We start from the raw sequence: 72,089 nt of genomic DNA on the forward strand, positions 1-72,089 counted from the left end.
GGGAAAATTACAGGGAAAGCTGCTAAGATTGTCACCATGACATTAGCATACTCTCCCCACACATTTGCTGTTATTTTCAGAAACAGAAGGCTGGATAAGATGAACATGTAGTCAAATCCAACAAGGCTCTTCTTAGTTTGTTAGCAAACTTGGGGCAGCTGCATACATTTTATAAAATTTAGCTTTTTCCTACACCAATTCTGTCAAGAATAAAGCACGACTCCTTCCTAGGTTACAGAATAATACCGATACCGGGATGGGCAAGTAGTTGCAAGGAGCATCTCATTTTCTTCTCCACTCCTCTTTCCCATCCTTGAAACTCCCTATACTTTATTCCCCATTTCTTGCTTCCTTCTCCTACCCACCCCCACCCCCTGACCCAAATTTTCAGCCTCCCCCCCCCCTTTCTTGGCTGTTCATTGCTCCAATATCTGGATTTAAATATCCACATATTTCATCACACTGAGAATTAGATATATTGATACAAGCATAGGATGTCACCAGGGGTGTGGGCCCGGTGCGCCATGCACCCCCCCCCCCATCCCCTCGGAGCTACACCTCTGCATGTCATCAATTTCAAGGTATGACTGCTTGAAAGACAAATAAATTCTGGAATCTATTGGGAATTTAGATTACAAAATCCAGCAAATAGAAAATATACCTTTTTGAAGCAGTTTAAAACATTATCATATTCTGAAGGTCTGGTGAGTCCCAGCTTTTGATGAAAATTTAGGTTGTTTGAAATCTCACATTATCCCTCCTGTTCTATTTTAAAATTACAGCTGCACCACCTAGCGGCAAAAACTGCTATCAATATAAGTAGATTTCTAGCATCATCTAGTGGCCACTGTCAACTCTACACAGTTAACGTAGAATCTATACATTTAATCCAGCCAGTAGCAGTATATTCATTCCATTGTATGTGCATGTGTGTGTAGCATGCCATCAAATCACAGCCTACATGTGGTGATGCAGGGTTTTCCGGGCAAGAGATGAACAAAGGAGTCTGCCATTACCTGTCTCCCATCCAAGTACACACTAGGGCTGACCCTGCTTAGCTTCCGAAATCAGGCTAGCCAGGAGGAAAGAGGAAAAACTCAGCCAGCATGGTATAGTCACTAGGAGGTCTGAGAGATTCTGATCACTACTCTGGCATGAAAGTCTGGGTGACTTTGGACCAGTCATTCCCTCAAACCAATCTACCTCACTAGGCTGTTCTGGGGATAAAATGGAGAGAATGATGTAAGCAGTCCTTATTAGGGGAAAGGCGGGGCATAAAGAAAGAATAAAGGTAATGAGTGGGGGGGCAGATCAATGAAATGTTGGTTGTTGAGTGTGAAAGAGAAAATGAAGCAGGAAAGAAAAGAGTATGTGGTGGTTGTAAGGAGAAAAAGAAAAGTGGAGGAAAGCAACACACAAAAACCTCCCAATAAATCCTTGCAGGTTTCCTTCTTGGTTTTTATGTTTTCTGTGCTTGCTAGTCATAGGAGACAGATGAAGATCTGTGAAAACGAACAAATCTCTGTGTTTTGACCACTGGATATCTTTTCTACAGTTTAAGGATGCTCCTACAGAAAATCTATGTTACATTCATACAGTGTGGGATGTCTGTGCAATATGGAAGATCCCCCCCACCCTCACATACACATACACATACACATACACATTCTCTCTCTCTCTCTCTCTCTCTCTCTCTCTCTCTCTCCAGAGTAGTGCCAGTTAATGAGTTGGGCTGACAATGTTCCTTTTGGGGTGTTTATTGAACAAGAAAATTTTTTTTGCATTGTTGGGAGAGAGGGATAAGCAGCTAAGTAGGGCAATCCATTGGGAACTGGAATATTAAACAGAGTGGAGGCTGAGAGCCTGGGGAAAAGGATGCTTTTTTAAGGGACGGTGAAAGAAGAGAAAACCAACTTTGGCAATTAATTTGAATTTAAATTTCACCTTACCTTGAAGGTTTAAAACAATACTTTTTAAAGAATTCAAAATGTAATAAGGTGTCCCAATTTAAATTCAGTCCAAGACTAGAATGTTTTACGTTGCTTCTGGAAGATACTCATATACAAGCTTTGGCAAGTTAACAGGGAAAAGGAATTCCATAGTTGCAAAACAGCCCTTGATCACTTTTCTGTAAAATCAGGTTACTTGAAGTTAAAATAGAAATTGTATCATTTAGGCCATTTTCACAAGCTCATTTCCCCATTTCCAGACATGACAAACATACAGATCTTTTACTACATGTGGATACAACTAGTGTTAGCACCAATCATAGCTTCGTAACAGACAAACATGCATTTCCTTCTGAATTGCTGCATACATGTAGTTTTCCAACAGGGAAGTTCTAGATGTAATTATTTTGTACAACTATAGAAAATCACCTGGGTTCAAACCTTCATTTAAACATTAACCATTAAGCCTTGGCCACTATTTCAGTATAAGGCGAATGAGATTAATTTAAAAAATAAAAAAGTTGTGAAGCAACTCTAAGAGCTCATCAAAACCAGCTGCGCTAGATCGACTGCTGGGTGGGATCAGCAGATGGCAACAAGGAATCAGATCACTGCAGTAGGCTATTTCATTAGCGCTCATTGCTGTACATTGCCATTTAATGCATTAAAACAGGAGAGAAACAGGGGCCGATACCCTTTGTAACAGATTTTACTTTTTGTGCAAATTAGATCAGTTCACAGTGCTTTAAAATGTACAAAGGGGAAAAAGTCATAGAAATGCTTGCAACTTTTTCTCAGGAGGAGTTTTGAGCCTCCTTTGACCTACATGAACCAAAATTCTAAGGCGGGAGATGTTACTTTGGATGAAACAAAAGGTATACAGAGGTATGTACTGGAAAGAGCAATGGACACCAGAGTATCGCTGAAGTTTCACATTAAGAGTCATAGAGGGACAGCGCAAAAGAAATTATTGACATGAACCTAATTTTCCAGCTCCAGCCATGCTTCAACTTCCCAGTCTGTGCCCCACCTCAGCTACTTAATCTATTGCCTTTATCCATCACTTCTGTGGTCCTATCCACAGTCTATTGTCATATGGCATTTTCTACCGGGGGCAGTTTCTCCATAGATGCAAGTACATTGTACTGCTGTGCAAAATCTTAATTTTCATTTTGACGTGGTAAGACAGATTCCAATCCTCCGCTTTTTGCAACCTGTACCTTGGTGAAAAATGTGTTCAAAGATGTTTTCTTGGGAATGTGCTCCCAAGGTATGTTAACTTACTTCCCAGCCAGTCATGCTCAGCTTTACATGATAGCCACTCACAGCATTTTACACTTCATGGTTGCAGAAAGACTGATAATAGATTGGGGAGGGGGCTCCCTCCTAACTAAAGAAAAGGTTACCTGTCTGCTTCCCCGCCTGCATCTTAAAGAGCAGGAAGGTGACAAAATTACAAAAGTAGTACTACGTACCTTTGTCTTAACTCACGTTGAGACAGTGAGTCCTGGAACCAGGCTGGCCCTTGTAAGCAACTACAGCGTGCCAATTCTATAAAACTTAATTCTTGAAGCAGAAACTCAGCTGGTAGGGGCCAGCTTAGCCCAGCGGTTCCTTCCTTAGCATCGCAACTCAGCTGGTAAAAGTGAAGAGACCAAACTGAATGCAATGAATACCCCTCCCAGCGTTGAACTTAAATTTGAAAAATAAATAAAAATAAATATAAACTTCTTCACTCTGGCTAATGCAGACACTCTTACCTTATGGTAGCGATGGTGAACCTATGGCACGGGTAGGCACGTGCAAACAATGGGCACGCGCAAACAGTGCCCCCCCTCCCCCCCCACATCTAGGCTGGCCTGGGCTGCTGGGCTCGATTATTAGCATTAAACCTAAGACCTAGTTTTGGGGAAACAGTGTAGGTAACCCTGTTAAGTGCTGTTAAACCCCACTGATTTTCATGCGAAGAACTAAAGCGCAATCCTTTACCTGGGAGTAAGCTTGGTTGCTGGCAATGGGGCTTGCTTCTGAGTAAACCCTCCTAGGGTCATGATTCACTTGTTGGAAGAGTTGCACAGTTGCGTCAAAGCAAAGTCACCGACTACCACCAAGCTTACTCCCAAGTAACGCATGCCTCGGAGCCAACTAAAACCTCAGTATTTAGGTTAAATTGCCGTGTTGGCACTTTGCGATAAATAAGTGGGTTTTGGGTTGCAATTTGGGCACTCGGTCTCGAAAAGCTTCACCATCACTGCCTTATGGGCACTGAAACAGGTTATTTAGATGTGACTGAAAGGAGATGACCGTTTGGATACTAAATTAAACCAGCAGCTCGTGTGCCTGCTGGAAGGGTTGAGATTAAGTTCCCTACTGTTCAATCCTATGCAGAATAACACCCTTCTAAATCAGTGGGCTTAAAATAATGTAACTGCTTAGGATGGCAAAGTCGATCCCCTGTTTGTCAACATTAATTTTAAAAGAAATAATTCTGCCTCTTAGCAATAAAGCCAAGAGTGCTATCTATAAAACAGAGGAAGAAGCACAGAAAAGAGGTATGGAAGGGGAGGAAGGAGCTGTCTTGGACTACGCCATGTTATGCTGAGGCACACTCTCCTCTGGACAAACAGGGATGATCAAGTACAGGGGCCAACAGAGTGATGAAATGGCTTAATGAATAAGTATACCTGGACACACCCCAAATTCTTCATCTGAAAGCATCCTAATTGTAGATTCCTCTGAAGACTAGAATTCTTGCCTGCCCCGTGCCTGAAAAGTGCAATACTCGGAGCTCTCTTTTTGCCCCATTTCATTCCACACCTTAGGAGAAGCTCCCTCTTCCAAAGCAAGTCGAGAAGTAAGCATTCAGACGGTTCCCCCCAAAACAGTTCACATTTATTTTTGATACAAATTAAAAAAAAATCTTTTAAAGACCGTTATCTCATTACCAAGATTGAGGTAATATGTTTACAAAACATTTACAGAAACTGATATGAAGTTCATGAATGTAGAGAAAGTTTGGCAGGAACAACATTGCTAAATAAAGTTCACGGGAAGAAGGGCCAGCAGAATTGTCAGTTCTGGCAGGAAAGGGAAAGCACAGCAGTAACTGAAAAACACTAAGGAGAAGAGCAGGGGGGTGGGGTGGGGGTTAGTCAGATCGCAGTTGCCATGGCACATCGCTAAAAAAAGAGAAGAAGTCAGGACTTGCTTTTGTATGGAGCCCCTCAAGTGTTTGTGCTTTGAGCTCTGAAAGATGCATTAGACTTCTAGAGAAACAGTATCCCCCAAGGGACACTTCTGAGCAAACATAAGAGATCTTCAGACAGGAGAACTGGCTGCAACTCAAAAAAAAAAAAAAGAGAGAGAGAGAGAAAATGCTCTACAAAGCCAGACATTTCTGGGCAGATGTGGACTGTTGAATGAAGAAGTTTCTTTACAGCTGTCAGCAAAATCGCCATCTGAGAGAAAGAGAGAAAGAAGGGACCATCTTTCAAGACAGAGCCCTTAAAAGTGGGAAAGAGGATGTGCCCTTTTGAAGTGGGGCACCGGGGACCCTTAACTACAAGGTTAAGCACATGGCGCTATGCTCATGCCTGAATACCAAGGATCAAAACTGCTACTGAAGGTAACTGGCATCTAACTACCTCAACAGTAGGAGGAGGAACTTAGCCTGTGCGTGGTTATAAGAACTATCTGGATTCCCCCCAACGCCAGTTAGCCAATCCATAGAATGCAGCACCTTCAATACTTTAAAAGGGTAATTGTTAGTTGCCCAGTTTAAAAGGAAAATATTTTAGTTGACTTCCTTTTAAAACCAGTAAAAACCTTTTCATACCCTGATTCAAAGCAAATCCTCTTCATCTTCCAGTTACAAGTTGCATTTTGCTGTTCATTTACTTTTTCAAAAGGAAATACCATCACCATTATGTTCTACAAGCTGCCCGATTAGAGAGTTTCCAGGCCCAGACGGCTTTATAGAAGGGCTCTTCACTTGAGGCAGTTCTGTTCGCCAGGGGGTGGGTGGGGGGCAGTGTGGAGACAATTCAGCAGTTACTGGTCACTTTGGGAACTCCTTTGCTCTCCAACCAACTGAACAGCTTGGATCTTGAGGCCTCTTGAACACATGACAAGTTTCAAGCTCTGGCCAGCCTCTGCGTAAAAAATACTCATTGGCCTAACTCGCTGGGACTTTATTTCAGGCTCCTGCTAAGGAGGTGAGTGCGGCGTGTAAAGTCGGCACGTGCTTTGAGGATGGAAGATATTTAAAAGCTCGGTAGCCCTAGCCATCCCTGCAGTGGGATAACTTTTGCCCAGTGTTGTTGGGGGAGGGGGTCGTCAAAGAGAATAGGAAAAGAAGAATTGTTGCAGTCATTCCTTTCTCTAACCAACTCCTGGCAAAAAGGAGATCCCCAGTGGAATGCCTGTTGAGGGTGAAAAGTGTGCGCATGTTGTGTTGATGTGCATCTCTCCCTCCCCCCCCCCTGCAAAACAGAGGGATTGACAGAGAGAGGGAGGGAGGGAGGGAGAGAAATAACTGAACCCGAGAATTCAATGTCGGGCCAGCCTTGAGGCTGATTTGAGGAGAGCCTGCTCAACCCTCTTCTTCCCCATCAACAGTGCTCAGAAATGTACATTCAAGGCTGAAAAAAAAATCTTTCAATGCCCAAAGCTAGCATATGGCCTTAATGAAGTGATCAACTAAAAAAGCTGTGTGTCAAAATGGCTGCCTGTGAGAGCCTGCTCCTCTTCCTCAGCAGAGGGCAGCATGCATCTGTAACAAAGCTAGGTAAAAAGTTCAGCCAGTCACCAGCTGGCCCTTACTGAAATATCAAGCATCCAACCACTGACTCTCCCAGGCATTAACAGAGGGCAGTTAATACGGGAGGGGAGCTTGAAGCAAGCAGGAAGGGAGAACTTTTTTTTTTCTACTCAGCATCATGGGTAGCAGCCTCAGATTAGTTTCTGTTTTCTAATGCACTACAGGATTTCTGGTAGGGTGTTAGTTTTTAAAGGTTAAGTTCTCAACCAATACATTGATTACTTGTTTCTGACATTCCAAAACAGCCCTTGCAATTCCAAGTTAGGGTTGTGCAAGCATGTTAGGAAAGTATTATGGCTACTGAGTTTAGACACACTCGCTTTCAGACCTAGTTCAAACAAAACAATTACGTTTAAATGCAAACAGCTACTTTACTATCTATAAAAAGGCCTTCCACTGTTGATGTCGGGATTTTTTTTGTTTGTTTTTTTGCAATTTGTCACTGATGATTATGCTGCATTGTGGTTGGCCTCCACAGACGAGGGTCCAGCCATCTTATCCTTTGGCTTTTTGTCGGCTGTGGCACTACCTGGAAATCATGGAGCTGGAGTGAGACTGGCTGGAAGAGGTTGTAGCCGCACTAAGCTGAGAAAATCCACTGTGGCTCGATTCAAGGCTGCTCATGGACCCTCTGCAGAAAAAGAGAGAGATGCACAAACAAATAAATAGAGACGTGTTAGGGATGAGAGCTATTTTGTGCATCTCTAGAATGCCAGTTGTTTCAGCTTCACTCAGGGCCCATCAGATTACAGTGAATAATTCCTTTGATGTCCAGCACAGAAGGATCACCATCCCCTCAAATTCTTTAGATAGTGAATCAAGTGAAGGGTTTCTTATTTCATACTGAGCACAAGACCACCCTCTTGTCTCCTCTCCCATTCCTCTAGTCGACGCAGGAATTTCCAGGGCACTCCAGAATTATGGACTACAATTCCCATTTAGCTTCGCCAGCATGGCCAATTGGCCATGCTGGCAGGGGCTGGCAGGAATTGTAGTCTATGAACATCTGGAGTGCCATAGGTTCGCCACCACTGCGTGTAGCCCCTGCAGAGCACTCAGCACACAGGGTTTTGTTTCTCACTTCACCAAAACCTGATCTGAAGGCAAGACACCATTCAAATCTCTGGTGTTGCTACTGTCCTTCTCAATGCTTGATATCCAAGGCATTCTTTACATAGCCAGGGAAAAGTGAATAAAGTGTTACTTTCCTCACCTCCAGCTCACCCCCAGATTCAAGAAATTATTTAAAATATTAACATTTGCATTTGATTTTCATGAATAACACCACCATTTCTTGCCAAATACTGAAACTGGTTTGACCAACCAACTTCTCCAAAAGACAGTGATGAGCCTGGCTGAATGTCTGAAGTGGAACACCAGAAGTGGCCAAGGTGGGGTACCACTCTTCCTTTAAGAGGCTGGAGGAAACTGAGACTTCAATGCAATACTTTGTGCCAAGGGCAAGGCCCCTTGTGACCTTTCTGCCTAAATCAGTGATGGCGAACCTATGGCACGGGTGCCAGAGGTGGCACTCAGAGCCCTCTCTGTGGGCACACACAAACAGAGTTCATCATGTGGGGGGGAAATTGCCCCTCCCCCCCACATATAAGCTGGCCTGGGCTGCTGGGCTCGATTATTAGCATTAAACCTAAGACCTAGTTTTGGGGAAGCAGTATAGGTAACCCTGTTAAGCGCTGTTAAACCCCACTGATTTTCATGCAAAGAACTAAAGCACGATCCTTTACCTCAGAGTAAGCTCGGTTGCTGGCAATGTGGCTTGCTTCTGAGTAAACCCTCCTACGGTCGGGATTCACCCGTTCGAAGAGTTGCATGGTTGCCTCAAAGCAAAGCCACCGACTACCACCAAGCGTACTCTTGAGTAATGCACGCCTCGGAGCCAACCATTTTTTCTAAACTAAAACCTCAGTATTCAGATTGAATTGCTGTGTTCGCACTTTGTGATTAATAAGTGGGTTTGGGGTTGCCATTTGGGCACTCGGTCTCAAAAAGGTTCGCCATCACTGGCCTAAATGGTTCCTTTCCTCACATCAAGATGGCAAGGGCATCTTTAAACAGCTTGTACCATTAACCAGCTTCTCATATGGTCTGGTCTGGGATATTCTCCACAGCTACCACTCTGAGAGTAATCTGACAGGTATGTATAATATAGAGCCTGGTTGTGACAATCTGGACTCCTTTGAAACACCATTCTGGCTTTTATGACAGCAACAAAGCCCGAAAACTCAGGTATGGCCACTTTTATGAAATGAGAAGCAGGACTAGCCCAGCTTTGAATGAACAAGACCTCCCTTCTGTCATGACAATACCAATCACTTATGGTCCTTAGTTTTCTGTAGCTTTCTGACACCCCCATTTTTGCCAGGTTTACTGAACTTAAAAGAGTTTGGACTTCTTTTGGAAATGAGAGTATATGTAACTATGTAGGCAAATCATTCCGTTCTGGAGAAAGCCTTTGTACAAATATTATACAATGAGTATGTACTCAATGCAGAATTCAAAGTAAGGAACCCAATCCATGCTTGTCCCATTACAACTATAGAAAAGTTAGAATTCTTGTGAAATGCAGATGCTTTGTAAATGGAATGGAACAATGGCAAGCTAGGTGAGAGACTTTAAAATGAAGAGGATGGGAAGCAAAGATGCAGTGATGTGACACATAAGGGGTTACGGATGCTGAACCACTCAGCAACAGAGAGGTGTAGTCTACAGAAGCTATTAGTCACGTCCTTCGTCCTCTGAAGATTCACACATTTTCCCACCGAAAAGGCCCCAAGGAAAACCACCAGCAATTAAAGTGGCAGACTCTAACATGATACTTTATTGCAGTGGTTCTCAACCTTCCTAATGCCTCGACCCTTTAATACAGTTCCTCATGTTGTGGTGACCCCCAATCCTAACATTTATCCATTTTACAGATGGAGAACACTGAGCCTTAGGGCGACTCCTGTGAAGGGGTCGTTCCACCCCCAAAGGGGTCCCAACCCCCAGGTTGAGAACTGCTGCTTTATTGCGAGTCTAGGCAAGTCCTTCACAGCTTTGTTTATTGCCAAGGGGGGGGGGGGTGGTTTCCTTTTACAGGACTTTGCCCTTGTTAAGACCACAAAAACAATACCTGAAATCTTCTGACCCGATCACTTCTGTGTAGTACATAACTTTGCACTTATGAGATGAGACTTGCAGGGATGCTAGAACGTCATCCACACGTGGCAAGCTGCTTGTAGCACAGGCAGGCATGCTGTGGAATTTCCACTGGAGAATGTAGAAGCCAGGCCACCTCGTCACGTGAGACCCCTGAAAGCAACCACAGGAAAAAAAATAGCTGCTGAAGGCTCTTGTCTGTGCCTCAGGATGAAGAGAAAGCCACCTCTTATGGGGCAACACTATCACAGGGGAACAGATTGCTAGCAAGATTCAACTTAGCAGTTGTGGGGTTGCCCACGTGAATAGATCTCCGCATCCCTTTAAGAGAGACTGGCTGGACACCCTGGGGCTTGTCTTGATTTCTTGAAAATCTGGCCTCTGATTACTTGCCTCACAGCCACCGATGGTATGTGTACAATATTGGGGGTTTTCCTTCTCTTTGCCTGTAACACACTAATCTTAGCAGCAAGGGTTAAACCAGTACGGCATGCATATGGAAGATTCTTCTTCATCTGAACCTCACATTAACTTCAGTTCAAGAAATATTCACATGGTCCTCAAGGAGCAGCAGTGGCGTAGTGGTTAAGAGCAGGTGCATTCTAATCTGGAGGAACCGGGTTTGATTCCCAGCTCTGCCGCCTGAGCTGTGGAGGCTTATCTGGGGAATTCAGATTAGCCTGTGCACTCCCACACAGGCCAGCTGGGTGACCTTGGGCTAGTCACAGCTTTTCGGAGCTCTCTCAGCCCCACCCACCTCACAGGGGTTTCTTGTGAGGGGGGAAGGGCAAGGAGATTGTAAGCCCCTTTGAGTCTCCTACAGGAGAGAAAGGGGGGATATAAATCCAAACTACTACTCCTCCTTCAAAAAAAACCCAGTATTTCAGGAAAACGTTTATATTTGAAGTAGTCAAAGACAGGATTGAAAAGCATCAAATACATGTCTTCTACTTTAGTGAGGATTCTTGGGGCCCATCTAGCACTATTTTATATATACATATATATAATGCCTCAATGCCAGGATGGCCATGGGAATTCAAACAGTGAAATTGGGTTGCACATAGAAACCTCTGAGAAAAGAGGTTTTCCCCCTATGCTGTTTCAGAGGAATCAGATGCCTCGTTCTATTCCTCCCCTAACAGAAAGAGGAGAATTACACCTCCATATGACAGTTCCTCATACACAACAGCAGACTGTACGCACGGATGTCGGAACATTCACCTATGGAACAGAAGACTGGAATTCCATCGGGGCATGGGCAGAAGAAAGTGCAAGACTAGCTGCAGCAGACGGGGGCAAGGGGGAGGCTCGAGACATGCTGTCCTCGCAGAGCCTTCCTGTCAGAGGCACTCAAATGGCAAACTTCAGATGAAGATGCTGATCAGTCAGTTTATTTCTGAAGACTCCACATCACTTTGTTACATATATATATTTAGCAGTTTGCTTGAAACTGGCAACCTACCTTGACCAAGATCCATCTGGAGACAGTGCAGCTGGCAGAGTACCAGTGTTACATGGGGTCCCTATTAGGACCTGAGCCAAACCCATTCTGGACCACCTGTACTTTCCAGAGCAGCCTCAAGAGTAGCCAGATCAATGAAGCTGTACCACTAGTCTCATCAGAAAACTGATCAGTGATTGGGACAGGGATTTTTACTGTCTGGCGTGCACTACTTTCAGAGGGCATTCTGTCAGAGGCCAAACCACGGACTATGTCTTGCTCACCTGGACACTCTCCCCCTCCTTACAGGTGAGTGGAGACTCCACCATGCTGTAGTCCCGTCCCAACTGCCAGGCTCTGTCTATCAGCTGAACATTGTTGCCACCAGGAGAGGTAATGCTGTGGGCCCCCAGGGAGTCCTTTTTAGGAGGCTGTGGTGCTCTCTTAGAGTGATAGATGTTAAAGACAATGTCACCTTTGCAAACATCGAAATCCCAAGTGATCACAGAGGAAGCTTCCACAATCTGAATGAAAATCTAGAGGGGAAACAGATAACATTAGAAGCTTTGCCAATGCAGAGATGGCAGATGAGAAGCACCACCAGCACAGCCCACTGTCAGATTTCACTTGTAACAAACCCTACATCATTGTCTTTATCCACTATAGTACTATCTCGTAAGCAAATGCAACAGGAGGTTAATTGTTTCCGTACCCAACTCTGTAAGGCATTACATTATTTCAGTAATACAATCAAGGCAATCCAAGAGCACCAAATGATTTCCATAAACCATGTTTATAGCACACATAATGCCAGTTTTCACTTTTGGTAGCAGAAAAGTGCTATCAAATCCAACAGAGGTGGTCTCTGACTGCCTGCTTCTGTGTAGTAGCCCTGAACTTCCTTAATGGTCTTCCATCCAAGCAGCACCAACTAGGGGCTACACTGATCTTTCAAGAAATAGTGCTAGAAAGACTGAGTAGGTGCCTCAGGTATTTCTCTAATGATTACGTATATAAAGGTAGATAAAATATGCTGAAGAAATTGGCTTAATATCTGTGAAAAGTATGGCTTCATTTCTAGTGTTCTGCCCCTTCACCATGTGCTTTTTGTTAAGAAGAGAACCCTTCCCCTGCTACCTTTCCAGCATGACAGGAACAGTGAGTGGCATCCTAGGTTCTCAACCACTGGTGATGAGAAACAACAGCAGTTTAAGTTGACCCCTTAGCAGAGGCGTAGCAAGGAGGGAAAGTGCCTGGTGCACTGGTGCGTCCTCTGCCCCTGCCACACCTCCACAGGGGTGCACGCCCAGTGCGTCACGCACCCCCCAACCCCCTTGGAGCTACACCTCTGCCCCTTACAAGTGCGCGCGCAACTGGCTCCACGGCCTGTCTTGCTACAAAGGAAACCTGAGTGGAAGTCTTGTACAAGATCTTAACTTTGTGACCTCTTTCTCCATAAACCAGAAGTTGATAAATTTTTCTGACCCCTCGGGAATTGGAAATTTGAAGATTATTTCATGTGAACAGTGTAGCCTGTTAAACAATTATTTTCCAAGAATGAATCAGCTAAAATTTGCACTGGCTCCAAGAAACCCAGACAGGAAGCCTAGTCTAAGCCAATCCGGGTCAAGTCACCACTCTTCAGACAGCTGGATCCAAGAGTAACCCTACCTCATGGGGAGCTCCTTTGAAGACACTTGCAGACTGATAAATGGTTTCTGTCCACAGCTTCAGGTCTTCATTTTCTAGTTCTTCTGCTGTTCGGTACAGAGATTTGGGAACGAGCCCACCCTCTGGAACGTCACACTTTAAAATGTAATTGGGGAAAAAATAGTCAGTACTGCAACTCTGACAGAAACACCCCAGGTGGAATGTGCTGGGAAGCCATACTGAGGATGTCAGCTAGCAAAGAGTTTTCCACACTCCAATGAAAGCAAGTACTCATTCACACTCATTTGTAATAAGAGCAAAAATACACCACCATTTCAGATAAAAGCAAGGATGCTCTATTCTTGTGGGAAAATATGTTGTGGTTGTTTATACAGACAACAATTCTCATCCGAATGTCTATTTTTTACAGCTATATCCCACAAACACCAAACCACCAAAAAGTTCCCACAAGATGTTAGTTCATCTCATTCAGCTAAAAAGAAAATATATCAGAGATGGAATGAACCTGTGTTGTGCTATAAATGGCACACAGCAATTATAAAGTTAATTTTTTTAAAAAAGCAAACCACCATCAGTAAGTGCTCTGTGAGAAATGAGGGAGATAAGACATGTGCCAAGGAGTTCTGAGAATCTAATCAAGAGCATCTGGAAGCTACTTTGCATTTTTATGGTGCCCTACATGCATTCTCCATAACCTTTCAGACAGCCTTGTAAGGTAGGTCACCATCATTCCCATATTGAAGAGGGAGGGATTAGGAGACAACAGCTTGCTGAAGACTACTTGTTCATCTGAGGTGAGGTTTAGAGAAGGGGGACTTCTCAGCTCACATTTACAGCTAAACTTTCTAGTATTTAAACACAATATGAGTAAGAACCTCTTGGCAAGTCAATCAGCTACTGTAGATACAGTCTCACTCCAATGATTGTGCTGCATCTGATAATATAAGAACATCTTGCTGCTTTTTTATAATATTTTTTATTATTTCCTCATTTATGCAAAACATCTTAAACAATGCTCCAGGAATTACAATCTGCTCATGTTGTACCAAATATACTATCTGGATTAAAAGAAGTCTGAACGTAAAAGCTCAAATGTAATTTAGGTTTTTTCCCTTCTTTTTGTAGAGGATATAATTCTACTACACCAACTGTTTACCTACCATGCATTCTCCACCAAGGAAATCTGGAATTATTTCTTTATCAATATAATCCAATAGACCACCAGGACCTTGATAGTCATTACCAGCATAAATGAGGAATTTTTTTCGAGTGTTGTCATCAATGAATGGACTAACCTGTAAATAAAAATGGGAGTGAATAAAATGGCCAACTCTTCAATCAGCTATCACATATTCACCATTCATCCCTGCCACACAAATACTGATTTGCTAATTGTAGTTCTTGTTTTGATTACAAAAACAAAAGACTCTATGCAAATCAAGTTATCAAGTATATTTCTAAGAACAGGCAAGGCCCCCATGTACAAAGTACAGATCCCAAGGAAGGGAAAATTGAACTTACCAATGTCCAAAGCACTGGAAACACCCTGGGAGCTCGCAGAATAAGAAGCCGTCCCAATGTTTCAGGATAATTAGCTTCAACCACCTCAATGATCCTTAGCAAAGCCTTAACACCAGGTCTCCACAAGTGCCGCATATTCAAGCCCTCCAGATCTACTAAACAGGTCCAAGAGCTGTTTTTTATCCCAAAAATATAAGGGATTTGAAGTTATTGAAATTATCTCTCAAATTCCCTCTCTAAAATCAAATCTGCTGAAGAATTCTGTATCAAAGATCTACAAAGTCATATTTGCTGAATACTGTGGATTTTATCCTCAAGGCTCAAACAGCGAGTAGATAAAACCCTCACATGGTGGGACAGTGGGACAAAAGAAGATATAGCCACCTGTTCATGCATGTAGAGAGTTACTGAAATACTTCATAATTATCTTTAGAATGATGAATACGTGTGCCTGGCTTTTCATCACAAGAGGACAGCATAATAATGAATGGAAATAGATCGTTTCAGAAATCGATTCAATTGCAGGTTTAGACCTTGCAAAAATCATTGGGGGAAAAAAAAGGAGGATTCCTGTTGGCAAAGTGCAACTTCTGCCTGTCCACTCCTGAAGAAGCTCCAAGTGAGCCCAAATTCTGTTCTTGGTAGACAGGAAACCCCAGGTTCAGCATCAGGGAGGAGCTAGAAAGCTACTGTGGGATGGAAGAATCAGCAAAAATCCCCCTTGTGTGCATGGAAATGATCAGTGAGCTCTAATCCCATATGCCAAATTTTCCTTACTGGTGGAGGTCGAGGAAGAGGTTTTCAGCCAGTCTAGTTCACACAGTATGCACCAGCGTCTGGCTCAGAGTACCTATCTGCATACAGATTAGGCCAGGTAGTCAAAGACAATGTTACTTGCAAAGAATGCAACAAAACAGGATATGCTGGTGGAAGTCTCTTCATTCTTGCAACCCTAACCCATCTTGGGCTGTCAACCGCCCAGCGGAACCTGGAGATGTGGAATTACAACTGGTTGCCAGCTGACAGAGCTCTGGAGACTGGACTCTATGGTATTATACCCACTGAGCTCCCTCCCTAAATTCAGGTGAATCATGACCCTAGGAGGGTTTACTCAGTGTCCTGTTCAAATTGGTCCCCTTAGTTAATCTGGTAATCATCAGATAATAACACTGGACAGAAGTGCCATCATGTTTAGCACAGGAAGTACCCATGTTCAGCACACTATCCTTCATTCTATTCCAAGTAATAACTGTTCTCCTTTACCTTATGGGCCTTCCAAATACTTTCGTATTTTCTTTACACCTCCTCAGTCCTTCTTCATTTATAGATAGGACCTGCATTTAAAAAGACAGCCAGATACACTTTAACCATAATACCTTCAACATCATATTTTATCTAAGAACCTCAACAGTCAGTATCCCTTAAACGAAAAATGCCAGATAGTTTGTTCCTACAGTTTCTCCAGCTCTATTTTTAAAATCACAAGGCAAATATAACTGCAGGCAGTACTTAAAAAATTCTTGCACCAATGATCTGCATAAGGCCGTTTAACATTTCCCTGCTTTTATTTTTATCCAGTCATTCCTGCTATTACATATGACATTTGAGCACAGCAGTATACTTCAGTGATGTCTCAAGAAGCTAGCTTTGATGACCACAAGATCTTTGAGCTGTGCTAGTTAGCTTGTTATGAGCACAGTTGGGGTCCCTTTCCTTCAGGGTTTAAATGCCAATATTGAATCTTGACTGTAATCTTACTCTGGGATGCCAGCTGTGAGCACATCACATGCACGGTTTCCATTGCAATGTTGACAGCATCAAAAGACACCAATACGTGAAAGTTATACTCATTACAAGTGATTCTCTGGAAGAACGGGATAAACCTGAAAGATTTTGCAGGCTGAATGACTTGGTCTTCAAGGGCTGAAGGAACAAATTTGAAGGGACAGACTAGCTTAAAACGCTACACCAAAAGAGAGAAGAAATAGCCTAAAATATCACTGTAGGAAACTGTCACGTCATAGCCTGCAAGCTGTCTATACTTAGCCCTGGTCTAGACAGACTGTGACAATGAGGTGGCAGAGAGACTGCGTTATTTCAGGCTATGGTGAAAGGTTATAGTGAAGGGGGGCTTACTGTCACATTTTAATGCTTGCTACAAGTATAAAAGTAACAGAGCATTTAGAATAGTGCTTGCCTCTCTCCACTGATGTAATTTTGAATGCTACCCCACAAGAGCAGAACACCCCCAAACCTAGTACCTCTCCCACCCACTGTCTGAAACAATACAGTCCAATCTGCCCTTGCAGGGATTCTATCATCTCCTTCTGATGTATGAATAGGCCCAGGCCTGAAAATGAATAAAAAAACTCAGGAGAACCACTGAAAGTCAACAGTCATCATGGATTATTAGATTGACAACTGCTAAGATTGTCACAGTTCTAGTGTGGCACTGAATAAAATGGGAACGTCATCTTCATTGGCAACCATACACAAGCCGCATCGAAGGCACTTACGTAACGAAGCAAGGCTTCTTCTCCAAGAGCTCGCACCAAACCTTTGGTATCCATCTGGCCAAGTCTTAGCACATATAGCGGGCGCCCATCTGAACAACAAAAGCAACAGAAACTTAAGAAAAATAATTTTCTTAGATATACAAGCTCATTAGGTCCTGTATTTGTATGGACCACTAGATTTGTAAAAGCATGGCAGCCTGTTGTTCTTATAACTACCTACACATCCATATGGTAGAAAAAGGAGATCTGAATTTGGACTTCCACGGCAAAAGCCCACCTTGCAGAAGAACCGTGTGCAAAACATAAGCATTCAAGGCAGTGATGTCTCAGAAAGCAAGAATTCTTTCTCCTAGGTGAGGACTGGGCTCACAGCAAACAAATGCTGGAACTAGCTACTAAGGGAGATTAAGAACATAAGAAAGAGCCTTGCTGGATCAGACCAGAGTCCATCTAGTCCAGCTCTCTGCTACTCGCAGTGGCCCACCAGATGCCCTTGGGAGTTCACATGTAGGATGTGAAAGCAAGGGCCTTCTGCTGCTGCTGCTCCCGAGTACCTGGTCTGCTAAGGCATTTGCAATCTCAGTTCAAGGAGGATCAAGATTGGTAGCCATAGATCGACTTCTCCTCTATAAATTTGTCCAAGCACCTTTTAAAGCTATCCAGGTAAGTGGCCATCACCACCTCCTGTGGCAGCATTGTTAGGAGTCTTGTTTAGGAGATTGTTAGGAGTCTCAAACACAGAGCATTTCTAGTTTGTCCCCCTCACAGAATAGCTGAAAAGGAGACATTCTCCACATGGATACAGGAAATTGGTGAAGATTTTTTCCCCACAACATGCTGTTTCTACTTCATGATACAACATGGAAGATTTATTTAACACAAGTTTCATGAATTGTTATGATAGAGGAAGAATAGTAGTAGTACTAGTTTGGATTTATATCCCCCCTTTCTCTCCTATAGGAGACTCAAAGGGGCTTACAATCTCCTTATTCTTCCACCCGCACAACAAACACCCTGTGAGGTAGGTGGGGCTGAGAGAGCTTCGAAAAGCTGTGACTGGCCCAAGGTCACCCAGCTGGCATGTGTGGGAGTGCACAGGCTAATCTGAATTCCCCAGATAAGCCTCCACAGCTCAGGTGGCAGAGCGGGGAATCAAAACCGGTTCCTCCAGATTAGAATGCACCTGCTCTTAACCTACTATGCCACTGCTGCTCCTTCCCTTTATATACTCTGTTTCTCATAAAGATGTCAGTAGATTGTATATTCCTCTGCCACAGAACAAAGCATGCCAGACTTTCTTTGCTGCAGAAAGTTCCACCTGAGTCCTAGTGCTTATCTAGTCCTGCTCCTCCCATTCGTTTGAAAGTAAAAATACATTTTGGCATAAATGCTCTTGTATCAAAGCACCATGTTCAATAATGCACAAAATAATGGTTTTGACAAAGGCAATGTGTAAAAATGAATAATTCTCATATGTGTTTAAGACTATATTCTGATGCAGCAGCATACAATTTTCTCAACCACTACACCTCAAGTGACCTTTCTGTGGAACAGAGTGTATACATATATACAAGTAGAGCACAAATACACAAGTAGAGGAGCATCAGTCAACTCAGAGCAGAATACCTGCTTCCTACTCTGCCTTCTTTAGAATGTGAAACATATTTCTTTACTCACAGACACATATTTGGGCTTGGTGGAGGCCGGGGAGTCCCCAACCTTTTTGATCCTGTGGGGTCTTTTGGAACTCTGACACAGCATGGTGGACGCAGTCACAAAATGGCCACTGCATGAGGCGGAGCCTGTCACAAAATGGCAGCTTCAGCTTACCTTCAGTCACACTATGAAAATTCTTTTGCTGTGGTATGTTTTAAAAAATCTGCACAGCCACTTTACAGGAACACGGGACAGGTGCCACATTAGGGAACAATGTGCAGAAGAGGATTGTCAAGCGAGTCACATGAAGCTTCTGAGTCATTGATTTCACTGCCCTAGAACATTACACGCTGTGAGAATTACGCATTAAGAGCCAGTGTTGTGGAAGTCCTGTCATATTTGTATTCAAGTAAAAAAACACAAATCACTCAGGAATTCTCTAGGTCAGGGTCCCCAGCACCCATGGCTCCAGTCAGCAACTTTCCTGGTGTCCACCAAGTGTTTTTAGAAAGTGGGTGGGGCCAAGGGGAGTTTTTGCCCAGCAAGACTTCTCATTGGCTGTGCAGATTTTTTAAAATGTTGCTTTGACTCCACCCAATACATTCCACAACTGTTTGAAGACCACAGCAAAATGATCTTCACTATGCTAAGAAAGGTAAACTATGAGAGCCATTTTGTGACTGGCTCTGCCTCCTGTGGAAGCCATTTTGTAGAAGCCATTTTGTGATTGGGCCTATTACGCTATGTCAGAATTTCAAAGATATCTGTAGGCTCAAAAATGTTGGGAACTCCTGCTGTGATCATCTATCACACTTGAGCAGACAACATGCTTTCTCATCTGTAAGGTCTCCTAGTCACCTATAAAAAGCACTCCAGAATGCTGTTACTATACCTTTGTCATGATGGTGCCAACCTCCTGCATAATAATCTTCCAGTACTTGAGGAGGGTTCCAAGTATCTAGAATATAATCCACCTGGTGCTGTTTGCGCCATGTTAAAGACTGGCAGAGAATCTCTCTGGATTTGTCAATGTTGAAATCTCTAGCACGCAGGAATCTTAAAATGTGTTCATCCTTTGGAATCTATAAAAAATGATGGGTTAGTTAGTCTCTAGCAGTATTTGCAGCAAAATACCAGTTTCCTCTGTATCAAAAACTAGACATTCTAGTTCAGGGGTCTGCAACCTGCAGCTCTCCAGATGTTCATGGAATACAATTCCCATCAGCCCCTACCATCATGGCCAATTGGCCATGCTGGCAGGGGCTGATGGAAATTGTAGTCTATGAACATCTGGAGAGCCGCAGGTTGCAGACCCCTGTTCTAGTTGATTAACTGATCAATTTGTTCCGCAAAACTCCAAATAAAACATTATCTCACAAGTTTCTGTTCTTTTGAATGATACCTAGCACTCCCCCAAATATGGAAATACCTTTTAAGATGGTTCCTTCAAACCACAGTTTTTGTACGTTCTTGCATAAAAACGAGTTCATTGGGGCACTTTCTAAATCAAGCAGTATTTAATCTAACTAACCCAGGGGTCTGCAACCTGTGGCTCTCCAGATGTTCATGGACTACAAATCCCATCAGCCCCTGCCAGCATGGCCAATTGCTGGCAGGGGCTGATGGGAATTGTAGTCTATGAACATCTGGAGAGCCACAGGTTGCAGACCCCTGAGCTAACCTATCAATTGGCCACCACAGCCATACCAAGGAGTACTCTGGATAAGTTTTGGAAAATGCATGACTCCCTTCTGTACTGAGTTTTACCTTTGAGAGAATGACATTTCTATCACTTTTAGCTTCCTTTAGTGCAGGGGTAGGGAACCTGCGGCTCTCCAGATGTTCAGGAACTACAATTCCCATCAGCCTCTGTCAGCATGGCCAATTGGCCATGCTGGTAGGGGCTGATGGGAATTGTAGTTCCTGAACATCTGGAGAGCCGCAGGTTCCCTACCCCTGCTTTAGTGGTACAGCAGAAGGGCAAGGTGAAGATTAGCTAAACATGATTACTCACAAAGGAGTACAACTCAGAAGCACAACCTTGCATGAACTAGCAGTACCTCATGCAACAGCAAAGGGCAATTTCTCCCAACCTCTCCCTTCTACCAATCAGCCACACGCCCACTTAGTACATCCCACACTGTTCAAAGAAAAGCTTTTGGGAGAGCAGCAGGTAGAAGGAAAAGGTAAGCAAAGATCCTGACCATAATATCTACTTTACTCATGATTAATCCAATCCAATTATCAGTTTTCCTCTAAGTGTTCCTGATAAGAGCTATGCTTTCAATAAAAATAATAATTAAATATGGCATTTTTTCTGAAGCATGGGCCAGAGGAAAACTAAAGGTAATCAAAATGGCTTACAACAGGATGATAGAAAGGGATCAGACCAGAAAGAGAAGATGCCAGGAGGCCAAGAACTGTTTGCCTGCAGCCTTTGGCAAACAATTCTTGGACTCATGCCAGCTTCAAACATGACACAGCCGCAACTGCACATTTACTACAACTGAACCTACCTTTTGGAAAGCAATCATCAATGCAAACACCATGTCATGTACCTGTATGTTATATGTCTTTCCAACTTTTTACAAGGCCCCTCGACTCATAATTGAAAAGTCAGACCTCAGCTTTCTGATCTAAATGAAAAAGACAACCTGCCTTTGAGAAACACATCAGGAAACCAAGGCAAGGAGAAGGGGAGACTGAAGGGGAAGAAGAAGAGTCTGCAGTCTCACTGTGAGTTAACCTTAAGACAGGCATTCCAAGCTTTACCATCAGTGTGCCACAGAAAACACAGGGAAAGACAGAAAATTAGAAGTTGATTATCCGTGTAAAACTCGCTCATCTATGTGAAATCAAGTCATATAGCCTTTACTACCTTTAAAATTAATCATATCTGTTTGGATCAACATTTTATAAATTATCAGCGACCCGTCCAAATGTGTATTCTAACATCCTCTCAGACACACTGCACAGTGAGACAAACCCTAAACTAATGTAATGGCCAAGGCCTCATGTGTAACAAGTTCTTGTGACGCACAGTAAATCCCCTAAAGGGACATAATAACAGCTGTTTAGGTTGTATTGGTTTCATAACCTTAAGCATACCAAAGGACCTCTGGACTGCCCAGACCAAGCTTTGTTTTCTTTAAGTCTGAAAGCATGCGGTCTACGCACTTCGGAAACTAGATTGAAAGATTAGACATTTTTAGTACACAAAAACTAAATATACTGGGTTCAAACTAGTTCACGGCTAATTTATGTAGAAACTGTTGTCCCCCAGGATGGATTACTGACATTCTGCCAGACCATCTTGAATGTTGTGTACTTTTCTGATAGACAGGAAGTCAAGCAGGAGAATGGATTCTTACTTTGCCCTTGTGCGTTTCCTGGAGCCACTGTCGAAGCCTGATCAGGCAGCTTTCTTGAAGCGGCGTCAGATCACCCAGGTATCTCTTGATGTAATCAGCATCTAGCTTGTCTGCAATGGTATTTATACATTACTAGAGGCACTGATTGCTTGGTCAATTAAGAAATAGTTTTCTGTGCATGTACTTGAAGTTGAAGCACTTGCCACGTGCAAAGTCAACTTCCCATTTTCAAGCCTTCAGGCCTAATTACCCAGTACGCTTTTCCCCAGGCTTCTGCAATTCTCATACATAAATTCACATGGGAACTCAATTCCCAACATGGGGCCAGATTCAGATCAGAATGGTGGTGAAAAGGGGCTTCGGCCTTCTATCTTATGCTGCTTTTCAAGCCTGAAATGGCCTCAGGGATTCCATATACCCTGTTAGGAATTCCATGTTTACTGGTGGGACACAAAAAGTACTCCAACAGTACACATGGGGTTCAAGACAGGTGATATAGAATCCCAAGGGCCATTACAGGCTTCCAAATTATATTTGCCACACTTTTTGTTTCTCCAATGAGGCAAACAACACTACCCTAGAGTGGTTTGAGGTCAGGAAACATAGCAGGGGGCACATCCCTGTGATACGACAGGAAAAGATTCCACCCTCTTCTCTTCCCCAGGTAGCATTAACCAATCATATTGGAAATATTAATGAGATGTTGGATTAGTGTGACATTTAATGCCTTCCCAACAAGTTAATAAAATGAAGTGTGTTTGTTACTCTTGGTTCCTGTGTTCTCACCAACACATATAACCTTCAGCAAACCGTAAATAGTTTCCAATTGGTATCTGATAAATAGCTTCTAATTGCTATCTGCTAGGATCTCTGGCTTAACAATTAAAGGATTTTGTGTGTAAAAAAAGAGAGACAGAAAGAAATCCACTTTGCCTCACGTTCCTAAAGCTGAATGTGTGGATAATGAGGTGGTTCACAACCCTCCAACCTGAAAGATCTGTTCTGTGGTAAAAATAAACATAGAAAAGTAAAAGACCCGGATCAGGGTTTTTACATTGTCTATGTTCTTGATGTTAATCAAGCCTACAAATTCCTGGGAAATCAGTCCCAAGAACAAAGCTCAGCTCCAGGTGCAAATCCAACTAAATGGACCTAGGGAAAATGTGTAGTTTGACCCCTTGTTGTATCCAATTTTATGAAGTCAGCTTTACTGATCCTTTTTCCCTCTAACAGTTCTAATATTTGGGACCACCAAATATTTCCAGCAATACCAGATATTATGCTCTACACTACCCAAGTCCTCAGTCAATAAAAAACCTGAGAGCTGCCAATACTGTGTTTTTTAAAAAATGATAAAGAACCTCAGCATTTGCCTACATACTTTATTTCATGTCCCTTAAACAAAGGTGGGTAGCTACAGAAGCTGTACGTTTTCCAATAGACAGACCTCCTAATATTTCTGTTTTTAATTTTAATTTAGCAGTGTGTATGTATGGGGGATGGGGAGAGGAAACAGTGTCCAATCTATGTGAGCTATAGTGTTAGAAAGATAGTGTTTAACCTTTTCTACACTGTCCTCCAAACTAATTCCCTCCCCGGGCAGCTGCTCACAGGAAGAAAAACAGAAAGAGCAACTACGCACCATCAGGTGTTCCTGCTGTCAGATCTGATGCAGCATTGCAGGCACCAATATCCTTAGTGATCAGTCCCTCTTTAGCATGAGGTATGCCGACTGGAGAAGACAGTGGCCTTCTGAATTGAGATACGTTGCACTCAGACATAAATTTGACAGGTGGGGTCCAACGAGGAACAAACGTTATTCCTTCTTCACTTAGCTGCTTCAGGTAATATTCTATTATTTCTTTGCCCTTTGAAAACAAGATAGCTATTTAGTCAATGTACAAGCAATTCCTGGAAACTGTACCACTAGCTCAGTGGTTCTCAACCTGGGGGTCGGGACCCCTTTGGGGGTCGAATGACCCTTTCACAGGGGTCGCCTAAGACTCTCTGCATCAGTGTTCTCCATCTGTAAAATGGATAAATGTTAGGGTTGGGGGTCACCACAACATGAGGGACTGTATTAAAGGGTTGCGGCATTAGGAAGGTTGAAAACCTCTGCACTAGCTTGTCTACTCTTAGAATGCCATTACAGATTACTAGTCCTTATAGTTTTCTTCACCAGCACTAAAAGATGAATAATACAGGCAAGAATATACTAGCTCCTTGGTTCAGAAAAGGCATGTTGCGAGCCCTCAGCCCCCACACACCAGCAGATATGAGAAGAGAATCACCTCCCTGATTCATGTCTGGTACACATTTAGGTGTAGTTTGGTTCAACTAGAAGTCACGGTGCTTGCTCCTAGTAATGTTGTCATTTACTGCATCAAAGACAAATTATATTTTGTTATCACTAATGTAATGTAGATAACTGTACTCTCTATAATAGTTAAAGTGCAAGTTTAATATTCCAAGTTCTTTAGAGCCAGTAATCTTTCATCTGCCTGCTGGTTAGGGTAACAGCACTGATGCCAGTGTTGCTGGTCAAATCATACCTGCCACTGGGCAGTAGTTGCTTTGGGGGAGATAATCACTTGATTTAATCCCCTCCCAGTAGCAATCTCTTGATTTAATCTCACCTTCCCACACAGACATGCCTGCTAGCAAACATAACTGGACCAACAGTGCTTACATTCATACTAAGAAGAGAAGAAGAGTTTGGATTTATACCCCGCTTTCCTCAACTGTAAGGAGTCTCAAAGCGGCTTACAAACTTCTTTCCCTTCCTCGCCCCAGAACAGACACCTGTGAGATAGCTCAAAATCACCCAGCAGGTTTCATGTATAAAAGTGGGGAAACAAACCTGGTTCTCCGAATCAGAGTACACCACTTGTGTGGAGGACTGGGGAATCAAACCTGATTTTCCATATTATAGTTCATCACTCTTAATCACTACGCCACACTGGCTCTCTAAGAGAGTGTGATGCCTTCTAATCTATTAACTGGCACTGGAAAATACACTGGTTAATATTTAATGTTGAATCATGCATTCTGAGGCACTTCTGTTCCAACAACCCATATTGTTCAGACAACTATATGCCACTAGCCGAGAATGAGAGAAGTAACATAATACCACACCAAAGTGGCAACAGGGCTTACTAAGAACAGAAACCTGCAATTTATGAGCCCAAAATTTACAAGCCCACCTTTTTAATATTGCTGGTATATTGCTTCATGGCAATCTTTTCTACTGTGCTTTCAAAGCCAAAGAAAGATTTGATATCCAGGCTTGCAGATTGCTCAAAACAGGTCCAATCTTCATTGTCTGGGTGCACCTGGAGAGTTGAGGGGAAACAAAAAAAGGCTGACATAAGAAATCCGATCAATGACAACTGCTTCAAGTACAGTATTCTATTATGCTGGAACAGGAAGTATCTCCTGGATGCTCTTATAAAACTACAACACAAAAAAGGCTCACTTTTCACAGTAAGCAACCAGCAAGTCTTAAGAACAAAAACCGGGAACTCAAACCTTATGTGGGCTGTTGTGTGACAGGTGATTTGATATTCAGTGAGATTATGTCCACAACAACATTTTTGAAAAGTAAGTACATGTTAAGTAGCTAAAGTGTGGTAGAAATAAAGATGTGTTAGTTACAACACGTTTATCTAGGAGTGCCCCGAAATGAGACCTCTGATCATAACCTTGAAATTGAACCACAAGCCTGTCTCAACTAGTACAACAACTGGATTCCTCTGCCTTACTCACCGTGTAACAGCAGTGTTCGTTAATCACAACTCTGTTTGCGAAGGTTTCATTGTAGGCCTCTATGTGTAAAGTGCGTTCTCTTCTGTTCAAGGAGTTCTTTTGGATAAAGTAAACATAATCTACCCCTGCAATCTGAGAGAAGACAAACACCAGGGTCAATCAGCAGCATCTTTGCAGACAAACAGTTAAGCCTTTAATTCACCCTTCCAGTTCAGCTACCTTTTTCAGCAGTCGTGGTGCATCAATATCCAGTTTACAGCGTCTTTCAATCACATGTATGGCTCCATCATCACTCTTGAACTCATTCATAGTATCACTGGCTACAAACATGGGAATGAGGGGGCATGTTGGAAACCGTTTCTCATAAGCCTGCAAAGACAAGGAAGGGAACACACACTGAAAGCTTTATTATCAGACTCTCCAGGTAGCATTTTCTCGTGCTTAAGCTAAATTGACCATAATTTAAACCTGTTTTGTTTTCATAATACATTTTAAGATAAGAACATCTTTGTTCTTTAAGATGAGAACATCTTTGGGCGATTTCCACTGCTTGATAGTGAGGCAGGAGCTGGAGTTCTTCTCCTTCCTTCATCCTGGGGAAATCGCCCTCCTCTTTCAGTTCTGAGGCTCCAGCCACCAGTTAAAAAACTAACCTGTAATGCAAAACTTCCAACTTTAAATGTAAAACTGTGCAAACATGAACGACAATTGAGAATTGATAAGAGGGCATGAGGACAGACAGAGTAAGTAGGAAGGAGTGAGGAATACAGATATGGTGCCTGCTGATAATGATGACATGGGAGGCCAAGATGTCCTCATTCGCTCAAAGAAGAACCTTTCATAGTAAGTAACCAATAGCTGGTCTCTCTCTGAGCTCTGAGGATACCTTTGGGACCACCCCAAGCAGTGTCCCTGTTTGCTGAGTGGGTTGTCGTTGTATGACTTTAAGATGTGCTACAGAACTTCTCTCCCAAACACTGCATTGGCAGAACTGTATGTGTTGAACTTGTAATGTCTGATAAATGTGGAGATTGATGACCAGGTCGCCACCTTGCAAATTTACTGTTATAGAAGCATTCATTCTAAATGCAGCATTGGTAGCTGAGCTTCTTATTGAATGAGCAGTAATCCTAAAGGGTGGATCAAGTTTTTGGGCCTTGTATGCTTTCACTATACAGTCTTTTAGGAATTTGCTGATGGAAAAATTAGACATTTTGTTTCCTTGATTAGGTGGCGAAACCACTGTGAACATTGCCTTGGTTTTCCTAATGTCACGAGTCCTGATGATGTAAGCCTTGAGGGCTCTTCTGACATCAAGTTTGTACCAAACAAGTTTCCTGTGGTGTTTCATTTAAGGGCAGAATGAAGGCATATTTCTTGTTGTCTATGAAAAGTAGGATTCACTTTGGGAATGAAGGTTGGGTCTGACAGAAGGACTGCCTTGTCCTTGTGGAAGGCGCATAAGGAGGATTCAATAGGCAAGGCTCTAATTTCCAAGGTTCTCCTTGCGGAGGTGACAGCCATGAGGAAGATAGTTGTCATTCTGAGAAATTTGAGTGGGATATCTGATATGGGTTTGAACAGATGTTCAGTGAGTTCATTCAACACAGTCTTTAATTTCCAGGTAGGGTATTTATGATGTTGAAGGGAGACCTTTGATGTAGCTCCTTTAAAAAAAATGATTATGTAAGGATGTTTAGTAGTTATCCATCCTTCAAGTCTAGGTACCACAGTGATAATCGCTGTCACTTGTCTACGTAATGATGCCAAGTCATATCCCATCTTGCAGAAATTTCAATAAGGTTGATATTGTCAGGTGTAAAGGTTTGACTTTCTTTCGCCGGCACCAGTGGACAAAAAGGCCTTCCAGGCCGAGTTATAAACACGGCTGGTAGAAGCCTTTCTGGCAGCTAACATAGTTTCTATCACATCAGAGTTGAAGCCTGCATCTCGCAGGAGTTTCTGTTCAACTTCCATCCAGTCAAATGTAATCGCTGAGGTTCTGGGTGCCAAATGGGAGCCTAGGATAGAAGATCCACATGTCCAAAAAGGAGCCACCAATATCACTACTGCTTTATTGTTCTTGGATCTGGGGGAAGGTTAAAGGGACCATTCACGGCAATGTTACTAGTTTGCAAGGAACTTCTGGGAGATGTGTGAGCATCCTGTTCCCCTGTTCGGCTCTGAGTGCGGCTTCCTCCACCTGAGTGCTGCCGACCTCCATAGGAAGGAGAATTCTAGCTCCTGCCTTCCTAGCAAGCAGTGAAAATCACCCAAAGATGTCCTCAGAGAGAGAACTTGTGACATTAAAAAAGCTACTCTGTGCATCTCAATTGTCTATCAACAGCACTGTGTAACACTTAAGGATTTTAAAAGCAAGACTAATTATCATTCCTTCAGAGAGCCATCCAAAGGGTTTGCCAAGTACCTCCCCTGAGCCTAACAAAGGCATCCAAAGCTTATTCCTGAGGCTAATGTCTGTCCCTAAGCACAGTCGCTTAGCTCTTTTGATGACAGTGTACCATTTACCAGTCTGTACTTGTGTCTAAAAACACAGCGCTTTTTATTAAGTTGCTAACACAGCAATAACTCAAACAAAACAAAAGCTGATGATTGTGACGAATCTTTCCGCTTTACAAAATTAGGCACTGTGGAAAAAAATAGAAACACAAGACTCCAGCCTTCACAAGATAATCTCAGACAAAAGATTTACAAGATGTTTCATGTTTTTTATTCCCAAGGCTACATGCAGGAAGAGGAGTGGTTCTGGTATGCATATATTATCAAACAGCCATCTTCCTCTGCATTATTGCCTCTAAGTTCATCATCCACTACTTATTGATGCTACAAAGCCAGTGTTTTGTTCTGGCCAGTCACAGTGGAATATTTTTCTCATGAGTGTGCAAGGAAGAAAAGAGACAAGACTCAGAGGTTAGGAAAAACACAACTGAAGCAACAAAGTTAGCGGCTGCCTTGCTGTAGACTTATAACTTGCCTAGTGTCCAAATAGTAAAATAGCAGATTTACCTATGAGGCTGCTCCTTGTTCCAAAAGATTCAGTCTAAGACATTTAGAAAAAGAAGAAGCAGTTGCCTGTAAAGAAGCCAATTCTTTAAATGAATGTTGCTAGGAGTGTCACGGCAAGGACCTAATTGTCACCCCAGAAACCACATGGAGCCATAACGTCCCCCAAAATTTTTATTTGGTTCTGGGGGTAGAAAGAACCATGAACTAACAGGCGACCTGATTGGGTTTTCAAGGCAAGAGACATTCAGAGGTGGTTTCCATCGCCTGCCTCTGGGTAAGCTAAGAGAGTTCTGAGAGAACTGTGACTGGCCCAAGGTTATCGAGCAGGCTTCATGGGGAGGAATGGGGAATTGAACCTGGTTCTCCAGATTAGAGTCCTCCTCTCTTAACCAGTATACCATGGTGCTTGATTCTAGTTCTCATCAAAATGATAAACCTTCTGCAGCATCCCAACCATACGCCACTTCTTGATGGAATACAAGGCATTATAGGAGGCTGATATTCTTGGAACTATCATGATGCAATGCAGGCCAGCATTTTACATTCCCTAAACATGATAAAATGCATTCTAGTTCTGTGTGCTAATTATTGGGCATGCATCTTTGGTAGATAAAATATTTGCTCAAAAAGCCTGGTTATCACTAGCTCTTTCTGATCTAATAAAATAGTAGCATTCAAATAGTAATGTTTAAGCTAAAAAAAAGCTATTCAGCAACACAACATCATCTACAAAAAAGGAATAGTTGATTTTTGAGTCTTATCTGGTGAACTGGATTTGTTTCCCCGCTCCTACATTTTTTCTGGGTGACTTTGGGATAGTCACAGTTCTTCCGAACGCTCTCAGCCCCACCTACCTCACAAGGTGTTTGTTGTGGGGAAAGGAAGGGAAAGGAGTTTGTTAGTCCCTTTGAGTCTCCTTACAGGAAAGGAAGGGGGCATAAATTTAAATTCCTCCTCTTCTTAAATATCATAAGAATATAAGAAAGAGCCTGCTGGATCAAACCAGAGTCCATCCAGTCCAGCTCTCTGCTACTCGCAGTGGCCCAACAGGTGCCTTTGGGAGCTCACCTGCAGGAGGTGAAAGCAATGGCCTTCTGCTGCTGCTGCTCCTGAGCACCTGGTCTGCTAAGGCATTTGCAACCTCAGATCAAGGAGGACCAAGATTGGTAGCCATAGATCAACTTCTCCTCCATAAATCTGTCCAAGCCCCTTTTAAAGCTATCCAGGTTAGTGGCCATCACCCCCTCCTGTGGCAGCATATTCCAAACACCAATCACATGTTGCGTGAAGAAGTGTTTCCTTTTATTAGTCCTAATTCTTTCCCCCCAGCATTTTCAATGGATGCCCCCTGGTTCTAGTATTGTGAGAACATTCACCCAAGCAGCCTCCTAGCAGGGTCTGGACAAGACCGAGCCTTGGGCAGAATTGGGCAGAAAGAAGAAAAGGAAGGCTGGGATTCTGGGATTCCAGTCAAATCTTGGAACACATCAAATTTGCCGCCCAGTTACCTGTCAGTATCTATAATTTATCAGTATCTATAATTTTCAATAGGGCCCCATCTGTGGACATTTAAATCCAGAGATTAGGGACATGGACATTCAAAGCAGATCTTTCTACAAACATGAGAAAACATTTTACACACAAAAATGGTGAGGGGGGGGAACCACTGGGGGAGTTAAAACCTCACAAAATTATAAAAGGAATGGCTGTAGCTGTAAGAAATAGATGCCTTCAGCAGCCATTGCTAGGCAACCACAACAGTATTGCCAGTCTTAGCAGTACTAGGTTTCTGTCACTAAAAGACAGGGGGAAGGCCAGGGCCCTTTCAAGGGCTGGTTCGGTCTTTCAGGGAGGATTCACAAAAGCAAGGCCTAGTAGCAACTACAGGCAACTTACTATCACTCAACTGCCTTTACTTACCCAGGCCTAGCAGCTTACTACGGCTCAACATTAGTCACCCAACCAAAGACAGTGCTATGTGGTGGTTAGGTTTGGGAGGGGGGCTGGAGTAGGATCTGGGAAACTAGGTTCAAATCCCCATTCTGCTATGGAAATTCAGTGGGTGACAAAGCACTAGCCTCACATTTCTAGCCTAAACCGCCTCACTGGTTGTTGACAGTATAAAACAGAGAAGAAGAAAATGATGTGAGCTGCTTTGGGTCCCCATTATGGTAAAAGGCAGAGTATAAATGAATTAAATAAATTATAAATAAATCTGAAGATGGGGGGGGCATATAAAAGGTAGGTTTGCTTGGTAAGCAGGAAAGAGAAGGAAGCAAAGAAATGTGAGGATATGGGAGCTGTCAGGAGGTAGGAAAGAGGAAATAGTGTGGGGAGGAAGGTTCATGGGAAAGTGTAGTGCCCTGGAAAGTCTTTTCAGGTTCCCTACCACACAACTGGGCCCAGCGATCACCACCATGCAATGGGCTCAGGTTTTCCAAGTACAGGCTGTCGAGGAAGGAGAGAAAACAGGTCAGCTGGTCAGATAGAGTTTGGATGGCTAATGGATGTGAAGGAGAGACAAAAGACACTCGAAAATTCACATTAAGCCAGAGTCAACTTCGATCATCCCACAGTCTCAGCAGTAATGAAAAGTCACTTTCAAACTGAGAAAAGCCAGCAGTGGACAGAGGGTACAAAAAGGGGGGGGGGGATTTGTCCATTTCAGAGCACACTGTTCAGTATTAGATAAGAACTAGAGACACTAATTCAAATCTCCACTCATTCATGGACCTCTATGGATTGCCTCTTACCCTAACACAAATTCTCCTTTATAAGGCAGCAGAGAACTGAGACAAGTTCAACAAACAAAATAAAAAAATTGAACAAACTAGGTGGGATCAGGAGTTATTTCAGTGGATGGAAATCAGGTAGGAATTAACTATATACAAAATATGTCCAACACCCGATAAGTGTTAGCGCAGGCACAGTTCTTAATCAAGCTTAATAAATTTCTTCAGTTGCTTAGATGTTATGAGAAGTTCTTTACTTTAAAATGGCAGTTAGATGTTCCTGGCTAATGGATTCACAATGTCTTTTGGTTCTAACAGGCTGGTACCCTTCACACAGTACAGATACAGTCTTCATATTGTTAGCTACCCACTTCGCATAAATCTCCCTCCTGAGGTAACTATAGCAAAACACTAATATACCAAAATGGGAATCCCAGTTCTAACTGGTTTAAGAATTCTTCTTCTACACCCAGAAGCTATATTCCATTCCCTTTTATTTATGATCACCAGTGGAAACTCTCACTAATATTCTACCTTCAGCCTTGACCACTAAATTTTTCCTCACTGACCCAGTGGGTTCATATGGAGATTCCCCATTTTATTTCTTCCCTCAAAGGCCAGCCATTCTCCCCAAGAGGAAACAGATAGAAGCAATTTAGTTGGCGCTGCCAGCTCTTTCACTGTTCTGGACTCTGGTAGGTCACCCAGGGATTCCCCTCGCTCCTCCAGTCTGCAGTCTCAGATGCCTTTGGTTGAAAATGGAGACAAGGCTTTTTCCAATGGCAGCACCTCACTCATGGAGTGCCCTTCCCAGTGGTGGGATCCAAAAATTTTAATGACAGGTTCCGATGGTGGTGAGATTCAAACAGTGGCGCATCTGCACACATGCACCTCCAGTCCCTATTGGGCAGGAAGATTGCTTTAGTAACCTCTTCTTGGCACTCAGAAAAAATTCTAGAGAAGTGGCGAGAACTGGTTGGATCCCACCTCTGGCCCTTCCCCTTAAAGCTTTCTTTTACGTATTTAGTCAAAATGTTCCTTTTGGAACATTTTAATTTCTACCAACTGAAGGGACCCATACAGATTCTTCTGACTGCAGGAAACCAGATTTGGTTCTAAAGTGCAAACCACCTCCTCAGTTACATGATGTTCTGGGGCTAGCAAGTGTAAAGGCTTTGGGTTCATTGCCACAAGGCAAGCTTTGTGACAAGCAAGTAGAACATGGAGATCGCTGAGGCAGAAGTTGTATGTGAATGACAAATAAGATCTATTTACGTATAGGTTCACTTTAAAGAACAGACCAGCAGCAAGACTGTCAAAGGACCAACCTGGCTGAGGTATAAGTTTAATCAAGTTATGAATTCGGAGTGTTTCAGGTAAAAACAGGCATTCACTAACTAGTCACTAGATTGTATCCTTTCACCAACTCAGGATTCCACACACATCAGCCTGTCCCTTCCCAAGAGTGAGCCCAAATGGTACAACGTCTGCTCATTATCAGAGACAGACCTAGAAACTAGGTACTCTATTCTTTCCCAAAGGGAGAGTTAAACCATTCTGTCATGCCACCAGACACACATACCTTTCTAACTTTCTGCTCTTTACTGAGGCAGACCCAAAACAATCACTGCACCCTTCCTCAGGAAGATCTGAAAGACCCCTGGAGTGCTTCCCTCCAACATTCCATCCTCCCCAAAAGGTGACTGGATGCTAAAGAAGCACTCCCATAGGCTCATCTGAGGGGCTGTTTCTCCCTTCAGGGGCAGGACAACCTCCTATAAGCCAAACACATTCTGTTTACATAGGCTTTTAATTAAGGGGTCTTTTAACACCATTTTAGAGTGCTTTAGTCTGAAACTTTTATATTAAGCTGTTCAGTTGTCTGTGTTTGTATGCTGCAGCTGGGTCTGTAATGCCAGATTTTAATGCTGTTTTTAATTAATACCTTATTGTTTTGTTTTTACTTATTTTTAAGCTACTTCAGACAGTACCCATGGAGAGGCAATATAAAAATTTGCTAAATAAATAAATACGTAAAATTATTTTAGAATGTATGTGTTCCTGCGGCTTCTTTCAAGCTGCCTGGATAAAAAAATATACTTGCCATTGGCTAGCTAGCAAATGATTTACAGATGCTAATTTTATGTAATTACAATAGCAATTAAATAAGCATATATGTTCTTATGTTCTTGTGATACTATTTTTGCCTATGGCTTTGCTGAGTTATATCACCTCTTTCATTAAAAAAAAACCTTTAATCAGAGTCTTTTTGTTATTCCAGCTTGCTTCATTGCCTTAAGACAAAGAGTTAAAGATTACATAACTAAACAGCAGCAATTTCCAAGTGTGCCTCATTCAATGGCTACAACAACGGCTTAGCCTTAGCCAGCAGAGGCAAAGCAGATCTATGGAATCCACACAAACTCTTTCCCCTCCCTTGCATGGTCAAAGCAGGGCCACACAGAGTGGTAAATGGCTTCCAGAAATACCATAGGTGTGCAATCTTTTCAGCCCAGCTTTTTGGGGGGTGCGGGGTGGAACTATGACAAATATCAGTATGCGAGAAATAACAAGGGAAGTCTATCATGTACCACAGAATATAATTTTATTAGTTACTTTTAAGACTTATGTTTGACACTCAAGGCCTTCCCTTGCCCTGTTCACATTTCAACTGTCTCCAACTGCCTCCATTTAAACAATCTTCTGAATCATTCACTGTATTCTACAGATGTAATGTTCATCAAGCCTCTTATTTTGACCCCTGCTTAAATCTCATTTATCTAGAAAGGAATAGACTTAGTAAGGAAAGGCCCACCTTGTTTCTTTTCCTCCATGTCTCATTTCACCCCCTCATTCCCTTATTTGCTACAAAGTCCTGACTCCAGTCCACAAATCAAGACATTCTTGTCTTGTCCAGCAGGCTATAAGCACCCTCCGTCTGTATGAAGATAAGATACCATACTTTTGACACTCATGAAAAATAGTAGCATGTTTTTCTTTTATTTTTTGCCACCCACTAATCATACGCTTGTACATCAGAGCAATTAACATTTAATTTAATTATTCAATTGATAAACGGCTCTCCCCCATCAGGAGTATGTGTGCATACAACTCGGAACATTTAGTCTTCTAGGCTTAGGTTTAAAATATCCCTAAAGATAAAGGGATCTGTGACTGTTTCTAGTGCACAACCTTTACCCTGTGGGCCCCTAAAGCTCCAGGAGGTTCCAATGGTAATTTAAGAGAATGAGAGCTAAATTATCTCTTTGGTTAATTCTCACTAAAACCAGCCTGCTTAAGGCACTGAACACACAAGACCTAATGCACAGCAACTCTTGTGTGCTGCTGAGAGCAAACATCTTTATCTGCTAAAGAAATTTATATCTGGATATGGCAATGTAAATATTAGTGTCCTCTCTTAGAACTACACCCTGCCTTGTTTCTTCTTAGAACAAAAACAAAATCCCTGTACTGACATTTCCTATTTCTGGATGGGTCCCAAAAGCAGGAAGGGGGTGGGTGGGTGGATGGATGGATGGATGGATGGATGGATGGAAGTATTAAACTGAAAAGCAAGAACTGCTACCGTGTTTTATGCATTCGAGAGGCAGCACCTGCAGATTACAAACCATGAAACACCATCACAAATGCTCACAGGTGAAGCCTGTCAATGTGAAATTCAGTTTTGAACTACACAAGTTGCACAACAAAAACATGCATCTCAAAATCAAACTATGTACGTCATATGCAGATTTAAAAGCACTGAGGGAGATGGAACAGGTTGGCAGAACAACCAAGATTCTTGAACTGAACCCAAAAGATACCATTCACATTTTTTTCTACCAAGGGGAGAAAGACATTACAGTGTGGGGGAAAAAGTCTAACTGGAAATCCATTGCTTATTCTTCTATTATGGTCCAAACAGTTCTGTAGTTCTCACAAGCTGTGGAATGCACGGGGCCTCAAAGGGAATGAGATTATACTGTGTAATCATGCAGGATGTATGTCAGGTGCAATATTTTTTCAAAGCAGGAACATGATAACATCTCTGCTTGCTGCTGATTAAATCACAAGCTACATTGCAAAGAAACCTTTTACATTAAGGAAGCTTGAGAACTCTTACATATAATTAGCATACACGTGGAGTCATGTTCCTAGCCCAGATACCCAAGATTCCTTTATTTTTCTTCGAGCTCTCACTTTAGCTCTTCTTTGAAACGAGGAAATGGTATAATTTCCTGACCTATAAGTGCTTTATGTGAGCACATATTTCATTCACATTATACAACTGCAGAAACTTTTGCAATATGGTTTGAAACCCACATAATCCCTAATCCAACACAGCATTTATCAGCCTCTCCCATAATTCCTAGCATACTGTGCATAACATTGTTTCTCCATTTCCTTGACTATTAATAGAAGAACAGAGACTCCTGTGTTTTACAAAGCTTTTCTAGGGTTATTATTTTTATGCAATCATTTATCCTGAGATAACCCTTCAAATCCAACAGCGAAATCAGTTAAATAAGGAAGACAGATCAGAATACACGGTGAAGAGTCACAGAATCAACTCTTTAAAAACTACAAATCTTGTGTTTTATTATTTCAATAATGCTGCCTATTGAAATTCCCCAGGCATTCATACGCCAACTACAAAGTCAGCCTAGACTTGAAGGCAAATATGGGCTAAATTTCCTTCCCTGGCTGTACTTTCCTCATAGTGCATAATTGGTTCTACAACTTCCTCTTAAGACCCTGTTATTTATACATTACTAAATGATTCCCCCAAAGTTCAGCCATGCAAAACTTAGTTATTTTTTTATAAACAAAAATACTTTGAACATAGTTTCCCAAAACAGAAACACAACTTCTAAAAAGGTCACTCAGATTCCCCAAAACAGATAAGTAACAATTGCATTCATGTCACACGAAAAATTATCTGGAAGGTTCTTATGCCAGAAGTTCTCAAAGCATAAAACAGTTTTTTTAATTAAATGAAGGTTAGATGCTAGCACTAATATATACTTAAATGTACACTGATTGTTTTAGGACTGCTTCCTCTACAGAAGATGTTTAAGGGATCCAGCACATAATTAGGTATTTACCTTGTTGAAGGATATTTATGTATGTACTAGCGGGGCCTGGCCATGTGTTGCTGTGGCAATTGTCCTTCTCATCACAGTCCGCAACCCACACAGATGTCCATGCAGGTCCAATGATCCCCAGCATAGCCTTTTGGGAGCAGCAATGGCGTAGTGGCTAAGAGCAGGTGAACTCTGATCTGGAGGAACCGGGTTTGAGTCCCAGCTCTGCAGCTTGAGTTGTGGAGGCTTATCTGGGGGATTCAGATTAGCCTGTGCATTCCCACACACACCAGCTGTGTGACCTTGGGCTAGTCACAGCTTCTCGGAGCTCTCTCAGCCCCACCTACCTCACAGGGTGTTTGTTGTGAGGGGTGAAGGGCAAGGAGGTTGTAAGCCCCTTTGAATCTCCTACAGGAGAGAAAGGGAGGATATAAATCCAAACTACTACTACTACTACTACTACTACTACTACTACTACTACTACTACTACTTCTTCTTCTTCTTCTTCTTCTGCTTCTTCTTCTGCTTCTTCTGCTTCTTCTTCTTCTGCTTCTTCTGCTTCTGCTTCTTTGGTGGTCAAATGGAATCCCTCTTTCCATTTTCAATTCACATTATTATATGGTGCTGTTCTGGTTTTTAGTATAAGGTAACCCTTTCCATTCCACAACGGAACTGTCCAGAGTGCGAATCCCGCTATCCATGAGGCTGGTTGACACGCACAGTCCTGGCCTGGGTAAGGCAGAACTGGGGCAAGGAGGCTATCCCAGTCAGGCAGCAGAGGCAGGGTGGTGAGGCGCTCAGATCAAGGCCAGCTCCCTGGGTTTTTAAAGGGCCACGTGCAAAAGAAGCGGAGCCGGTAGTGTTGGTTCGCCCCCACCCCGTGGATTTTCTTAGAAGAAAAAGGCAAACTCCAGCTTGCTTTTAGTAAAAGAGAGCTGTGGCGAATATGGGTGAGGAAGTGGGTAAGTGGTGGTTGGATGTGAGGGAGGGCAGAGTGAGGTGTGTGAGGATGAAGTGGATGTGTATGAGAGTATGTGTGTTGTGTGGTAGTATTGGGTGAGGCAGAGTGTAGTAATGCACTGCTGACCCAGCAGCACCGTGGTAGAACGTTGGAACGCCAACGGACCTACGGCCTTCTGGTCGCACCGCACCCCCACTCCTCATCCCCCTATGAGTCACGGGTCATGAACTGTCTGGCTCAGTCACCGGGCGCAGGGACAATGGTCTTGCCCCCAGGTGAGAGGATTTCAGGCTTCCAGACGCTTTTACGCCCTTCCTCCATCAAGAGAAGCCAGGTGAGATCATGCATCACATGATGATCTCCCGCTCTCCCGCCTCCCGCTCTCCCGGAACTCCCCGTCCGGTCCCTCCCACACTCGGCAGAATAACAATGGGCCAGCAAGGTGCTAGGAACCAGCACGCTGGAGAGACTCGCTAGGGAACATCGGACCTCCTGGGTTCTCGCCAAGCTGCCATGCATTCCCACCAGATGTTATCTCCGCTACCTCGCCTCGCTCTTACTTTGACCACGGGTTCCATCTACAAGTTGCGCCGAAACCCGGAATCCTCGAACCTCCACCCTGCTCACCGTCGCCTCGGGAAAGGGCTTCTGATACCTAAGTCCGCTTTTGATCGGCGCGATCCATAGGGACCACCGTTTTTCTCAGACGCTTCGTCCTCTGATCGGGCGAGATCCAGAGACACGCTGGCCCTAGGACACTCTCTCGTCCGGGACGGAACACCGGGTGAGTATGGGAGCTTGCAAAGCAGGGCTTGCGACAAGCACGCTGACGAACTGGAAAGCTGCTAGCTTAAATGCAGGGTCCCCTGCAAAGAGAAGGGAGCTGCGCGAAATTGGTTGAGGAGACTGAAGCTCACCGTCCATGGTACCCAGAGGGGGACATTGAATCTTGCGGGACTGGGAAAATCGGGCGACTCTTCAAGCATTACACAGAGCTCCTGCCGATGTCACTCGCTACTGACGGAGACAATGTTAAGGTCGCCATCAGCCTGCGGTAGACCTATGGCCCCTTGCTGTAGGTCACTCCTCCTTCGATCTTTCACCTTCAATTTCAACCCTGAATTTCTATCCGCTAAATTGACGCTTGTCCTTCTGCCCCTTGCTCCTCCTCACTTCATTCCACTCTCCCGCTGCCTAGCCTCCCCCTTGTTCACCATTCCGGCCACTGCAGACTCCGGCCAGCCACGTGAATGGCGCTGGTTTAAACTTCGTGAGCGATAGCCACCATCTGCAAGAAAGAAACCTTGACGGAAGACTTCCATGCCGAGTTCTCGTGATTGTGCCCGTCCATTTCACAGAGATGGGATACCGAGGGGAGGATGGTGCATTGTTCGCTGGCTGGTCGGTGCACCGCCTCTTTGCCATAACATCCTCACTGAGTCTCGCTAAAGCGACGCGCAGACGTAGGGAATCACTCAGCCCCACGCGGAGAGGTGGCATGCTAGAGGCAATCAGCGAGGGAATCACTTCTAATGGTTCCGGGACGACTGAAGACCACCTTCCGCGATGTTCTGAGCCCTGCAACAATTTTAGATCTGGGAGAGCGAAGTTCCTCACTAGCAATGCTTTAGCAGTGGCAGTTACTTGGCGGCGCTCTTTCTACACCACCAAGGCAGCTTTATGGCTGCTGTAAGCTGCCAGCCCCAATGCACAAGTCGCCTAAGCCGGTGGCCACCCTTACTGTCGCCTTCTGAATGCGCCACAAGGCGCTTTTTGAGTCCCCACCGGGATAGCCAACTCCAGCAGTTTTTCTAGCACTGCAGAAGCCTCAGAGCCTCCTATGCTGAGTTGTGAACAGGCTCCAGGAGGCCCTCAAGAGAGGCAGTGGTTGACAACGAGGGAGGCCCAGGGCTTAACTCCTGCTTTGCCAAGGAGAACGCCTCCATTGAGTGCCGCAGCTTATCAGCAGGCCTAGAAGGAACCCCGAAGCTGGCCACATGCTCAAGCTTGCCAGGGATATCGGTCTTCGCCCATCAAGCAGCCTCTAGTCAGCCAGCCTCCGCTAAGGACAGCCTCTCAGACGTAGTGTTCCCACCATGGGCAAGCTGTGACATTTCCGGAGGAATTGTAGGCTGCCCGGCGTGGGGCCTTACAACCCTGACGGAGGGAGGGTCTCCCAGAGGGCTGGGCGACCCCAGGAAAGCCTAAGACCGGCGCTTCCTAATGCCCGGGCTTTGGGAGGCTCAAGGCCTGCATATCCTCAGCTCCGGAACCAAGATCCGCACCTCCTTCAAACCCTTCCCCGGAGTTCCTTCTCATCAGATCTCTTCGCTGCTCCAGCCTGCCAGTATAGTGATCCCATCCCCACGGAGACCATTAGGCTGGTCTTGCCAAAGCTTCAGCCAGCTGAACAGGGGTTGCTCATCATCCCAGGGTCATCGACTCCATGCCAGGGAGCCATCCACATCTGCAGGTATGGACAAACATCCCGCAGGAAACTGCCAAGTTCATCTGGAACACTCCTGCCTCCTAAGTGCTCTCCACCTCCTAGCCCAATCTAAGTTCAGCTAATCTTAAATCTCGCTGCTCAGCCCCCCCCCTACGCCTATACTTCCTGCTCTCATAACCCCTTCTACTTCCAAAGTCACTATGCCTCCAAATTCATTAGTGCTCCTTAGAATGGCAATGCATTTCCTAAAAATCTCTGCAGAGTCCACAGTCACTGAATTGCAACAGAAAAGAAATGCTGGACGGGAAGAGGACCTCGCCGCTTTGAACCCTCTCAGAATGCCCTATAGCCAATCTACAGTGACAATGAGGCATGGAAAGGGAAGATGCCTCACACAATGGCCTTAAGCCAAAAAAGTCCCTCGCGTGAAGAAGTAGCCCCCTCGGTTCCTCTCCAGCTGGTAAGTGTCTAAACTAGATCTCATAGCCTCTGAGCCTGGGTGCAAAGCTCCTAAGCTCAAAGCTCCCAGTGGCAGTAAAATCACTGCACCCTCAGAGAGAGTAAGATCTCAAATCAGAGTCTAATCCTCCCTCGCTACTTTAAGCCTGTATGCCTATATATGCTCTGTATGTCTTTCTACCCCTTTCAAGAGACCCCTAAAATTTTCCTCTTCATCAGAGGGATTTGTCCATTGCTTCTAAGCTATGCTCCTATGCTTCAATTAAAGTCTCTCTCTTTGATTATTATGTGTGCTATCGCCTTTGAAAGGCTCTGCACCCATTACAGCATCAACAACCTTAAACAGGACGCAGCCTCGCGTATTGCTCCCTAGAGGCTTCAGATGGGACTCTGTTTAGGCCACTTCCATCTTAGTTTAAACCCTCAAAACTCCTTTCTTCAAACTCCTTTCCTTGAGAGAACCTTTCCTTCTCGGCCCATCTGAGCTCTACACTCAGCTACACATGGGCATGCAAGTTTGCATACATATGAAGCCAAAATCATTTTCTATGCTCCCACATTCTCTAAGCTGGAGTGCTCCTGATAGTCACAGTGCCAAGGGGGTCTCAGTGCTACACCCTATCTTTACATACAGCCTCCGCTGTGAAGGTAGGGAAGCTTAGCTCAAACCAAGCCAAAGTCCCCTTACAGGAGGGGAAGGTAGAGCTGACTTCCAAACCCTCCCCTGCCTTCCCTTTCTCTGCACACCTCCTCTTCTTTCTAATGTGGGCTGACGCACTCCCACCTCTAGATCTAGGGATCTGATAAAGTGGTTTTGCAAACCCCTCTCAATTTGCCCCAGTGATCAAACCTCAAGCCTAGGAACTGTTTTCTTTGCATCTTCTACCATCTTCCTATAGATGCTATATTACCTATATGACTATAATTGTGGAATTGTTTAAGTTGTTGCAAAACCCAATAATCTTTTAGACGGTGTGATTGGGATTGTTTTTACAAACAAACATCCTACCTGGATATGACCTCTCCCTTCTCCTCTAAGCCTTCGTGGTACCCCCCGTCTTTGTAATTCCTTAACGCCTTTGAATGTGTTGCAAGTGATCAGTTGTCGAATGGGGCCAACTGCCTAACCAAAAGTTTGGCCAAAACAAATTCGAAAGAAAGGGGAGTAGTCCCCCCCCCCATCACTCCAATCAAAGTCTCATCCAGCAGACCATATCTGTAAAGTATCACTTTCTATCAATCATTCAAAAAAATTGCTCGCTCTACCTCCAGGGCTCAGGGTCCTCTATTGTCATCTACTTCTCAACCTAGCCAGCACGCGAAACCCCTTAAAAGCTGTTGCTTGTTTTTCTCTTCCATACAGGAGTCCAGCTTCGGCCATGCCAGGCCAGCCCCATCCCCGAAATGGAGCTGGCCTCCCGGAGGATCCAACTCCAGCCAGCTCTGTCGAGAGGGTCCGGATTGCCCCCCAGCCTGGGCCGAGATGTGGGAGGGACTCTGGGAGCCAGCACACCCATTCTCCTTCCACAAGGATCACAGCCCCCGCTGGGGCCACCTCTGGGAACGGCAGCCTGGGCCAGCTGTGGCTCAGAGGCTGATGCCGCTGCGGTTGCTCCTCATCTACACCGCACTCTCCCTCTCTGTCAGCCTCTGGCTGAAGCTTGAGTTGCAGCTAGGGACATTCCTGATAGGTTAACCCTTGAACTCTCCTCATTGTTCTCAGTCATGAATATTGTTGGAACACGCCTTTCTTCACAACCTTGTTCTCGAGAATCTCACTGAACCTGCAATGCTAAAGACTACCAGTAGCTCTCCCTAATGCTCTTGAGAGAGAAATCCAGTATGGACTCTAACAACGCCATCGCTTCTGTAGCTTTGGTAGTCAAACAGCAAGAGCCATGCATTGACAATTATGGCAACCACCGGGTTGCCTTCCTTCCGTATTAATCATCCAGCCTATGTATCAAGTAGCCATGTTTCATTGCTTACTGTGAACCAACTATTGCTGAAGTTATTGCATGCCTTTAATTCTTTAGAAGTTATGTTATTTGTTGTTGCTGTATTCTGCTCTTCTTCGTCTCTGCCGGAACTCTTGTTGCCTCATAGTCAGCCTCACCATCGGGTCTCTACTCCCAGGTATTCCACCTCCTTCGAGTCTCGACATCAGCCGCCAAGCCAAGCCTCCGCTTCTGCCTCGGACCCTCCTGTCGGAGCTGACAAGGGTCGCCTCTCTGCTGTGGAGTTTGTCTCCCTCGCGAACTTCCCTAGTGGGAGTCCCCGGCACTCGCCTTTACAATGTTAAGACTATTGGTCGGGCTATCCTGTGCCCTTATGTGGTCCATCAACTTCTAATCTCCATTGCTCTGGATGCTCTAATCTCGAAGCAGCAGGAATCATTCGGCTTTAATTCACCCAGACAATCGTGGCCGCCATTGATTACTTATTGTTATTAAGCATCACTCGTAAGGTTGTGAGAATGTACATAATATGTGTTGTTTTAATCTTCTGGATAATTCCCACCATTGATTCATATGGAAAGTAATGTGGAGCTGCAAGTAGTTGTATCTAATCTGAAATATGATGTTTGGCCCTAATATGGTCAGCCCTCTGGAGCTGGCTGTCGGGAGGATGGTTGAGTGCTATTGTGCAGCTCTTGCATTGGTTTAATTGTGTGCCTCGCTATCGGATCTTGTTTCTTGCCTAATGTGTGTCTAATATTGCCTTGGTAACGGGTGTAAGAAGCCCCTCAATTTCCCCTTACCCCGCAACCAAGTTCTAATGTTACACAAGCAGCTCCGGTCAGCTTGACTAGACGTATGGAGGGAGACAAGCCGCCCCTTTAAATCATCACCCCTTAGCATTTCGGGTCCCCTTCTAAAATGTAAAAGGGGAGGGAGATGTAGTAATGCACTGGCTGACCCAGTAGCACTGCGTGGTGGTAGAACGTTGAACGCTAACGGACTCTAATGGGCCTTCTTGGTCGCACTGCGACTCCTACTCCTCATCCCCCCCCTATGAGTCACTGGTCATGAACTGTCTGGCTCAGTCATCGGGCGTAGGGACAATGGTCTTGCCCCCCAGGTGAGATTAGGCTCAGACGCCATTTTACGCCTCCTCCTCAAGACGTGAGCTGCAGGTGAGATCATGCATCACTATGATGATCTCCTCGGCTCCCTCCTCCGGGCTTCCCTGGGCCTCCGCTGAACTCCTCGGGTCCCTCCCTCCTACACTCTCGAGTAGAATAACAATAAAAGGTGCCAGGGAACCAGCACGCGGGAGACTCGCTAGGAACACGGACCTCCGGGGTTCTCGGCCAAGCATGGCGCATCTCCACCAGATGTTATCTCCAAGCGCCTCTCGCCTCGTTTCTTCTACGGGGCTGACCACGTGGGCTCCACTACACAGAAAGTGAAAAGTTACCTGCATGTGTGTGTGTAGGGGGAACCCCACCTGACGCCTCACAATAGCAAAGTGTGTATGTGTTCCACTTCCACTCATATTACCTACCAGTATTACCTATTTACTGTTTTCACTGCTCATCTCTGCCCATCTGCGCGAACATTCTAAGCCCTCATTCTAAGCCCTCAGGCCATAGACAGACAGGCTGCACGAACATTCTAAGGGGGACAGTTAAACACAGTCAGCTTCATGGCCTGGTGCGCCAGGAAAAAGACATTTTACCTGGCTCAGGTATGGATTTTTGGCAATTTGAAGGTCCGATTAGCTGCCCGCAACAGAAAGGGACGTCATGGGAAAATTTGGGGGCGATCCATCCAGCTGTTTTGGTGTTAGGGCAAGACTAACAAACGAATGGTTAGCTTTTTATATATATAGATATAGCCACATATGATCTAGTCCAGTAAAATACTAAAAACAGGTCTGTGCCTGCCTTTTCATTAGAAGCCACTGTAAACACTGATTTTCATGTGTCTCTTGATTATCTATTTTCCTAGTACAGTAGCCAAAACATATATATACCGTATATACTCGAGTATAAGATGACATTTTTATGCTGAAAAAGCCCCTCAGCTTATACTTGAGTATATACAGTCATTCCAAGATGGTGGCCGGAGCTGGGGCTGCTGTGGGGATCAGGTAAGCATGTTGCTTTTTTTCTAACTCACCAGAGAGCCATAAAAACAAGTTGTAAGGACAGCCTGCATAGCATTACAACTAGGGTGTGTGTGTGTGTGTGTGTGTGTGTGTGTGTGTGTGTGTGTGTGTGTGTGTGTGTGTGTGTGTGTGTTAAAAGAAACCGAGGCATTTCTCTCCTAAGGGTTATGGGTGCACTGCATTCTAGATGAATACAATTCTTCATACAGTAGTTTACTGCCAAATACTGATGTTGCTGAAGACAAAGACTTTCTTTGGAGCAAAGTTTAGGCTGGCATGGCTATGAATCCCAGAATTATTCTACATTTGGAGAAAACAGTGGTTCATTTGTGTTCCTAGAGTGTTGGAAAGCTGCTCATCCCTAATGCAAACTCTGTTAAGCAACTCTATCTCATCTTGCTCCAAAATCTTCTGTTTTTAGCTGCTACTGAGTCAAGTTCGAAGGCTTATACTCGAGTCAATAAGTTTCCCAGTTTTTTGTGGTAAAATAAGGTGCCTCGGCTTATATTCGGGTCGGCTTATACTCGAGTATATACGGTAGCTGCTATTCCTTCATTCTTCCTTCATCAAGCTTCCACCAGGCTTGGGTGAAATTAGTACTGCACAGTTTTCTTTTATTTCACAAAGTTCCAGCAATTATCTTCTTGCCTTGGAAAAGCTTATTATGTTGTCTGAAAATCAATGAGAACTGCAGAGTTAGTAAACCAATAGGACTACTCTAGAATGCACAGAAAATACAATAGATATATTAGGATTGATCTGATATCTGTGTGGGTCACATTCAACAGATTAAGAGAAAAGTATACACAGGGAAAAATTTCTACAATACACTATGTAAAAACTTTATTTTTTTTCTTTTACTCCTACTACTTCTGTTGGGAAAACTGTGACTAACTACATATTATTTAATGTGCTTTGAAACAAACTCATAAAAATCTGATTTCATTTTCTACATCACACTTGCAATGAAAAAATGAAGTGACTGATCTTTGCTGTATCACAGCACTATACATACACAAGTCCCAAGAACTGCAGAAGAAATAAAAGAAGAAATAAAAACAACATACATCATTTGGATAAATTAAGAGTTCACTGATTTCAATGGTGGTATAATTTTAGAGAAACCAAATGAACCACTTCATGCTAACAATATTCTAGAGGCCACAGACCTCAACAAAAATGAGTATTTATAGCCCAAGTCAGTAACAAAGACCTTTGTTTTGCCAAAGTAAGTGTTAACTTCCTCTGACAACAGCAGCATTTCAGCACCTCTTGACAAGAAAAATGTATGCCTGTTTTCAGCACAGTTAAAATTTATCTCAAATGATCCTGCTCTACTGTTTTTTGCACAGAATGGAATATACAGGACCAGAGATAATCTATGTAAGTAAGTGTTGTGGAGACTAAGGCTACGAACCCTCCCTCTAAAAGGTCAGATCAGAATTCAATATACTGTTTTTCCTTCTTAATGCCTATTTTTAATTTTTAAAAGCCTCATTTACTAAAAAGCATTCCAGCTGCCTTGTGAAATGTTTGAAGGAATCTGACTATCTGAATAAAACAGATCTTTGCTTTCTTTTCCCACTCCCACCCTTGTGTCTTCTGCTGTGCCATTTCTTATACCTGGAACAACTTCTCCTTCGATGCCAAGCCTCATTCCTGTCCTTTTTTCAAATCGTCCCCTCCCTCCCTACTTCCACTGTGATCAAGGATGACCAAATAGGACTGGAAATATTCAAAGCACAGATAATTTTTACATTAGTTTCTCCAATATCATCTAATACGATCTTAGCAGTTAGAAATAATAGCTGGGACCATATTACCAATTTCACTGAGACAGCTATTTTAACTTCTAGTATAATCAATAACATAATTCAGTGAGAAGAAGCTTCTGAAAATGAGTCTTCTGCTCAAGCTCAACAGAATAAATATTCCAAATAACTCAAGTATGCTATAAGCCATTGATCAAATACAAGAATCTGACTGAGGCTAGCATTAGAAACCTACAGTCCAGAACCCACAAGGATATTGCAGGGCAGCCATCTCCTTTGCCCCACTATTGCCTCCCCCACCCCCAGCCATTCTTCTGATTGTCTGCTTTTCCATTAAAGCCAAGGCTACTGTCATTCCTCCACTCCTCACCTTCCTTTGCTCATTCCTTCTCTCTCTGTTTGTCTTAGTGCTTCACATTTGAGCCATGGCTACTGTCATTCCTCCCTCCCACTACTGTTATTCCTTCTCTCTGTGTTTCAGTCTCCCTTTTTCTATTTCTGCCATGGTTACTGTAATTCCCGCCCCCAGCCACTAGTCTCATTTCTTCTTTTGGCATGTCTGTCTGTTTCCTATTTCACCCATGCAGTCAGTCCCCACCCCATACTGTCACTCCTTCTTTTCCGTTCCTTCCCCAACCATCTGTCAGCCTCCACTGCCTTCCAGAATTCATGGGGGTGGCTCCTTACCTGCTTGCCTCCCCAGCCCCTCCCTACAGTTCTCTAGCAGACTGCTGGGCTTCCCTTCTGCCCTGCAGACACTTTGGCTCTTGCTGCAGATGGTGGACACTTTTCTTCCCCCGCCCCCTATCCAAATGGTTGTACAGCCACCACCTCTGCAGGCCTCTTCCAGCCCTCATCTTTCTATCCCTGGAAACTGCAGCATGGCATGGCTATCTCATCCTTGTTGTGGCTGCCTCTTTTTGACCTGAACTTCCCAGCCACCTCACATCCCTGGAAGCTGCACTAACCCTCATTTCTCCCCCAGCACGTGAGATTCCTTCCAACCAGGCCATCTTTTTCTCCAGGCAGGCAGGCAGGCGCAACAAATATTGTTCCCTCCCACCCCCAGCGGTGCTGCTTTATTTGAATGAGGGACATTTCTGCACAAATGCAAACAAGATTCTCTATTTTTAGATTTTGTAGCATCCCCTCGGCCTATTTTTCATATTTTCTGATCTTTCTGCAAAGACCTGGGGAGTCTCCCAAGTTTGCAGGGAAATCTAACTTAAATGTAAGTCAGCCTGAACCACAGATTTAGGCCATTACAATTTATGTGGTGCCCTGCAAAGAACTTGCAGGGAGGTGATATCCTTGCATCTTCGCTGGCTTCTCTTCCCCTCCTTCTCTGTCTGTCTGCACATACAAAAATAATGCTTTTGTTTCGGGGGGGGGGGGGTACATCCCTCTAAATTTAATGTTAAGGACTTCCGATTTTTTTGTCCTGGAGTGTCCCAGGTTTGCAGAAATACCGGCTTTCTTTCTGTGTGGTCCCAATCAACAGAATTAGATATCTGCAGATGGACAGCCCATTTGGGAAACAGATATACAGTTATTGCTATTACAGGGGTGAATACCCGACACGTTCTAGTACTTTGCCTGGAATGGAGATATACTTGCTAAGTTTCAATGCATTTGCTCTTTTTGGTCCTTCCTTCATTATGCCACACAGAAAATATGCAAAACATCTGAACAGGATATATTGATAGGTATAACAGAACAGGTGCTTCATGAAGCAATAACTAAGTTCTGCTGGTTCATGACATTGAGAAATATATGCAATGCATAACCAACAGACCATGTGTTAGCTCCTGAAGCTTTTGAAATAAGCCCTGGGCTCATGATGAAAGACTGAAAATTCCATCCTTTCCTCTAGCCTTCATGGATGAGTTGGAAAATGTGCCTGCAGTGGTGCCTTAAAGGACTGATTAAAAAGTTTGAATATCACTCAAGAACATGTCCAAGGAAGTTTCAAAAACAGATAATACAATGCATAGCAAGTTATAATACGAAGCCAACAGAAACAATGAGCCAAACCTGTTTTTAAAAACGATGCAGAGTGATTAACTGAAAACAGCAAAAATAATTCATCTTGTAAAAGTTACTCTGACACTAGCTACAACTCATCAAAAACCAACAGTACAAGTATAACCCTCCTCTCTCTCTTTCTCTCTCTCATGTAGTCTGCTTTTATATCTAGTAACAAATAGCCTCTTTTGGTTTTTTGATGTACTGACGCATGGAGCTGAAGATCATTATTAACACAGTTATTTCTTAGTAGAAGAGAGGGGAACAAGAGAGGCCCATGCACATCCACCATACTTCCTTTCCCAAGGTAGCCCGCTGAGTAAGGAAGCTGAGAGAAGACAAGACAATGAATACAAACCCATTCTGCAACACCCTCATGGTAAATGTAAAACACATCAGTTAAACAGCTGTCTTCCTCTCATCTGCTCAAAGTTCTCCCCTACAGCCAGAAACATCTCAACTTAAATCAGTGGTTCTCAACCTGGGGGCCGGGACCCCTTTGGGAGTCGAACGACCCTTTCACAGGGGTCACCTAAGACTCTCTGCATCAGTGTTCTCCATCTGTAAAATGGATAAAGGTTAGGGTTGGGAGTCACCACAACATGAGGAACTGTATTAAAGGGTTGCGGCATTAGGAAGGTTGAGAACCACTGACTTAGATGATAATGCTTGGCATACTCTTAATGGATCAATCATTCTCTGCATGTTTCAGACTCAAAAGAGAGAGGTAGCTTTTTTTCAAAAAGACTGGAGCAATATTTCACAAATGTAAACAATATGTAAGTTTCCAAACTGAGGCAAAACAGTCCATGGTTCCAAAGTAACACTCTTTATATGCTATCCTAAAAGTAGAATCCTAAACAGAGATACTCCCTTCCAAGTACATTAATTTTAATGGTTTTGATAAGTGTAACTCTACACAGGATTGCAACTCTAAGTATAACAAAGGAACCATACCTCTAGGTAGGGCAACATTATCAATCTAGTTCCACAGAGAAAGCTTTCTCCTGCAAATACCATCCAAAATAAACCAATAATTTTACCAGGCACTTCAGAAGTAATATCAAGCAATATGTTATAGGCCAATAAAATAGACTGTTAATGGTAAGAGACATTTAAACCCTGAATCATCCTTCAGTAGAGGATGGCGGCCAAAGCAGGCACTTTCATTTAATGGCAGAAGTTGAACACAAGTTCTCTCTAGACAGCTGCACCCTTTGTTGTGACAGCAGCACATAAGCCTAAGCCAATTCAAATATTCACATTCAGTAAAATGCATGAACTAAAGTAAGAGATCCAAGAGTTGAGCCACAGCCTTACAACAGTGCTCAAAAGTCACAGAAGACCTTCAACCAAATCAAGAACATTCCTTGCTGCACAATGAAAAACTCAAAGCTATTTCTGCCAACTTCCTTCCACAGAATGAAAGAATAAAACAGATGACGTTTTGACTAAAAGCGCAGCCAGACACTTCTGCTTTTATAATAGAGAACTAACTGAGGCACATCACTGTCCCTCACACACTCATCAGCAGGATTTGTCCTTAAGAAGCTTGCTCAGATTTCTTGAGAAATGGTGCCAGTGAAGCCGTATCGTAACTCTGGATTTTTAAAAAATGCTTTCCAGCTTCTACTTGGCATCCACAAGCAACTTCCTACCAATACAAAAGAAATAACTATAATCTTCCTTATAAGCTAAATGCCTCATGCGTGTGAAGAGTTTTCTTTCTTACCGATCCCAAAGCCAATTTTTCTGCCTCTTGTTCACTCTAGTTCACAATGTGTCACCAGGCAATGGACTGTATTTACCACTCTGCTCAGCTAGGCAGGAGTCTCAGAATGCACCAGCCTCGACTGAGCACACTGACAAAATATAACCTATCCCCATTAAAGAGGTTTATAAAGCAAAGCAAACGGTTTGGTAGGTGGTATTCAATTTGTCACATAAAATTAAGGAGTGATGGCATTCTTCTTAATATAATTAAATGGAGGAAGGTCAGATTACAGCTATACATTTTGATACATTAAATTCAGTTGAAATAGTTTTAGGACCACAAAAGCAAATATACAAAGAGGCCACCATGCAATATTTATAACCAAAAGAAGCTAAAAAAAACCCACTCTTTGAGGCAAGGATGCCCATAACACTCAGATTTACAAATTTATTTAGAAAAAAAACTGAATGATGCCTCCTGAAGAACCTGCCTGATACCGCTTACAAAATAAACAGAATTAAATCCAGCACTAAAAATTCAGTGCGGCATAAAAACAGACCATTAAAACCATTGTTGACTAAAATCAGTGTCAGCATAGTGTAGTGGTTAAGAGTGGTGGACTCTAATCTGGAGAACCAGATATGAATCCCCCCTCCTCCACATGAAGCCTGCTGGGTGACCTCGGGCTAGTCAGAGTTCTTCAGAATAATCTTAGCCCCACCTACCTCCCTAAGTGCCTGTTGCAGGGAGAGAGCGGGAATGTTAGCCACTTTGAGACTTCTTAAGGTTGAGAAAAGCAGGATACAAAAAACTACTTTTCTTTTCCTTTAAAACAATAGTTTCCAAGCTTAAATAGTATTAAAAGATCAACCCCTTAGTTAAAAGCCTGGGTGATTGGAAACATTTTAGCCCGACACCTAAAACAAAGCAATACAGGCATCAGATGAGTCTGTAAGTGAAGGGTATTCCATAAACAAGGTACTACTACCCAAAAAAAAAAACCCTGTCTTTGGTTGCTACCCGCCTCTCCTCTAAAGATGGAACCACAGACTGCAGGCCTTATGAGGTCTTAACTGGCAGGCTGGACAATATGGAAGATAGTTCTTCAAGCTAAATAAATAAATAAATATGAGCAGAATAGAAAACTGATACTTACAACCATAATTAACTCAAAGGGATGCTTATACACCCTCACGGGAGACTGGTATTTCTGCACCATGGTTGCAAATAAATAGTACTTCACAGATCTGGGGGAAAAAAGTGGTAAGATCAAGTTATGCACAGTGACCATTAACTATGAAAATCTTGAACATCACTTACTACCACTACAATCCCATACCCTAAAATACATATAAAATGATTTAAGATAAGAGATTTCAATCAGTAATTCACAAAAGCAGTGTCATGATCAGAATATTTTTCCTTCAACATTTTTTTAAACTTTCAACATAATATAATTGAAATATGCCACAGCCATATTCTGTACCACTACAAACTATATTTCAATTAGAAATTACTAAAATGCTCCCAAAGGATGGAAACCTATCACAAGTAGTATTTATATGCACTCAATCTACTATTTTAAGTAAGGCAATTCTGGTTCAATTTAAAACCACTCACTTAGAAAGTGAATAAACAGCAGAATAGAGTATCTTTATTGCAGGCTATTGACCAGATTTGTAAACACATGGAATGTTATGGAATGCAAATTGAGAAGCATTAAACAAACGTGAAAGCAAACTGAACAAGTTAAAATGTTCAAGAAGTAAAAGCAGTAAAAAAAAAACAATTATAGAGTTAGAAAGAGAAAAACATTAAGCCCACACTAGGAACTGATAGCTGATGCCTAGACTTTACCACAGCTAAGAGGAATTTTGCCACTGACAAGGTAATCCTATTGTTTTTATCTTCTAGAACAGGGGTCTGCAACCTGCGGCTCCGGAGCCACATGCGGCTCTTTCGTCCTTGCACTGCGGCTCCACATGGCTTGGGTCCTCTCAGCCTCCTTCGGAGAGTTGCCCTAAGGATTCATGGGAAAGAGTCCCTGTTCCTAGAGAGGCACAGCCTGTGACGGCAATCCCAAGTCACTTCCCAGCTTCCCCTGTCCCAGCTGCCTGGTTTGGCTGGATGCTGGTGATGACGGCATGGGGTGGTAGCAAAGGTGCAATCAGCTGGTGTATCCTCTTGAACAGTTGAGTGGAGAAAGGCAAGAAACGGGAGGGAGTTGCAGGAGTGCAGATTTTCAGTGCAATCCTAACCTCAGTCCACCACCCTTGAATGGGAGGTCAGGGGTCAACCCTGCTTTTGGTGGCCTCATTCCCCCCTCCCCTGGGTCCTTCTTGGGGGGGCGGGACCACATGGGGGACCCCAGCAGCGCCGCCTTAGGTTGCAGACCCCTCCCCCAGCTGCCCCACTGAGCCCAGGGGCTTTTCTGGCAGATGGTAGCCTGGCTGAGTCCAGGTGAGAAAGACAATATCAGGTTTTAAAGGAGTTATTACCTGCAGCCCTGCAAGGTTGCACTTGTTGGGGCTGTTTGATGGGGAGGCAGGGGTGGGTGGGAATTGTTTGCTTCTGCATTGCCAAGGAGGGCAGGAGCGCATGGGGAAAGCCTTGCACATGGATCTTGGAAGCTTTGCTTCAGAGTAAGCCAGTGGAGGGTAAGCTTGTAGACTGTGGAAGGGAGGAATGCCAGGATCATCCTCAGCCATGGTTGTCATGGATTGCCAACTCCCGGCAGGCAAATCTCAGGACATTTGGGGGTAGATTCTCAGAAGCTGTGGATTTTGGGACCAGGGCAGGGGCCATGCTCAGTGAGGAATATGGTTGTTGAGTCCATCCTCCATGGCAGACATTTTCGGGGGAGGGGGGTTCAGCCCCCCCCCCCCCGGAAACAGACAACCCAATTAAAGGCACCAATTTTGATCCACCATCCAAGTGGAATTTGAGGGGGTTCTTTGGGGGGGGGGGCATAATCAGTGTCTTTCAACACAAGAAAAGAGAAATGTGTGAAACGGGGGTTCTATTGCTGGTCATTTGAATCATGTACAAAACAACAGGCTTTTTACCCCTCCCCCCCTTTTGCTTTGGTGTGTAAAAATGGGCCCCAAAGAAGGGAACTTCTCCTTGCATGAGAATATATACAGTGTTATCTTCATTTTAGATGTCAAAAAGTATTTGCGGCTCCAAGTGTTTTCTTTTCCGTGGAAAATGGGTCCAAATGGCTCTTTGGGTGTTGAAGGTTGCAGACCCCTGTTCTAGATTCTAGAATCTAGAAGAACCCTGAAGAAATGACCTGGAGACTGATAGGTCAAAGTCTTCAATAATGATCATATTCTCATTTGCCACTCCCTTGGTGTAGTGGTTAAGAGTGGGGTAGTGGTTAAGAGTGGCAGACTCTAATCTGGAGAACCAGGTTTGATTCCCCACTCCTCCACATGAGCAGCAACTCTTATCTGGTGAACTGGATTTATTTCCCTGCTCCTACACAGGAAGCCTGCTGGATGACCTTGGGCTATATAGTCACAGTTTGTTAGAACTCTTTTAGCCCCAACTACCCCACAAGGTCTCTGTTGTGAGGAGAAGAAGGGAAGGCATTTGTAAACCGCTTTGAGACTACTTATAGGAGAGAAAGGTAGGGTATAAAATTAAACTCTGCTTCTCCTTCTTAAATAGGTATATTAATTAAGTAAAGTTTTAACTGGAGTTTAATCTAAACACTTTTCCTCTTGTATGGAATTCACACAAGATGGCAATATGTTCTATTGTCTCTGGTTCATTTTTATTATAGGGAAGGAGCCTTTGATGGTAAGGAAGTCCCTGGAACCTTCCTTTTAGTAATTCAGATGGAAAATAATTTAATCTTGCTCTGCAGGATTGTTAAAGTGTTTAGATACTTCACTGGACAAAAGGGATTAAGGTATTTGATACCAAACAGTGATGGCAAGCATGTGGAAGAGTTTGAAACAGACCATAAATGTGTCACAGTGATGTCCTTAGGTCTGAAAAAAAGTGAGTTGCTATATGAGGGCCCATTTGGTAGTGCATATTTGAAGAAAGACCTACAGGTGCTACCTTATGGGCCAACACTCTAACTCAACTCAAAACATAACCACCTTGCACAAAGTATGGAATCAGTCCCTGGGCATTAGGAAAAACAAAGATTTTAAGCCAAATTCTTCAGGCTACTTTCAAGTGGCATTTGAGACACAACATGGGACTTCTAGGAGAGATCTGAAAATGTTTGCTTGCAATTTGTAGCACCCAGGTACCTGATATCTGCAGCACATAGTATTTGTGTGGCTACTTTGGCACTGTAGACCTTCAGTGCAGAGGGTACATGTTGGCCACCACCATTAAAAAAGAAATTTATAATGGAAGAGGAGACAACGTTAGCTTTTTGTTTGCCCATTTTCCACTGATGAGACCAAGTCAAAGAATGATCAAAAGTCAGACCCAAACACAAAAAGCTTCTCACTTGTTCTATCACTTGTCCCTCCAGTGGCCATCTATGAGCTATGTATCTTTTCTCAAACACCATTATTTTGGATTCTTTATGGTTAATTTTCAACTGATTCTGATGCCAATCCTTAGAGAATTGTTTTATCAGATAGAGCAGCCCGAGGACGTGCATAGGAAAGAATTACCATGTCGGCTATGTAGAGGAGACTGGGCATCCTCTTCATTCCTAATTTAGGAAGGTGACCATCAGGACTGACAAGGCTTGTTCCAAATCATTTATATAGATGTTTAAAAGGGTTGGAGCTAACATGCAGCCCTGTCTCACATCTTGGCCATTGAAACTGGCTTAGAAAGTGATCCTTTGTTGTCTACTCTTACTTGGAGGTGACCATAATCATATAGTGCCATTATAAGGCACAAAAACATTTTATTAGGCAAAATACAATCTATCTTTCCCCCACAGTCTCTGCTTTGGGATGGAGTCAAATGCAGATTTTAAGTCTATAAATGCCACAAAGATCTTACTATTCAGCAGTTTTTTTTCCCCAACAAATGAGTTAGAACTAAACAACATACAGTGGTCGAATAACCCATCCTAAAAGCTGCCTGTATGTCAGATAGGATACTATTTTCAACTAAGATGGAGTTTAGTTTTAGGTTTACATAGCAGGCATACAACTTCCCAATGATAGATAAGAAGTTTATTGGTCTATAGTTCTCTGGATTTTTAGGTGGTCCCTTTTTATAAATAGGCCTGGGTCCTACTAAGCTGGATTTTACACGATGAGTTTATTATGGTAAAAAGAGCTGCTATTAAAAAGAGCTTGCCATTGACAATTAGCTTTTAATAATTATGCTGGGATGGCATCAATCCCAGGAGTTTTCCCAGACTTTACTTTAGAGATCACCTCACTTCCTCCTCTGTGACTGGACTCCAAGATGGGGTGATTAGATCTTGATAAGCAAGATAAGTAATTATTAGATCTTGATAAGCAAGTTCAAAATTATCTGACTCCTTAAAAATTGATCTAAAATAATCTTCCCAGACAGTTGCAGGAATTGGAGCTATCATGGATAGCAAACTAACGACTGCTGGCATAAAGGGCACCAGCAGCATGAAGCTCCTAAAGCAAATACTTGTGCTGCACATATGACTATAATACAATTTTTTTAAGTCTCTAGTCCTCATGGTCATATAAGTATGCCTGAATAAACAAACTGATACTAAATCCTCTGATATTCTAAATAGCATGCACTCATATTAAAAGCTTTTGAAAGTGAAGTTTTGTTGTTTTATTTCAGTTTCTTTCAGATAATCAGTAAGAAGGCATGCAAACATTACAGGCAGGAAAATTTACTTCTGACACGTCATTTTAATAGGCTGAGTCACTTCAGTCAACAGAATATATTTAATGTGACACTTTCTTGGTGTTACTTTTCAATATATACAACGGACAATAAAACTGACTTTTTTGAGATCTACTTTTAAATAAGCACTGTCCAGCAATATGTACTGTAGCCAACACAGGCTAATTCTAATGAGGAATAATAATCTTGCTGTTTAACAAATGCACTGAAGTTAGGCATTTCAAAAGTGCTGAATAGGTACTGCTGGGAGAAATTTTAGTTTCCAAGTTTTGGGATTTAATCAATGCCCTCAATTTTAAACGCGGCGTTTCCAACCAAGACCAACCAATTTATATAACATCTACCAAGCAGGACAAACACCATATCTTCAGACTTCTCAACCTTAATGGGAAAACATAGCAGGCAAAATTCCTAAAGCAAGACCAGGTGGTTGCTGTTACTGGCAAGATTTTACTTGAACAATACATTTATTTGGCATTAGAAATCCTAGAGAATTCAAGTTTATTAGGTACAGGATATATTTTATATTATGTTAGCTATTTTGAGGGCCGCAGAATTAGTCATAAAAATTGGGGCTGAGCCATCAGCACCTAAAGTGGCCTCTTGCCAGGTCACTAAGAAAAAGCAGCCTATTTAATTAACAGAATGTAAATTAAGATAATTATTACTTTAAAACATATCCTTGAGCTTCGCAAGCTGTTAGCAATCATTTTAAAACTACAAGAACATTTTAAAATCACTTGTTTCGCAGCTCTGAGGAAAGATGGATGAAAAGCTTAACACGCCGGAGATAACTAGCTGCCTCTCAGACACTTACCAGGAACACTTACTAAGTTAAAATGCCAACACCTACACCATATGCAACTTTTTTGCTGTCACGTCACAGCTGACTTATGGTGACCCTGTACAGTTTTCAAGGCAAGAGATTTTTGGAGATGGTTTGCCACTGCCTGCTTCTGTGTCATGAGGTTTCCTTGGAGGACTCCCTCCAGGGTCAGAGATGATGAGTGTCTGACTAGCCCAGGGGTAGGGAACCTGCGGCTCTCCAGATGTTCAGGAACTACAATTCCCATCAGCCCCAATTGGCCATGCTGACAGAGGCTGATGGGAATTGTAGTTCCTGAACATCTGGAGAGCCGCAGGTTCCCTACCCCTGGACTAGCCCAAGGTCACCCAGCAAGACTGCATGACGCAAGTGTAGGTTCCAACCTAGTTTTCACAGATCCTAGGCTAACACCTTAACCACTACACCATGGTGGCTCTCCCTTAAGGAATGCATGTAGGTAAATACCTACTGAATGCGACTCCTGAAAGTGGTATTCACATCTTACTTTTACTGTCCACCTGCACTGACCTTATGTACACAACTAACACAGAAGTGTCTTCTACCCTCATTCATAGGGCAGATAATCAAGAGGGGGGGGAGGGGGAGAAGAAAGAAGAGAGTTCTTTATCTCTGCTGAAAAAGTGACTACTTCTCCAGTTAGCTTAGGAATGCTGAGGGAAAAACAAAGCTCTCCAACACAAAAACACAAAGATCTGTTTGCTAGCAAGTCATCAAGCTATTATGTTTAAACAGCTGGAAATAGCCTGTCTGAGGCAGCCAAGCAGGACAAACTCAAATTAAGATCAAGCAAGCGCTTCAATGAGCAGCTGTTCATTTTTCTACTCTTAACCAACTGTGTACTGTAAAGCTCTCCAAAACAAATTTTAGAGGAAACCTGTCTTTTTTTAAGAACACAGGCTAATGGAAATAGTGAATTAACAGTGATCTAGGGTATATTCAGAGGTGGGATCCAGCAGGTTCTCACAGGTTCCCGAGAGTAGGTTACTAATTATTTGTGTGTGCCGAGAGGGGGTTACTAATTGGTGATTTTGCCACGTGATTTTTGCCTTAGTTACGCCCCTCCTCTCAGCAGTAGTGAGCAGAACTTGAAGCAGTCTAGCAGGAGGTGCACCGGCATGCATGGCAGCCTGCGCCTGCGTGCATTTGTTTCCCGCCCAAGGACCGGCGCAGCGGCTGCATCCTTGCCACAGCCCCGCCCAGGAATGCCCCGCCCCCGGAATGCCCAGTCACACCTCCATCATGCCCCGCCCAGCCCCATTGGCGCTACGCCACAGTTTGAATCCCACCACCCTGGGAACCTGTTACTAAAATTTTTGGATCCCACCACTGGGTATATTCATTACATAGCCATCAACCACTGACGTAGAATGGAGCCCAGTAATGTAAGCCCCCAAAAGCAGACATTTCCCTGAACTTGCATAGGGAGAAGAGAGAGATAAGGGGGGGGGGGGCACAGAAGAAAATCAATATGGACAGGCAAAACCATTCAGAAGTTACGTCATATGCTGAAAGTGACGTATTCATCGTTTTCAGTCAGCAGAACAGAAGAGGAAAAATACAGATGCATAGAATAACGGACAGAAAAGCAAGGAAGGGGAAAGCAAAATTAAATAAGTTAAAGCCAGAGGACCTGAACGTAAAGAGATAGGGGCAGTGGACAAAACGAAGAGAGCAAAGGGGATTTAGGCTAGAAAGTGACGGAAGGGACCTACGGCAGAGGAGGGGACGAAGGATGAAATTAAGAGGGAATGAAGGCATACCCAGCAGACTGGGTGCTAGAGGATCTCTACTGATTCAGAGAATGGGCAAGGGTGATGATGTTGCAGGACTCAGAACAGAGACATGGAGGAGACCAGCATCCAAAAAGGCTGCAGGGGGGAAAGGGGACACAAACAAAACAGGCATAGGATATGGGGCGGAGAACGCATACCATGACTGGTGAGGCAAGAATTAAGCAGCATGCAAATGCAGATAAGGGAAAACACGACACACACCTGAACTTAACATCGCAACCCTTGACTAAGCCTAAAGAATTTAGGGCAAAAAGAGAAACCCAGGGAAGCTTTCAAGACCCATAAATTATTAAGCATGTCAGAGGAAATGAAGCAAGAACAGACGAAAGGGGGGTGGGGGTGGAAGAGAGATGAGAGAGACAAAAGCCACAAAAGACCTTATGCTGAGACCAATCAAAAACAGCACAACGTGGCTTTTTCTTTTTGATGTTTGCTAAGGGCCAATTTTGTTTCTGATTTTGCGAGGGGCCAACTTTTCTCCTTTTTCTCTCTTTCTCCCTTCCCTTTTTTTGGAAACCCAGAAGGAAAGGAAGTGCAGGGAGATCATCTTAAGCGCAGCGACGAGAGAGCGGGAGGAGGAGGAGGGTGGGAGCAGAGAGCGGCGCGGGAGGCACGAGACCCGTTGAAGGGAAAAATCTACAGGGAAGGTTGGGGGCGGGCGGAGGACCCCAGCAGGACCGGAGGGGACCCCGGAGGAAGGAAAGCGCCCCAGCGATCAGCAAAAGATACTGAAAAGGCGATGCCGAAGGCGCCGGCGCCCCCCTACCTTCTATCGCAGAGGCCGGCTGAAGTCTCCCCTCATTTCGGCTCCCCGTTCAGTCCCCTCAGCCGTCCCCTCCCCCTGCTGCTGCTGCCCCCGCCGGTTCTGGGGACTGGCGCAACAACGGCGGCAGCAGCAGCCGGCTCGTCGTTAACCACTGACAATGTAGAGGAGGGGCCCGGCCGCCGGCCAAGTAGCGCGCCTGCGCACTGAGAGAACGAGCGATTCCCCCCCTCCTCCTTGGCTCGGAAAGGAAGCGGGTACACATCCGCCTCTGCGCATGCTCTACTCTGAATGGTTTGCGTACTGATTCGCGCTTGCGCAAATTAGAGAGCGATCACGAGCCAACGTCAAAGCTGGATTAAAGACAAAAAAATCTTTCCATCGGTTGTTACGCAGCTCTCCGGTTTTTTTGGAACGCGGTTATACTTTCTTTTTTTGCACTAGTGTCTTCGTGTGCTATTATGTTGGGGACAGGCCAGTGCCGGGGCAAGAGAACGGAACAGTGGATATAGATGCCAACACAAGATTAAATCCCCTCCCCAAATGTCCAGTTGATATTGTTCATGTTTTAGTAGAAAGTGTCGAAGAAATTAGGCAAAATGAAACATCAACTTGGAAACACCCCCCAGACCGATCTTAAATGCTCGCTCAGAGCGAATTCAATTGCACTCATTGAATTAAGTGGCGTGAGGTTGCTTCAGTTTAACCTGAGGGCGTTAGGCGGTTTTAGCATTGTGTATTGTACTCTTCCATGAAAACAATTCAGCGCTTTTCCAGGGCTGTAGCAACATCTGCGTAGCTTTCTTCTCTCTTGTTCTACGGGTTTTCTACATTGAAAGGCAAAATTCGGTGTCCCCTCCTCCCTCCAACATATTACAAAGCTTTTTAATGATTGGGCCTGTTTGGGAACTGTGTTCTTGTGTTCCATAAAACCCAGTCAAGAATCAAATAAAATAGATTAAAAATAGATGTACTTTATGCATAGCATGGCTTTTACTCCTTTTGTCCAACTCTTGCAGGCACAAATCTCACTAGGAGTTCTATGGATATGGTACTTGCCGCCTGCCATTTCCACCCCCACAGACTTGGCAGCTTAGCCGGTACAGGGCCCTGAATTACTGAGCTTTCCAGCACAGCATCATGAATGGCATACTCATTCCTGTATAGGAATGTGCTTTTTTCAGATTTTTTTTTTTAGAAAATGTCAAGGTCTATTAAACCTGAACCTGAAAAATACAGGGAAAAATAGGGCACGCTCCTACTTGATAATGCTTTGCTCAGGTTAAATTAACTGTACTATTGCGCTCTCTCTCTCTCTCTCTCTCTCTCTCTCTCTATATATATATATTTATTTATATATATTTATATATATATATATATATATATATATATATTTATATTTATATTTATATATATATATATATATATACACACACACACACACACACACACACACACATACATACAGAGAGAGAGAGAGATTTTCACACTGGGAAAGGCTTGGGCTGAATTTAGTTACCGGGTAGCATCTGCAATTCTTGAGAGAGCATCAGCGCACATTCCCAACACTTCAGCAGCTGCACTGCAGGGCAAGTGAACCAGCTGCCTTTCATCTAGGACCGAATTTCCAGTTAAGGAACTCTTGTTAGGCTTTTGATGAATTCCAGAGTCTCAAGGAACAAGGTTTGAAACTTGGCTGCTTGTGAAAACAAATTCCAACAGTCCCCATACTTTTATACACAGTGAGATTTAGAAGCAGATATCTGTGAGTAAATAGTGAATTATTTGCCAATAAATTTTGCATTCCACACAGGAATGCATGGGTTGGTTTATATATTTTCAATCTGTGTACTCAGGATTCTTCAGACACACGATATGCAATTAATTAGAGGCAGTGGAAACTGAATCCGGCACAAATTATGTAAGGTCACCACTCTCACGTGGTCCCGTCCCCCCACCCGCTAGAATTCTCTCTGGTTTGTACGGTACAAAAATCTTTTTGTTTCTCTCTCCCCCGCTCTTCCCCCACCTAAGGATAACAGGCAACAAACTTAATATAAAGAGTCCAAGATGACTATTAGAGGTTTAGTTTTGGCATAATAGGCAACAAATAAAAAGATTTCCCAACTGACCAGGAAGGAGAAAATTTACTCCTGTAATATTTATTAGCAGGTTGATCTAAAAATTCAGCAGATTAATTTTCTTGTGATATGGACGTCCACTAAGCATTATCACTTACTAATGTTTGCAGTTAAAACTTTTATTAAACACACAGGGGCGTGATGGGCATGTACAGAAGCTGGGAACCCTACTAGTAATGTGGATTAGCTTTGAGGTTGTTGCTCATTCATCTCCAAGTGGTAGTTGTGGCCGGAAGCGTTTTGTCTGGAGCACAAGCTATGGTGATCGTTCTTTGCAGACAGGGCTACAGTAACACTGAGGGGTTTTTTTTCCCCAGCTGACTTCCAATTTAGCTGTTTTTAGGGTTACCAACTTCAAGGTGGGACCTGGAGTTCTCCTGGAATTACAACTGAGCTCTATACTACAGAGATCAGTCCCTCTGAAGGAAATGGCAGCTTCAGAGGGCAGTATCATTGAAATGAGAAGAAACAGAAGATATAGAATGGCATCAGAATCCTCTGAATTCCCTCTTCAAATTCCATTCTCCCCAGGCATTACCCCCAAATCTGCAGATAGTTCCAATTCAGAGCTGGCAACCGTGTTTTATGTTTATTGTTTTCACTATTATGTTTCACTAATCTCCATTTGGAGCTGACCTCGGATGGAAGAATGAAATACAAATATTTGAATTAAACAAAGAAATAAATGACTGAGTGGCAATCACTCTTGCCTTCACATTAGCCTAATCCAGGGGTCAGCAACCTTTACCACCCAAAGAGCCATTTGGACCTGTTTTCCACAGCCCTGAAGATCTACCGAGCCAGAGAGCCGGCTCCGCATGGAGCCGCATTCAGTTTGGCCCCTCCACTCACCTTTCCTGGAGGGACACGCCCATGTTACCCTCTGACCTCCAGGCCACACAGAGCCACAGTATAAGGCTGAAAGAGCTGCATGCGGCTCCGGAGCCGCGGGTTGCAGACCCCTGGCCTAATCAAATCCCCCCTTGCCATTCAAGGATGAACAGCAGAGCTTTTTTAAAGAGAAAAGGTGCTAACTCTCTTCCCTTCTGACTAACAGTGGAGGGAGTAGATGCCTCCAATCACCTATCTAACAAGAACCCACATAGCTGGCTGCCTAAATAGACTTACACTCTGCAGTATGATGCAATAGAGTGCTGCTTATGAAACCAATGCAAAAATTGCTGATTTGAAAAATGACCATTTTCAGAAGCAACATCTAACTTAAAGGAAACGACCACCTAATGAGAAGCTTTACTACTTAATATCACTGTGTTTTAATGAGGTATTCAATCTAAATTTCAAATGGTATTCTGCTGAAACAACTGAGAAGTTTTCACTTGTCGGCTGTTTGCTTGCTGGTGGCCCGCCACTTCTTCCTCCCCCCCACCACCACTCACATGCCCACCACACGCCTTCCCACTCTCTGCTACTTCCCCCCCTCCTCACACGCAAGGTCCCCGCTGTTTCCCACACCCTCACATGCTGTTTGCCGCTTCCCCCCCGCACTGTACACCCACCTTGACTTCTTCAAGTAAGCACCAGGGGGCAGGGGGAGTTCAGCCAGGGTTGAGTGCAGGGGGGAAAGGGATCCATTTTGTGAAGATATGCCACTGCTAGATTGAAACATGTTTTATGCAGCTACTATCAGTAGAGTCCACTGTGCTAAACAATACAACAGGCTCTAGACAGCTGTTGGTGGTAGGCGCAGCAGTGAGGCAGAATCTGTTTAAATCAGTAGTAAATGCTGAAAAGCTCTCTGTTTTGATCTTCTCGGCTATGAGGAGTAATATTCATTCTATCTATTGACCCAAACAGAAAAGTACTTGAAATCAGCATTCGTTATCCATGGTGCACATGACAGAGGCCTTCCCCTGCAGTAAATAGTGATTTATTAGAGTTTGAATCTTGAGTTCTACAATTAAAATGAATCATAAATGAAAGGAGTATGATTCAATCCCAGAAGTCTGTGTATAGAATGGATCAGCTCAGAAGGTGACTTCTATTAGGAATACTATGTTTTCCTTCTTCTAGTCCTTCAATCCTGCACGAGGAACCCTTGCTGTTGGATTCAGATGCTGTTATATTTTGTTATGTTCTTACTGATTACTGAATAGTTTTGTGTTAGTAGGACTCTCTGCTGTTAGATTCAAATATTGTTTTCAAATTTGTAATTGTTGTATTGATTGACATCATACTTGTAATCTGCCTTGAGCCTTAGCAAGAAAGGTGAACTATCAATGTACATAAATAAATAAAACAATTTCAGTCTTTTCATGTAGGAGAGACACTTCGACCCCTTGATTATTTCAATGATCCTTTTCTGTACTTTTTAAAGTACTATAAAATCCTTAAGATGAGGCAATCTGTCAAGGTCTGACTGGCAATTGGCTGGAGCAGCAAACAGGTTAAATGCAGGGAAATACAAGCACAGTCTCGCTCAGTATGCTTACCCTTACTGAGGCTTATAACACCCTGAAAGTGAAACTGCTTGATGTGGAATTCCAAACACTGACCAAGGCAGCAAAAAGGACATGGTCACCACTTAATCTAGCAATACCCCCAATCCAAGGCCAAATGGCTAACTATTTAATTACTCTGGTTAACCCAACACAACGGCGAGCCTTGACGCTTGCCAGATTTAATGTTATGCCCTCCGCTTTTTTGCGTGGCAGGTTCAATAATCTTGATAAAACTCAAAGATTATGTTCCTGCAACCAAACGCAGATTGAAACCATAGCCCATTCTCTGTTTCACTGCTCGAGAACCAAGGGAGTCAGAGATCGATATGTAAATTCCATACCACTACTCACCATGGCCCCTGCTGACTTGGTTGCAATTCCAATTCTTCTGAATAATACCAACCCTGAGATTGTGGCAAACTTTCTCCTTGAAATAATTGAATGCAAATAATCCAGCAATGGGTCTAAGTAGGTTTAGAGCATAAGTAATTAACTTCTCCCTTCCTTATCACGCCACCTTACTTTAATATTTTATTGCTATACTACAATATATTAACCTGGGAATTTAGCATGTCTCTGTAGCAGCTCTGAAATGTTTATCTGTGGTATTAATTTTAGATGTAATATGTGTTTCAATTTCTGTCTCTTGCTAATAGTAATCATAACAAACATGGTCAGTATGATGCAGACAGAATTTGCTTGTTGTTGGGTGGTTCGGGCCCAGTGGAATGAGAACTGGGGGCCTTCTTTTTGTTGAAGATGTGAACATGGATCGATGTGTCATGCGGGTTTGCATTGGATGTGTTTTGCTATATTGGTTTGTTTTGTAGCTATTGTGTTTTTTTAATATGCCAATAAAGGCTTTCTGTTCTGTTCACTTTACAAGCACAGTCCCAAGAATAGTCAGAAGATCTGAGGTCATAGCACAATAAGTCAAATGGAATTCAGGCAGGTCCAAAACAGTGATCCAAGAAACAGTCTGAAGGTCATGGTCCGAGGCAAGGTTCCATGAGCAAGAGTTCCCAGTGCAGTCCAGAGCAGAGCAACAGTAAAACCAACAACACATCTTGCTTCTATGGAGAAGCAGCTGTCCTGTATACTCTGCTGGGGCAGATGGCTGTGATCAGCTGTGTAGCTGTTGCTGACGATATGGAGAACTTACAGCCAATCCAGCTGACCTCCTGTGCTCCGCTAGCTCCAAGTGCAGTCATCATGCCTCTGGTGCTGGCAGGACCCTCAGAGCTGGTTCAGGATCCCTGCGGGTCAAGTGAGACAGTCCCAAGACATGATCTTCTTCAACACTATCTGACACTTCCGGGTCTGTCTGTGGTGCAGGCCCGGAATGCCAGTCCTCTATTGGCGAAGCCACAGGGCTTGTCCTGTCCTCACTGCCAGCTGGCTCATCCTCTTCGGTGCTCCTCGTTGTCACTGTCCTCATTGTCACTGTCAGTGTTGTCAGTGTCAGTCTCGGCAGGGTGTGAGGGGCAAACCACGACACAATCAGAACAATACACAGCATTCTAAAAACAGTTATGCTACAGAGTTAAATGATGACATTATGATAAAGGTACAGGTAGTCCCCTGCTAGGCAGGCTGTGTTTACAGAGTGGTTTGCAACTGCCTTCCACAATTGTCTACTGCCTTCTACAATTGTCTACACTTGAGCCAGGTACCTAAAATCAACTTCTGTTGGGATCGAACTCAGGTTCTGAGCAGGGCTTTTTGACTGCAGTACTGCAGCTTAAGACTGAGCCTCAGGGCTCCTATGGACATTATGACACTTGCAGTTTATTTTCAATCTATTAAGTGATGTCATTGCAATTCACTTTAATTTTAACTTATTACTTTGTCATTGTCGTCACTCATTCTGCTTTTTCCCCAGTTCATGGAGAGAAGATAAAAACACAGCCAAATAAATTCAGTTGCCAGAATGCAGACTTCAGCTTCCAACGTTAAAGTGCCATTGCTTGAGGTTTACTGGCAGAAGCCTGGGATCCAAGCTTGACTCATAGGAACAATGAATCAGGATGAACATCTGACACTTCAGCAAGTTTGGCACAGCTATCCTATATCCCGACTCACCCTGCATAGCTTCTAAAGCATTTCATGCCAGGGCTTCTGAGTGCCGTCATCCATTTGTCATAGGAGAAGGGAAGCAGCAGATGACATCAGGGAAGTGAGCTTTATGGTTGAGCAGGAACCTCGTCCAACAGTCTGTCCACTATATCTCACTTCCCTTAGAACCACTTGCCTCTGCATCTCCTGCTTCCCTTCTGCTGGGCACCACAGGGGTGGTTTATGGCCTGGTGCACCCCTAGAGGAATAGTTGCTTGCCAACTGCCAGCATTCCTTTAAGATAGTGTGTCCAAGACGGTGGAGGTCTATATGGACAGAAAATTGCTACCAGCATCCAACCTTAAAAAATATTTGTGAAAAAAAGAAAGAAAATGTTTACAAGCATACTTTCAGCACAGCACCAGGTTGAGCAAGGAATTAAAAAAAATTAGGAGTAAACTCAATTCCCCTATCCCTTTCTCTATACATACCCCATCAGTTAGAAAATAGGACAAGCTTTTAAGCTTATGATGTTTCAGCTGCCTACAGATTTTTCATTACCTGGTCCTTCAGCTCGTTGGGCAAGCACATGGTCAAAATGGCTGCCTCTTCCAGACTCCAGCAAGAACTCTGTCCCTTTCAATGGTCCCAGTCAGAAGAGAGCCTTCCTCTCTGCTCCCAAGAGTTTTATCAGTTCCCACTCTTCAACCCCTTGACCTGGTCAGTCTGGGTCAAGGAATCTATTCCTGAAGCCCTTCTATCATTTTAAGTCCTCCAAATCCATGATACCTATTTTGAAGGGGGTGTGGGATGGACCTTAACCCATCCCAGTGTCTCTTGCTACCTGGATTAGCATGTCTAAAGAAAGGTGGTTGGATGAGACCAGAAGTCTCCTGCCCTGAGGGGAAAAATGCTGAAAATATTCCCTTTAAACCTCAAGGTGGGAAGCTATTTCTTCACACCAACATTAGTTTACTTGGCTTTATAAAGAGATTGAACAACTATAAGGATAGATCTATCACAGGCTATTAGTCACCGTGACAAAATGGAACCTCCAAGGTAACATACTAATACAAGGGAAAAGGAGCAACAAAGAAAGGCACTAGCCTCCATTCCCAGCTTGCAGGTGTTCTGGGGCACCTAATGGTCCATTGTCAGCCCAGTCCTATGCAGAGTTACTACAGTCTGAGCCCACTGAAATGAATGGCTTAGACAGGAGTAACTCACTTTAGGATTGTACTGTTGTGAAATATGAACTTGACTGGCCATTGGCCTAATCTAGCCCAGCTGTTCTTATATTTTTGAGAACCACATTCTGTGTGGCAACAATGTCAGCAAGGGAATGGAAATCCTATACCTAAGATCTCATCAACAGAACTTTCTTCTGTATTATTTATTTATTTATTTGTTTGTTTGTTTGTTTGTTTGTTTGTTTATAATTGGTTTTATATACCGCCCCTCCCCTGAAGGGCTCTGGGCGGTGAACAACACAATAAAACAATAGTTACAATAAAAACCCCATTAAAACAACAATCAATAATATTATATGGGCATCCAATCATAAAAACAGAACTTCATAGATCCACCCTGGAAAATAAAACAGAGAAGCGGAGAAACCAGAATGTAAAGAAAAGGAGGGGGAAAGGGGAGGGGGCATCAGCGGCCGGCCCCTCCAAACACCCGGTGGAACAATTTAGTCTTACAGGCCCTGCGGAACTCTCCAAGATCCTGCAGGGCCCGGATAGTTGGTGGTAGCATGTTCCACCAGGCAGGGGCCAGGGCTGTAAAAGCCCTGGCCCGGGTAGAGGCCAGCCGCATCATCGAGGGGCCAGGGACCACTAGGTAAATTGGCCTCTAACTAACGAGGCCGCTGTAGGGACATATGGGGTAAGACGGTCCCGAAGGTACGAAGGTCCCAGGCCGCGTAAGGCCTTAAAGGTAAGCACCCATACCTTATGAATGATTCGGAACTCAACTGGAAGCCAGTGCAGGTGGCGCAGCACAGGTTGGATATGTTCTCTAAAGGCACCACCTGTGAGAACACGAGCCGCCGCATGCTGGACCAGCTTCAGCTTCCGAAGCAGACGTAAGGGGAGGCCCGCATAGAGCGAGTTACAATAGTCTAACCTAGAGGTGACCGTTGCATGGATCACAGTGGCGAGATCCGCCTGGGAGAGGAAAGGGGCCAACCGCCGGGCCTGTCGAAGATGGAAAAACGCAACCCGGGTTATATGGGCCACCTGGGTCTCCATTGAAAGAGACGAATCCAGGTGGATCCCCAGGCTGCGAACCGAGGAGGCCGGTGCCAATAAAGCCCCCTCCCACTCCGGTGGTTGGAAATCCCCCACCTCCCCCCTGCGGCCCAGCCAGAGGATTAAAACATTTATAAACCTCTTTTCCCCATCTAGTGGGATCAGAGATGGCTTACAAAGGTATGCTAAGCATACTGCTACCAATAACAATAAAATCATATTTATCATATAATCATTAATAAAATGACAACCTCAGTCCATATCCACAAATTACATTGTGGTGATAATATCAGCAGAAGGATTTTTGGAACAGAATCCTGCTATTCTACTAGAGGTCTACTCCAGAGCACCACTGAGTAAGCCATGAAACAGGGTGCCACTTCAACTGCTCTGTGGAAGTAAACAAAAAGAAGCTGAGGAGAAGAATTAAATTCCAACACAGTCTCCTACTGGGACAGATGGTCACATAGGGACCTTCTGGTCCTTTTACATGATGCTCTTAGTACTAATAATCTTTCTTTTTTCCAACTGTAGCTTGTTACCATTTGAAAACAACTATCCTCTTCCACAGATGAATGGCACTTTGAACCTAGCACTCCTCAATCTTAATCCAGCATTCTAGCTGTTATACCACACCATCTCTCCTTAAATACTCTTTTGTGAGTCATGCATTGACTCCAGTGGAGTGCATGCATAAAAGGTTTTCAAAAAGACTTGACTGGGAAAAAACAACTCTTTCACTGCATATGTTAAAAGAACTAAATCAAAGGCATACCGGGGCCAAATGGCACCCGGAGACAAACCCCCCTCTGGGCCCCCCCTGCATGCAGAGCCTTGCTTACTGCCTGGCGGGGGGGGGGGGGAGAGTTTCCCTCGCCCTCCAGGCAGGCTGGTCTCTTGTGACGCCTTCACGTATTTCTTAAAGGGCAATTCCCCAAAGATTGCTTAAAGGGGAAAGTACTGAAACTCAGTTTGAAGTCCTTTTCCCTTTAAGCAATCTTTGGAGAATTGCCCCTTTAAGAAATATGTGAAGGCTTCACAAGATACCAGCCTTCTCCATTGATGGTGGGGGAGGGCGAAAACAGTGGGGGGGGGAGCCTGCTGGGTGCCCCCCCATGTGACCCACATGCGTGTGCCCGGAGCCATGGGTAGCCCCATGTCTCCATAGATGGTATGCCTCTGAACTAAATCCTAACTAATTTAATCAGACTAAAACAGAATAGTCACAAAGGAAAAGAGCAGTAATATTCCTCTTAAATATCTAACTTAACTGCTGTTAAGAAATTATTGGCAGGAACCTCTTTACCCAGCACTTACCAAAAAAGGAAAAACAAACACAAACAAAAAACCACAAGAGGCACTGAATTCTGTGACTTACATAGATAATGTAAAACAAGCAGATTTCCATAGTTTGTTATGTTTCTACTGATTATGAAGTCAAAAAGCACTGCAGGGCACTGAAGTCTGAATCCCTGACCACTGTAAATCTAAATTCAATAATTCCACACATCTGGACTTCTGTGATTTAATAATGTGTTACCTGTGTACATTTCAAATATCATTCACAAACATAAGGAATAGAAAATTTATTTATTTTTAAAATAATGTGAGAATTTCAGAACTCAAATACCTAATGTCTTATTCTTTACACTTTATGTGGTTACTTATTGCAGTGAGTAGAAAAAGACTGTTAAAAAATCGACTAGCAATGTATTGTAAAAGGAAAACTGACTCTCCCCTCTCCCAGATTGTTGAGGAACATGTTGACAATCTGCTACCCTTTACAAATTCATGCCATAGCAATTTCTCTTATCAGTACAAAACTGTCAACCATCCTTATGGATAGGCTTCAGGATGCAGCAGAAATGGGAGTTACTGCCTTAAAATACTTCTACTCCTGTCAGTTCAGGTAGTGTTCACAAAGGGTCATAGCAAAATGATAGCAAACATGAAATAAATTGCACCATAAATTATTTTGTGTGACATCAGTTAGACTATTAGATGGATAGTAAAAATGTCTTGAATCTGTAATGACTTGCTGCAGATATAAGCTGGGGGGGGGGGATTCCAGCCTGAATTGCAGTGAGTGCACACACCAGGGAACAACCCAGACTATTTGTCTTACTGTGATGTATGAAACCATAGTTAAGTGTCCGGACGTGAGTACCGGTGCGGCGCCCGGACTTGTTCCAGTGCCGTGCGAGACCGTGGCCCGTCTGCAGCCGGAGAGGGGTCGGCAGGCTGCTGGGCCGATCCGTCACCTCCCTGCCCCGACGGGATGCTGCCACCCCGACATGGCGAGTCACCGGCACCCAGACCGGATGCCATGTCGATACATTGACCTACTAATCCTTCAGCCGGGCGTTCAGCCGATCCGCCGCCACAAACACGCCAGGCCGAAGGACTGCAGGGGCAGGGCTCTGAGCCTGGACGGGCTCGCCCCGTCTCAGCTGAGCCTGATCAGGGGGGACGGCAGCTGGGATGAGGCAGGGAGATGAGGGGAGGGAGGGTATATAAGGGGGTGGGAAAGGAAGCTCGGGGGCATTGTCTGAGGGAAGAGGGTGGAGGAGAGAGTTGTGTGGAGGCAGGGAAAGAGGACAGTGTAGTCCAGGAGGGCAGGGAGTGGGAGAGTCCTGTAGGCCAGCTGTGCTGGGGAACAAGCTGGGGGACTTATGTGAAGGTGCAACAGGGGAGGGAGAGAGTGGGGAGTCCAGTAGGCGGGCTAACCCTCGCTCCGTGAGGCAACGGAGCGAGGAAAAAGGTGCAGGAAGGGTGTCAGGGTACGCCTAGAGCTGAGGCACCCTGTGGGCGAGGTTATTTAAGATCTCGGCTGGGGAGGACAGGTAAAGGGAGGAGGGACGGCACACTCGCCCCAGGGGGACGGGCGGTCAGGGGAGGCGCCACATTAAGACTAAGTCTCAGCTGACAATGTACAAAACCAAGGTTTACTTAAGCTGCGGTTACAGAATACAGGCCACTCCACTATGGTTAATGGCTGCATATTCAAGGCCAGTGTTTGCAGTAGCAATATTTCTTGTACAGACATATCTTCTGGAACCCCACTTTCACTTTCCACGCCCTTTGTGGCAAGCAAAACCACATATAGCATAATTTAAATCTTGCTTTGCCACCAGAATGGGTCAGTTTTGCCCCAGATATCTTCTCCCCATGGCCAGCCTTCCCACTCCCTCGCAGAGTTTTGCATGCCTTCCCCCTCTGCCGCCCTTCGTGCTGTCAGCTCCTTCCTGCTTCCCAAAGTGCACTGATCAAGAGATTGAGAGATTGATCTCTCATATGTATAGTGGCGGAGTGGAGAACCCTCCCACATCTCTGTCTAATATCTGTGTTCAGTCTTTCCTCCACCAGCACAGCCTCAGCACACCACAGCCTCAGTTGCCAGGTGCCCTAGAGCCTTCCTCCTGGCCCCACTTTCCATGCTGCTGAGTCCTTCCCAGAGGTGTAGCAAGGGGGAAAAGTGCTTGGTGCACTGGTGCATCCTCTGCCCCGTCCCAGAACGCCCTTGCCACACTCCCACAGGGGCACACACCCAATGCATTGCGTGCGCCCCGCCCCCTTGGAGTTAAGCCTCTGGTCCTCCTCCTCTAAAGTGTGAATATTGAGAGTTCAAGAGATCGCTCTTTCAATATAAAGTAACAAAAGAGAGGGCTTTTGCAAGGAACCAGAAGCTTAGCAAGGGGGGAAAGCGCCTAGTGCACTGGTGCATCTTCCACCCCTGCCATGCCACACCC

General features: G+C 43.9%; 1 protein-coding gene across 1 annotated transcript; it reads right to left on the bottom strand.

Annotated features, from left to right (window-relative positions):
* Positions 1-4,819: 4,819 nt before the first annotated feature.
* SEC14L1 (SEC14 like lipid binding 1) lies at positions 4,820-59,643 on the bottom strand. Its single transcript, XM_048488094.1, has 17 exons — positions 59,437-59,643; positions 51,361-51,451; positions 26,088-26,237; positions 25,869-26,000; positions 25,307-25,435; positions 23,746-23,971; positions 22,104-22,213; positions 19,625-19,814; positions 17,077-17,165; positions 15,824-15,894; positions 14,561-14,732; positions 14,200-14,334; positions 13,040-13,174; positions 11,653-11,904; positions 9,902-10,080; positions 7,298-7,399; positions 4,820-5,407 (listed from the first exon to the last, which is right to left on the bottom strand). Exons 2-17 carry the CDS (start codon positions 51,421-51,423, stop codon positions 5,392-5,394), a joined length of 2,151 nt encoding a protein of 716 aa, XP_048344051.1. The 5' UTR covers positions 51,424-51,451; positions 59,437-59,643; the 3' UTR covers positions 4,820-5,391.
* Positions 59,644-72,089: the final 12,446 nt, after the last annotated feature.

The sequence above is a fragment of the Sphaerodactylus townsendi genome, linkage group LG03 (genome assembly GCF_021028975.2).
Source record: "Sphaerodactylus townsendi isolate TG3544 linkage group LG03, MPM_Stown_v2.3, whole genome shotgun sequence".
Taxonomy (NCBI): Eukaryota; Metazoa; Chordata; class Lepidosauria; order Squamata; family Sphaerodactylidae; genus Sphaerodactylus; species Sphaerodactylus townsendi.

What these genes read in the sequence shown, in the direction of transcription:
- SEC14L1 (XM_048488094.1), bottom strand. Translation starts at nt 51,423, where the DNA reads ATGGTGCAGAAATACCAGTCTCCCGTGAGGGTGTATAAGCATCCCTTT. An exon ending in ATACCAGCAATATTAAAAAG is followed by an intron (nt 23,972 to 25,306) that starts GTGGGCTTGTAA and finishes TTGTTTTCAAAG; the next exon opens with GGCAAAGAAATAATAGAATA. An exon ending in AGGAGGGGGAGAGTGTCCAG is followed by an intron (nt 10,081 to 11,652) that starts GTGAGCAAGACA and finishes GGTTGCTTTCAG; the next exon opens with GGGTCTCACGTGACGAGGTG.